The sequence below is a fragment of the Microcaecilia unicolor genome, chromosome 5 (assembly GCF_901765095.1).
Source record: "Microcaecilia unicolor chromosome 5, aMicUni1.1, whole genome shotgun sequence".
Lineage (NCBI taxonomy): Eukaryota > Metazoa > Chordata > Amphibia > Gymnophiona > Siphonopidae > Microcaecilia > Microcaecilia unicolor.
Genome location: NC_044035.1, coordinates 362,621,478 through 362,689,445, shown reverse-complemented (window position 1 = coordinate 362,689,445; position 67,968 = coordinate 362,621,478). Strand labels below are relative to the sequence as shown.

General features: G+C 46.9%; 1 protein-coding gene across 1 annotated transcript; it reads left to right on the top strand.

Moving 5' to 3' along the window:
• Positions 1–7,447: 7,447 nt before the first annotated feature.
• Positions 7,448–53,368, top strand: DHODH (dihydroorotate dehydrogenase (quinone)). The gene is made up of 9 exons (XM_030204673.1): positions 7,448–7,563; positions 10,627–10,839; positions 11,105–11,304; positions 27,383–27,465; positions 32,933–33,117; positions 33,342–33,455; positions 34,185–34,338; positions 38,906–39,065; positions 52,079–53,368. Exons 1-9 carry the CDS (start codon positions 7,549–7,551, stop codon positions 52,131–52,133), a joined length of 1,179 nt encoding a protein of 392 aa, XP_030060533.1. The 5' UTR covers positions 7,448–7,548; the 3' UTR covers positions 52,134–53,368.
• Positions 53,369–67,968: the final 14,600 nt, after the last annotated feature.

The window sequence follows — 67,968 nt, the reverse complement described above, 5'->3', positions numbered from 1 at the left end:
GGCCTGGGTCTGCCTGCCTGAAGTGCACTGCACCCACTAAAACTGCTCCATACTGCTGTGATGGACCCGAGTATGACATCTGAGGCTGGCAATCAATATTTTTAAAGATGTTTTCTTGAGGGTGGGAGGGGGTTAGTAACCACTGGGGGAGTAAGGGGAGGTCATCCCCGATTCTCTCCGGTGGTCATCTGGTAATTTCGGGCATCTTTTTGTGCCATGGTCGTGAGAAAAACACGACCAGGTAAAGTCGTCCAAGTGTTCGTCAGGGACGTCCTTGTTTCTTTCGATTATGGGTCAAGGACGTACTAGTGTTAGGCACGCCCAAGTCCTGCCTTCGCTACGCCTCCGATACGCCCCCTTGAACTTTGGCCATCCCTGCGACGGAGTGCAGTTGGGGACGTCCAAAACTGGCTTTCGATTACATCGATTTGGATGACCCTGTGAGAAGGACGCCCATCTTCCGATTTATGTCGAAAGATGGGCGTCCTTCTCTTTAGAAAATGAGCCCAATAGTAAATTCTTTTTAGGTATATTAAAAGTAAGAAGCTGGCAAAAGAATCAGTTGGACTGCTAGATGACCGAGGGGTAAAAGGGGCACTCAGGGAACAAAAAGCCATAGTAGAGAAATTAAATGAATTCTTTACTTTGGTCTTCACCGAGGGAAATTTGAGAGACATACCAGTGCCAGAAATGGTACTGAAAGCTGACGAGACGGAGAAACTGAATGAACTCTCTATAAACCTAAAGGATGTAATGGCACAATTTGACAAACTGAAGAGTAGCAAATCTCCTGAACCAGATGGTATTCATCCCAGAGTACTGATAGAATTGAAAAATGAACTTGTGGAACTGTTGTTAAAAGTATCTATTTTATCTTTAAAATCAAGCATGGTGCCAGAAGATTGGAGGGTGGCCAATGTAATGCCGATTTTTAAAAAAGTTCCAGAGGAGATCTGGGAAGTTATTGACTGGTGAGCCTGACATTGGTGCTGGTTAAAATGGTAGACTATTATAAAGAACATCTCAGGAAAAGGTTCGTTTGCGGATTAATACCTTTCAAATATTTGAACATCTGTATCATATCACCCCTGTTTCTCCTTTCCTCCAGGGTATACATGTTCAGGTCAGCAAGTCTCTCCTCATACGTCTTGTAACGCAAATCCCATACCATTCTGAGAACTAGAGGACATGAAATGAGATTGAAGGGGGGCAGACTCAAGAAAAATGTCAGGAAGTATTTTTTCACGGAGAGAGTGGAGGATGCTTGGAATGCCCTCCCACGGGAGGTGGTGGAGATGAAAACGGTAAAGGAATTTAAAAATGCGTGGGATAAACAGAAAGGAATGGATCCTCAGAAGCTTAGCGGAGATTGGGTGGCAGAGCCAGTGGGTGGGTGGGGGGGGGGGGGGGGGGGCTAGTGCTGGGCAGACTTCTACGGTCTGTGCTGTGAAAATGGCAGATACTAATCAAGGTCAGGCATACACAAAAAGTAGCACATATGAGTTATCTTGTTGAGCAGACTGGATGGACAGTGCAGGTCTTTCTCTGCCGTCATCTACTATGTTACTATGCTGTAGTTTGGGCTCTGCGCGTCTGGGTCCCCACTGTTACTTGCAATCCAAAGGGGAATAACCACCTGTATCTCAAACCCTTTTGCTGTAGGTAGGAAGTGATCGCCCGCATTTCTTTCCGGCGCTGTAACGTTGCTTTTGCTAGGTCCTGGAAGACCTTGATCTTACAGTTGTTCCATTCCACTTCGCCTACGGAGCTCGCTTTTCTCCACATATTTTATTTCACACTGTAATCATGGAAGCACGCAATAATGTCCCTAGACAAAGAGTCTCTTTGGGGCCCCAAGCTTCTGTGAGCCCCAATACGTTATCTCCAGTTTTGAGGATAAAAGCACTAATGTCCTTTATTACCTGTTTACAGTCTTTATAGGCAGCCTCCTCTGGTATCCTCTTAAAACGTAAATTGCAGCGCCTGGACCGGTTCTCTAGGTCCTCCAGGGCTGTCTGCAGCTCTATTCTGTTCTTGTGTTCGGCTTTCAGCTCTGATTGCAACTTTTGCAAATCTTCTGCGACTCCATCCATGCGCTCCTCTGTCTGATCTAAGCGGGTCCCAATCTCCCGGACCTCCACCCGCAGCTACTACTACTACTACAACTATTTAGCATTTCTATAGCGCTACAAGGCGTACGCAGCGCTGCACAAACATAGAAGACAGTTCCTGCTCAAAGAGCTTACAATCTAATAGACAAAAAATAAAGTAAGCAAATCAAATCAATTAATGTGTACAGGAAGGAGGCGAGGAGGGTAGGTGGAGGTGAGTGGTTACAAGTGGTTACGAGACAAAAGCAATGTTAAATAGGTGGGCTTTCAGTCTAGATTTAAAGGTGGCCAAGGATGGGGCAAGAGGTAGGGGCTCAGGAAGTTTATTCCAGGCGTAGGGTGCAGCTCCGATACCGCTGCCTGAATGTCCTTCCTTACCACAGTTATCTCCACCTTTTCTTTGAGCCATCGAGCTATGTCTTGCTTTGTTATCTCTGCATCGTTCTCCATAGGCTCCGCATGGTCTGGGTCTGAGTCAGACTCCATCTCCGCCATATTGGAACGGAGAACCGCCGCCTTCTGCTGAGCGCCTGAGCTGCTAACTCTCTTCGCCGTTGTAAATTTAAATTTATCTAACTTTCTTCGCGCTGCCATCCCTCCTACAAGCCGGAAGTTTCACAGTGAAGGTTTTCAATCAAAAATTTTGGGGTTTTAACGATTTCTACTCCCACTCCAGCGGAGCTAGGGAATCAGGCTGCCATTTCCAAGTGGTGATGTCACTTCCTTGCACATGATTTTTTAAATTACTACTATTTCAAAGAGGGGTATTGATTAATGAAGGGAAAGCATTCTTCATGCAGAAGTTCTGTCTAGAGTCAATCTAACCCCCTTGTTTACTAAGCCATGTGGCAATGCCGACACAGCCCATTCAAAGGGATGGCCTGTGTCGGCATTAGTGCACAGCAGTCACTAGCATGGCTTTGGGGGTAAATGTGTCAACATTGTCCAATTCTGTTGCATATATTTATTTCTTCCTCAAGTCTGCTTGTAAAAGACATTTTTTTAAAATGTTGTTTTGGAATCTTTGTCTCCTGGCTTCATGTTTGTATATAGATGTGTGTGATTTTATTATGAAGGCAACCAATACACCACCAAAAAACAGTAGCCAGCAGCACACTATTAGCCCTCAAGTTCATACGAAGTTAATTATGTTCACTGGAAAATAAATCTGTTGGCTGCCTACAATGTGAGTATTCCATCACTGTTTCATTATTGCTACCAAGTATTACATATTATGAGCATTTGCTTTAAACTTTGTTTTAATTTGTTTATCCAGACCTTACATGCACATGGTAATGCTTGTTGAACCCAAAGGTGAAACTTAAGGGTGGTTAAACAATTTGGTATAAACTGTGTTGTGCTGTAGAAGTTGTTTACTTGTGCAATGTGTGTATGGATTCCTGTTCTGCTATATGCATGTGATAATCTCTCTATATAAAAGGCAACCCCTGTCATGACTCTTGGAGCTTGGTAATTAGAAGCCCCAATATCATGGAGCATAACCCTAGCACAGCAATCACCTGAAGTCTCTATTATTTTATGAAGTCTCTTTTATTGAATAAATCACAGATAATTTACTCACAGATAGATGTTCAAGATACAGAGACTTCTTAATCTGGAGGCTGTGGGAGGTGGAGATCTGAAGAGAGATAGTTGTATTGCAGGGGGAGGGGAAGGTAGTTGAACAGGTAGAAATAGTCCAAAGCTGGGTGACTGGAATGTGCGATATCTCATTTGGAAGAAGATATTCACAGGGTAAAAAATCCAGGTTCGTTACAGGGAGTTTCAGCAGGACAGAGCTGTCTGGAGCGAGATGGGGTCATCTCCATGCCCCTGGCTGGATGGTGTTAGAATACCTCATGGCTGAAAGGACAAAGAGGTGATGGGGCTTTTTACAGGCTCGGGGAGGGGGCAGATGGAGGCCAATGGGAACAGAGCCTGCCATTGGGTGGCAAGGGGTGGTCCTAGAGATATGGAGGAAAGGTCATACCTGGCTGACCTCTTAGGACAGAGATAGTAAGGCTGAACAGGAAATGGTAGCAGGGAGACAGAGGAGCCAAGTTTGGCAGAGAGAGAGAGGAGGTCTAGGCAGCCTTACAACCAGTGGTAACAACTCTTGCACAACCAAGCAAGTGTGGCTGCACTGCCTGTGAACTACATTAACCACAGTGCCTTGCTCATATATCTTTACAATGAGAGACTGCAGCAGCGAAAGTTCTTAGAAATGAGAATAACAGTAAAGACATTACACACATTTTAGGATCACCTTATGAACTAGTGCAAGGCTGTCAGGGAACAGAACAACCCCAACGTTCTAATGAAGCCTCCACGGAAGTTGAGGTGCCTGAGCTATCCGGTGTGCCCCTGAGTGTCTGCACAGCCCTCACGTCAAAATGCGACCATACCATATGCCTTTGTGGTTGTGTTCCACTAATAAGTGAAATGATTAACTGGCTTTCTTGAAAGGATTATAACCTTTGGATGCATGACTAAGGACACAAACAGACACTTATTTATTCAACTAGTAAAAAAGGCCCGTTTCTGTCAGAAATGAAACGGGCGCTAGCAAGGTTTTCCTTGGCGTGTATGTTTGAGAGAGAGTGTGTGTGAGAGATGGAGTGTGTATGTCAGAGAGAGAATGAGAGAGAGACAGTGTGTGTGTGTGTGTGTTTGTGTGTGAGAGAGAGAGTGTGTGAGAGACAGAGTGTCTGTGTGTGTGTGACAGAGAGATAGAGTGTGATAGACAGAGAGTGTGTCAGAGAGAGTGTATGTGAGAGACAGAGAGTGAGTGAGTGTGTGCCCCCACCCCCACTCTCTCAGGACCCCCTCCCCCCTTTATGGTCTCAGGACCCCCCTCACCCCCTCCCTCTCCCCTGCCCCGCTCCAGCCACCCATGTCCTGTGACCCTCCTCTCCCCCTGCCCCCCCTGCAGCCACCCATGTCCAGCGATCCTCCTCTCCTCCTGCAGCCACCCATGTCCAGCGACCCTCTTCTCTTCTCTGTCCCCCCTCCAACCACCCATGTCCAACGACCCTGCTCTCTCACTTTCCTCCCCTCCAGCCACCCAGGTTGCGTAGCGAAATCTTAGGAGCAGGCAGGAAAGATCCCTGGTCCTGCCTGCTGGCGCTGACCCACTCCCACTGCCGGATCGCTGTTCAAAATGGCCGCCGAGACTTCCAATGGTGGACTCACGAGACTTCTGCTGTAGTCTTGGAGGCCGCCCTAGTAAGTGTCGGAGGCCATTTTGAACAGCAATCTGGCAGCGGGGGAGGGTCAGCACCAGCAGCGGGCAGGCAGGACCAGGGATCTTTCCTGCCTGCCTTGAAGAATTCGCTACAAAACCTGGGTGGCTGCAGGGGGGCAGGGGGAGAGGAGGGTCACTGGACATGGGTGGCTGCAGGGGGGGCAGGGGAGAGGAGGGTCGCTGGATATGGGTGGCTGCAGGGGGGGCAGGGGAGAGAGGAGGGTCGTTGGACATGGATCAGCTGTGAGACATGGAATTTTTTTTTCTTTTTTCGCGGGTTCTGACGTTCACAGCATAATTGCAACGGTGATGTCAGCCTGACTATGGAGCCTAGCTCAGCAAATCCGAAGGAACCACGGACACAGGCAGCAAGATTAGAACGTTGGAGGTGAGAATCAATATATATAAAAGGCGAGTGTCGTACTCACTCGCAAATGCGCAGTAGAGACCTTCTCTGCCCCGCCCCCGCGTCAATACGTGATGATGGGGACGGAACAGAGAGGGTCTGTACTGCTTATTTCTGAGGGAGGGACACCGCCGTCTAACGCTCCCCCCACCCGAGTCGCCGCCGCCACCCACCTTCTACCCGGTCGGGCCCTCGCTCCACTATTGAAACAGCGAGGGTCCGGGAACGCAGCACTGAGCTCTGCTGAGCTGCCGACATCGCCCTTCCTTCTTCTTCTCTGCCTCTGTCCCGCCCTCGACGACGTTACGTCACAAGAGGGCGGGACAGGCAGAGAAGAAGAAGGAAGGCCGACGTCGGCAGCTCAGCAGAGCTCAGTGCTGCGTTCCCGGACCCTCGCTGTTTCAATAGCGGAGCGAGGGCCCGGCCGAGTGGAAGGTGGGTGGTGACGGTGCGGGGGGGGGGGGGGGGCGCGAATTCGGAGGGGGAGGGGCAGCGGTGAACTCGGCGGCGGGCCTTTCAACCCCCCCCTTCCTATAATAGCCCGTTTTTATGGGCTCAAAGGCTAGTTATTATATAGGATATCAAAATTCCTCATGTACAGTCACAGAACCTCTTAGAGTGGACAGTGTTCACAATGAGCTCCATTCACTATTGTCCGGATAAAGAAAAGAGTTTTCAGTTTTGGCACAGTATAAGTCATCAAAAGAACAAAATATAAGAAAACCAATGGACTGCATTAGGGGCTTATAGCCCATTTAGTTAAACAAATGCGAGATCTACATGAAAGAAAATATTTATTTTTATTATTTTGCCTTATGAAAACCACTTGTCCCTGAAACATACTCAAAACAGAATTATCCATTTGTACAAAAGAGAAGAGGTGAAGATGTGATTCCGTATGACCCAATCAAAGAAGAGTTTAATTTTAGTTCCAATCTTTGTAACACCATGCTTCCCAAGGCAGATTACAACAATTATGATATTCTCACTGAAATTTGGTGATGTATTTATTTATTTATTGCATTTGTATCCCACATTTTCCCACCTATTTGCAGTCTCAATGTGGCTTACAGAGTTTGTTGATATTGTCATTATTACATGATATCAGAATCAGATACACTTAGTGTTATGTAGAGATTAAGTAAGGGAAGAGAGAAGGTGTTAGGTAGGTTAGTATGTATTATTGTATTGTGTAGAATAGTGTAGAAATTGAGCACAAAATACAGCCTTTATTAGTGCTGTTTCCACTAATTGTTTAGGCTGGTTTAGTGTTATTCAATTTTATTTCATGACTTTTATCTAGCTATGGGAACTTTCAAATAAATAAAACAGCTGCCAGGTGAAAAAATAATAAAATCCTTTATCCTCCACCTTTGAAGGCACTGCCTATGCAACTGGAACTGACATTTTACAGAAGGACCAGCATAGGCAGTCCCTTATTTTGAATAAGTTTTTGCTATTGTTTTGGGTGAACCAATGTGGCGGAAAACTCCGCCTACTGGCTTCAGCCATCATAATGCGTCAGGCAGACTGTTCTCAATCTAAGCTCCATGGTTGGATGAAGGCAGCGCGTGGCCTTCCTCCGCTCCATGCCTACCTACCCGGACCTGCCTAGTACCTAGAAACAGACAGCTCTCCAGACCCGGTGCCTAGTATCTCCTGGAGCCTAACCAATCAACAGCGTGATGACGTCGGAGAGGTGGAGCAGGAGCGAGGCTTGGAACGCAGGCCGGCCCGGGGCGCGGACTGGCGGCGCTGCAGTGTAAAGCTGGGTGAAGGGTCACGTTATGGCGGGACTGAAGGTGAGATTTTGTCTTTAGATTGTAAGCTCTTTGATCAGGGACTGTCCTTCTATGTTTAAATTGTACAGCGCTGCGTAACCCTAGTAGCGCTTTAGAAATGCTAGTTAGTAGTAGTAGTAGATTTTGAGTGTATTAGAGCAAGTGCTGAGTCCATTATCTGTCCCTTAATATACAGGAACTTCACGCCCCCCCCCCCAAGGAAAATCCCCTGTACTGCCACTGGCTGACTTCACTCCCCCCCCCACCAAGGAAAATCCCCTGTACTGCCACTGGCTGACTTCACTCCCCCCCCCACCAAGGAAAATCCCCTGTACTGCCACTGGCTGACTTCACCCCCCCCCCCCCCACCAAGGAAAATCCCCTGTACTGCCACTGGCTGACTTCACCCCCCCCCCACCCCACCAAGGAAAATCCCCTGTACTGCCACTGGCTGACTTCACTCCCCCCCCACCAAGGAAAATCCCCTGTACTGCCACTGGCTGACTTCACTCCCCCCCCCACCAAGGAAAATCCCCTGTACTGCCACTGGCTGACTTCACTCCCCCCCCACCAAGGAAAATCCCCTGTACTGCCACTGGCTGACTTCACCCCCCCCCCCCCACCAAGGAAATCCCCTGTACTGCCACTGGCTGACTTCACCCCCCCCACCCCACCAAGGAAAATCCCCTGTACTGCCACTGGCTGACTTCACTCCCCCCCCACCAAGGAAAATCCCCTGTACTGCCACTGGCTGACTTCACCCCCCCACCCCACCAAGGAAAATCCCCTGTACTGCCACTGGCTGACTTCACCCCCCCCCCCCCCCACCAAGGAAAATCCCCTGTACTGCCACTGGCTGACTTCACCCCCCCACCACCAATGAAAGTCCCTTGTACTGCCACTGGCTGACTTCACCCCCCCCACCAAGGAAAATCCCCTGTACTGCCACTGGCTGACTTCACCCCCCCCCCACCAAGGAAAATCACTGGCTGACTTCACCCCCCCACCACCAATGAAAGTCCCCTGTACTGCCACTGGCTGACTTCACCCCCCCCCCCCACCAAGGAAAATCCCCTGTACTGCCACTGGCTGACTTCACCCCCCCACCACCAATGAAAGTCCCCTGTACTGCCACTGGCTGACTTCACTCCCCCCCCACCAAGGAAAATCCCCTGTACTGCCACTGGCTGACTTCACCCCCCACCCCACCAAGGAAAATCCCCTGTACTGCCACTGGCTGACTTCACCCCCCCCCCCAAGGAAAATCCCCTGTACTGCCACTGGCTGACTTCACCCCCCCACCAAGGAAAATCCCCTGTACTGCCACTGGCTGACTTCACCCCCCCCCCCCCCCACCAAGGAAAATCCCCTGTACTGCCACTGGCTGACTTCACCCCCCCCCCCACCAAGGAAAATCCCCTGTACTGCCACTGGCTGACTTCACTCCCCCCCCACCAAGGAAAATCCCCTGTACTGCCACTGGCTGACTCCCCCCCCCCCCCCCACCAAGGAAAATCCCCTGTACTGCCACTGGCTGACTTCCCCCCCCCCCCCAAGGAAAATCCCCTGTACTGCCACTGGCTGACTTCACCCCCCCCCCCCCCCAAGGAAAATCCCCTGTACTGCCACTGGCTGACTTCACCCCCCCACCACCAATGAAAGTCCCTTGTACTGCCACTGGCTGACTTCACCCCCCCCACCAAGGAAAATCCCCTGTACTGCCACTGGCTGACTTCACCCCCCCCCCCACCAAGGAAAATCACTGGCTGACTTCACCCCCCCACCACCAATGAAAGTCCCCTGTACTGCCACTGGCTGACTTCACCCCCCCCCCCCCACCAAGGAAAATCCCCTGTACTGCCACTGGCTGACTTCACCCCCCCACCACCAATGAAAGTCCCCTGTACTGCCACTGGCTGACTTCACTCCCCCCCCCACCAAGGAAAATCCCCTGTACTGCCACTGGCTGACTTCACCCCCCCACCCCACCAAGGAAAATCCCCTGTACTGCCACTGGCTGACTTCACCCCCCCCCCCCCCCCAAGGAAAATCCCCTGTACTGCCACTGGCTGACTTCACCCCCCCACCCCACCAAGGAAAATCCCCTGTACTGCCACTGGCTGACTTCACCCCCCCCCCCCAAGGAAAATCCCCTGTACTGCCACTGGCTGACTTCACCCCCCCCCCCCCACCAAGGAAAATCCCCTGTACTGCCACTGACTGACTTCACCCCCCCACCACCAATGAAAGTCCCTTGTACTGCCACTGGCTGACTTCACCCCCCCCCCCACCAAGGAAAATCCCCTGTACTGCCACTGGCTGACTTCACCCCCCCCCCCCACCAAGGAAAATCACTGGCTGACTTCACCCCCCCACCACCAATGAAAGTCCCCTGTACTGCCACTGGCTGACTTCACCCCCCCCCCCCCCCCACCAAGGAAAATCCCCTGTACTGCCACTGGCTGACTTCACCCCCCCACCACCAATGAAAGTCCCCTGTACTGCCACTGGCTGACTTCACCCCCCCCCCCCCCCACCAAGGAAAGTCCCCTGTACTGCCACTGGCTGACTTCACCCCCCCCCCACCAAGGAAAATCCCCTGTACTGCCACTGGCTGACTTCACCCCCCCCCACCAAGGAAAATCCCCTGTACTGCCACTGGCTGACTTCACCCCCCCCCCACCAAAGAAAGTCCCCTGTACTGCCACTGGCTGACTTCACCCCCCCCCCCCCCCACCAAGGAAAATCCCCTGTACTGCCACTGGCTGACTTCACCCCCCCCCCCCCCCCCAGCATCCTTTTTCCAATAGTGGCCAATCCAGGTCACAAATACCTGGCAAGATCTCAAAACATTTTATACCTATCCCAGAAATAGTGGATTTTCCCCAATTTAATAATGCTCTATGGACTTTTCCTTTAGGAAGCCGTCCAAACCTTTTTAAAACTCTGCTAAGCTAACTGCCTTTACCACATTCTTTGGCATTGAATTCCATAGTTTAATTACACGTTGAGTGAAGAAGTGCTGCATGAGTATCGCTTTCTGTTGTCCCCTTTCCAAAAGGCTGATTGGTTTGCTGTTTGCAGAAACGCCTGAAGGATGCCTTGCTGGTGCTCGGAGGAGGGGGGGTGCTCTTTGTGACCTATCTGACCGCAGCTGGAGATGAACGGTTCTACGCAGATCATCTGATGCCCACCTTGCAGCGTCTTGTGGACCCTGAACTGGCACATTTCCTTTCGATTAAGATGATTTCCTGGGGCTTGGTGCCACGCTGCAAGCAGAAGGATTTGGAGACATTGGTATGTATTGAGCTGGATACAGTCCCCTATGAGACAGCAACGGATCCTCTGTGCTGGATGTGGGACTGCACTACCCGTGACCCAATGTGCTCCTGATAGGGAGAGGATGAGATCTGGTAGTGCCTGCCCCAGAATCCACGGCCAGTTTGCTTATTTGGAGAGCCATGTGTAACCTTTTTGGTGCTTCTGTCAGCTGTGCTTCTTTGATACAGATGTTGGAAGCATGCGGTTAATATTTGCTATGGGGTGTGGGCCTTGTCCTTAGGAAGTGCGTGCTCTTGGGAAGATGTTCCGGAATCCTGTAGGGGTGGCCGCTGGATTTGATAAACACGGTGAAGCGGTGGATGGCCTTTTCCGCATGGGCTTTGGCTTTGTGGAGGTGGGAAGCATCACCCCAGAACCCCAGGAGGGCAACCCTAAACCTAGAGTCTTCCGTCTTACAGAGGACCAGGCGATTATTAACAGGTGGGTGGTGAGCGATGTTGGGACTGCAGGGATCCTGAATTAAAGTTCTATTAATATTTATGAAAATATGAGAACGGAAGTGTCATGCTGGGTCAGACTAACATTCCTGTGTCTAATGGTGACTAGTTCTGGAAGATTAGACAGACTTAGCAGATCCCAGTACCGTACTGGTTCCCAAACCTGGTCCTGGAGGCTCCCCAGCCAGTCAGGTTTTCAGGGTATGCAAATCCTTCTCATGAATATTCATTGTGTGTAAACTTCTTTCGAATGCAGTTTTGCTAGCATTGAGGGGGGAAATGGAAAACAAAAATAGGCTAAAACATCTGCCTATTTTTGTTTTCCATTTCCCCCCTCAGTGGTAGCAAAATGGCACTTTCTTTTCCACTGATGGGAGGGGGGAAAGGGGTTGCGCACGTACAGAGGGTTTTTTGTTTTTAAGTGTGGTAGGGAGCAGGGGCAGTGGTGGGAGATCTGTACTTGAGAAGACAAAAAGAAGAGATTTTGTTTCTCAGGCAGGACTGACTGGTCCACAACTCTCACAGCTCTGGTTTCAGCTTCAGGCAGGACTGGCCGGTTTGCAGCTCAGCTCTCCTCAGCCAGCCAGGCAATACCGACAGCTCCTGACCACCCAGCAAAAATTCATCATTAGGGGAGGCAGTCCTTGCTGTGCATTGCTAGGTAACGGCTGTCCATTTCTCTGAATGCACATTTGAATGGTAAGTAGCTCATTTAAATAACTTAGCATGTAATTATCGTTAGCTGCTACTGTGACAGGAAAAGAGTCTGCACAGTCCCTTTGTTTATGTCTCGCTAAACTCTGTGCTTGCTTAACTGGCTACAGCCAGTATAAAATGCATGTTGCTGGCTCTTTAGTTTTTGTGCATCTGGGTGCTGAACCGGATGGCATGCATCCAAGGGTGCTGAAAGAACTCAAACATGACATTTCTGATCTGCTATTAGTAATCTGTAACCTATCGTTAAAGTTGTCCATAGTACCTGAAGATTGCAAGGTGGCCAGTGTGATGTTGATTTTTAAAAAGAGTTCTGGGGTGATCTGGGAAATTATAGACCGGTAAGCCTGACATCAGTACCAGGTAAAATCATGGCAACTATTATAAAGAATAAAATTTTGGAACTCAGTAAAAATGGTTTAATGGGTCAGAGTCAGCATGATTTCAGCCAAGGGAAGTCTTGCCTCACCAATTTGCTTCATTTCTTTGAAGGCGTGGATAAAGGTGAGCTGGTTGATGTAGTGTATCTAGATTTTCAGAAAGCTTTTGACGAAGTTCCTCATGAGAGACTTCTGAGAAAATTAGAGTCATAGGATAGGAGGCAAAGTTCTGTTGTGAATAGGAATTGGTTATTGGACAGGAAACAGAGGATAGGGTTAAATGGCCATTTGTCTCAGTGGAGAAGGGTGAATAATGGGGTGGCGCAGGAATCTGTACTTGGACCGGTGCTATTAGACATATTTATAAACTAGTAAAAAAGGCCCGTTTCTGACAAATGAAACGGGCGCTAGCAAGGTTTTCCTCGGAGTGTATGTTTGAGAGAGAGTGTGCGTGAGAGATGGAGTGTGTGTGTCACAGAGAGAATGAGAGAGAGAGACAGTGTGTGTGTGTTTGTGTGATAGACAGAGTGTGTGAGACACAGAGTGTCTGTGTATGTGAGACAGAGAGATAGAGACTGTGTGTGTGACAGAGAGAGTGTGTCAGAGAGAGTGTATGTGAGAGGCAGAGTGAGTGTGTGCCCCAACCCCCCTCTCTCAGGACCCCCTTCCCCCCCCCCCCCTTTATGGTCTGGGACCCCCTTCCACTCCCACCTCTCTGGTCTCAGCAGACTCGCGAGACTTCTGCTGAAGTTTTGGAGGCCGCCCTTGTAAGTCTCGGCGACCATTTTGAAGAGCAATCCGGCAGCGGGGGAGGGTCAGCGCCAGCAGCGGGCAGGCAAGACCGGGGCTCTTTCCTGCCTGCCCTGAAGACTTCGCTGGGGGCAGGTGAGAGAGTAGGGTCGCTGGACATGGGTGACTGGAGGGGGGGCAGGGCAGAGAGGAGAGTCACTGGACATGGGTGGCAGGAGGGGGGCAGGGGAGAGAGGAGGGTCGCTGGACATGGGTGGCTGGAGGGGGAGCAGGGGAGAGAGGAGGGTCGCTGGACATGGGTGGCTGGAGGGGGAGGCAGGGGAGAGTGAGACATGGCAGAGTGTGTGTTAGGTGGACGTCATAATGGGTCCGGTGACGTCAGCCGAGGCTACGGAGCCTAGCACACCAACTCAGAAGAAGCCACAGACACAGGCAGCAAGACACCTAGAACGTTGGAGGTGAGAATTATTATATAGGATGATCTTGAAAATGGAACGACGAATGAGGTGATTAAATTTGTAGATAACACAAAACTATTCAAGGTTGTTAAAACACATGCGTTCTGTGAAAAATTGCAGGAAGACTTTAGGGAACTGGAAGACTGGGCATCCAAATGGTAGATGAAATTTAATGTGGATAAACGCAAAGTGATGCACATTGGGAAGAATAATCTGAATCATAGTTATTTGATGCTAGTGTCCACCTTGAGGGTCAGCACCCAAGAAAAAGGTCTAGGTGTTGTAGATAATACATTGAAATCTTCTGCCCAGTGTGTGGCGGTGGCCAAAAAAAAAAGCAAACAGGATACTAGGAATCATTAGTAAAGGGATGGTAAATCAGACCAAGAATGTTATAATCCCTCTGTATCGCTCCATGGTGCAACCTCACCTTGATTAGTGCATTCACTTCTGGTCACCGTATCTTTAAAAAGGTATAGTGGAATTAGAAAAGGTTCAAAGAAGAGCGACCAAAATGATAAGAGGATGAAACTCCTCTCATATGAGGAAAGGCTAAAGAAGTTAGGGCTCTTCAGCTTTGAAAAGAGATGTCTAAGGGGAGATATTGAGGTCTACATGACCCTGAGTGGTGTAGAACATAAGTACATAAGTACATATACATAAGTAGTGCCATACTGGGAAAGACCAAAGGTCCATCTAGCCCAGCATCCTGTCACCGACAGTGGCCAATCCAGGTCAAGGGCACCTGGCACGCTCCCCAAACGTAAAAACATTCCAGACAAGTTATACCAGAACGAGTAGAAGTAAATCGATTTTTTTTTTTAATTGTTCCAAAAGTACAAGACTAGGAGACAGTCAAGGAAGTTACATGGAAATACTTTTAAAACAAATAGGAGAAAATATTTTTTCACTCAACGAATAGTTAAGCTCTGGAACTCTTTGCCGGAGGATGTGGTAACAGCGATTAGAGTATCTGGGTTTAAAAAAGGTGTGGGCAAATCGAGGATCTTGGGGTGTAGGGTGCAGTTCACATTCGAACGAGTCATGTTTAGTTCGCCAAGAGTGTGGGCAAGGGGAACAAAAGAAGAGAAGCTATTCCTGAGTAAGTCTTGCATTTTGGGGAAGAAATGCATATTGAATCATTGGTTAATGGACATACTGCCCTCCTATTGGTATTGGAGGAACAAATTGCACGCGCTTATGATGTGGGAGGCCAGAGGTGCTCGATTCACCCCCAAAAGGAGGAAACATTTCATAAAAATTTGGACAGCGTATTTGAATGTAGTAGCGCCCAGAGTTAGAAGTCAGGTGTTGAATGAGTTGGAGTGAGTGGGGATGATTGTGGAGATAGAGCGAATGGTGAGGTAGGGAGAAGTACTGTCGGGGGGGGGGGGAGGGAGGGAAGAGGATGGGGGATAATTCTGAGACAAATACCACAGACATATTTAAGGGTGTTGATGTTGACAATAAAGCTGTACGACTCATGTAAGAGGCGGAGAAGCCAGATGAAGGGTCATAAGAAACAAGGCCCTGTGCAGCAGGCTCTGCCTTTAATCTACTGTCTCATGATGAAGAGTTTTCTGATTATCAATACCCTGAACAGTATATCCTATGTGTGGTAGCACTGTATGAAGTCGGTGTCGTTCATAACTTGAGGGGGGTGGGGAGAGGGGATGGGAAGGGGGATAAAGCAAAAAACTGTTAAGCTGATTTGAGTTATCACGTTGTTATTTGGATTGATCTTCATTCAGTGTAAAGAATGTACAAGTTTCATTGTTCTCAATAAAAAAGATTTAAACATAAAAAAGGTGTGGGCAAATTCTTGGAGGAAAAGTCCATAGTCTTTTATTGAGACAGACATGGGGAAGCAACTGCTTGCCCTGGGATTGGTAGCATGGCGTGTTGCTGCTAATTGGGTTTCTGCCAGGTACTTGTGACCTGGCTTGGCCACTGTTTGGAAAACAGGATACTGGACTAGATGGACCATTGGTCTGACCCAGAATGGCTACTCTTACGTTCTTATGACTGCTGCTTTTTAACATATTTATAAATGATCTAGAGTTGGGAATAACTAGTGAGGTAATTAAATTTACTGATGACACAAAGTTATTCAAAGTTGTTAAATTGCAAGAGGACCTTACGAGACTGGGCATCCAAATGGCAGATGATGTTTAATGTGAGCAAGTGCAAAGTGATTCATGTGGGAAAGAGGAACCCAAACTATAGCTATGTGATGCAAAGTTCCACATTAAGAGTCACTGCCCAGGAAAAGGATCTAGGTGTTATTGTTAATGATACGTCTAAACCTTGTGCTCAGTGTGCAGTAGCGGCCAAGGAAGCAAATAGAATGTTAGGAATTATTAGGAAAGGAATGGAAAACAAAAATGAGAATGTTATAATGCCTTTGTATCGCTCCATGGTTCAACCTCACCTCAAATAATGTGTGCAGTTCTGGTCACCACATCTCAAAAAAGACATAGCGGAATTAGAAAAGGTACAGAGAAGAAAGACAAAAAGGATAAAAAAGATGGGATGACTTTCCTGTGAAGAAAGGCTAAAGCTGCTAGGGCTCTTCAGCTTGGAGAAGAAACAGCAGAGGGGTGATATGATAGTATAAAATATTGAGTGGAGTGGAACGGGTAGAGGTAAATCGCTTGTTAACTCTTTCCAAAAATACTAGGACTAGGGGACATACAATGAAGCTACTAAGTTGTAAATTTAAAATAAACCGGAGAAATTATTTCTTCGCTCAGTGTCTAATTAAACTCTGGAATTTGCCAGAGAATGTGGTAAAAGCAGTTAGCTTAGCAGGGTTTAAAAAAGGTTTGACTAATTTCCTAAATGAAAAGTCCAAAACCATAATTAAGATTGACTTGGGAAAATCCACTGCTTATTTGTAGGATAAGTAGCATAAAATCTGTTTTACTGTTTTGGGATCTTGCCAGGTACTTGTGACCTGGATTGGCCACTGTTGGAAACAGGATGCTGGACTTGATGGAACTTCGATCTGTCCCAGTATGACAAATTATCATGTGGGCTTATTGTTCTGTTAAGCACTATATCCAGTCAAATGATTGCATAGTCTGAAATCTTTAGCTCAGTGGTTCCCAAACCTGGTCTTGGAGGCACCCCAGCTAGTCAAGTTTTCAGGATACCCACAATAAATATTCATGAGAGAGATTTGCAAGCGCTTCCTCCACTGCATGCAAATCTCTCTGATGAATATTCACTGTGGGTATCCTGAAAACCTGACTGGCTGGGGGGCCTCCAGGACCAGGTTTGGGAACCACTTCTCTAACGGTTCAGTTTGCACACTCTCCACTCTAGAAGACCATGCCTGAGGCCTTCATAAGTGAGTGCAGTCTCTCTCCCATCTCCACACAAAGGTGTTCAGTCCTAATATGCATGCTTTTTTTTAATGTTGAATAATTATTATTGATGACAAGCTAGTAACAGCAGCAATCAGTACAGATGACATTAGAGTACACAAACAGAAAATTATAGTACAATACCATACAAACTGTCATCAAGTTTTTATCAGTTCTATTGCCCCCCCCTCCGTCCCCTATTCACAGGCACAGTATAACATAGTCGTTATCAACCCTAACCCTCCAGAGAACCTCCGTCAGATACAGTAAAACAACAGTACCAAGAATGAGAGACATCGGTGTCTTCTGACTCTCCCCTTCTCTCATAAATAAAAGGAAGGAATCCCTTTAACAGTCCCCCTAACAGAATCAACCCTAGCCCTTCCCAAAACCCATGTATCCCCCCCCCCCCCCCCCCCACTTTCCCTACTGAAAATGATCAGAATAGGCTGAACAGAAGTAGAGAAGCAAAAACTGAACCTCCACAAGAAAAATTACAAAGGCAAAGTATTAAGAAGTAGGCTGGGCACTGGAGGAGAGAGGTGCTGTGCCATACCAGGCAAAACCATTTCCTCCGCTTTGCCTCCCAAGTTAATAATAACTGGAACGCATTACGCCACTGATTAGGAGAGTCTCTCTCACACCAGGTCTGCAAGATACACTTCACACCCACCACACATGCTTTAAAGAGAAAATATGGATGTCCCTTTGAAAGGGAGCCCGTATAGATTTCCAACCCTAACAGAAAACTGGAGGGGGTAAAACCAGGGGGCAAGGGAGAAAGCACCTGCTGCCTGTAGTCCTGTATGGGCGGGCATGTCCAAAGTGCACACTGCAGAGATGGGGGGAAAGTATGCTGGTGTTACAGTTTGGAACAGGCATTCCCGAGCATTGTAGACTATCCGTGGGATTAGATGTAGCATAGTAGACCGTTCCTCCTCCCCCAAATGTTGACCCAACTCCAAACTCCATCTCACCACTATGGGGGCATAAGACTTTTTGGGAATCAGCAGTGCGAGGGCTTTATGAAAATAAGTCACTGACATACGAGTCACCTGAGTTGATGTAAAAAAAAGGATTGCAGTTCAGTTACTATGCTCAAAGCACGAGTTGAGACACATAATCAGCAACTTGTAGATATGCATAAAGATTTCCTGGATGTGGAGGCAGAGTGCCCAGAACACTATCATAAGATTTGAGGGTGCCCGTTCCACTCGGCAAAGTCTGCAACACAGAGATATCCCCATCTATCCTGGTTCTGAAATACCGAATAGAATCAGTCCCCAGGGTGAAATTCAGGTTTCCCTGTAAAGGTAGAAAGTCTGTACTAGTGGGTGTCCTATGCCAGTATTTGAATAAAGCCTGCCAAGTTGTCCTCATAGGCTTAAGTGAAATGTTATTCTAGACTGCCCAGCTTGACATTTTGTCCTTTAGATTGTAAGCTCCTTTGAGCAGGGACTGTCCTTCTTTGTTAAACTGTACAGCGCTGCGTAACCCTGGTAGCGCTTTAGAAATGTTAAGTAGTAGTAGTAGTTCTGCAAAGTCAAAGAAACGTTTGTCCCCCGTGCTTGTAATAGGTAGTGGGGATATAATGGGTGAAAAGGTGCCTTTTCCATTAACCAAGGAGTGGAGTGGAGGAGTAGCCTAGTGCTTAGGGTGGTGGACTTTGGTCCTGGGGAACTGAGTTCGATTCCCGGCACAGGCAGCTCCTTGTGACTCTGGGCAAGTCACTTAACCCTCCATTGCCCACCGCATTGAGCCTGCCATGAGTGGGAAAGCGCGGGGTACAAATGTAATAAAAATAAAATAAAATTAGTTTCCAGTATCCAGTCTGACAAATGTCTAAGAAGACATGCTACGTTATACTGGTGGAGATTGTGGATCCCAAATCCTCCCGCTGCCCATGGCCCATAAAGTATATCCTTGTGTACCTTCAGCTTCCACCCGTTCCAAATAAATCGGTTCAAGGCCTTAATATCTCTTCAGAATCCTCAGGGGAAGCTGTTGGAGAACATACAGCCAATGCGGTATAAGCTAATTCTCCCATGAAGAGACAAGGGCAGCGAGTGCCAAATCCGCAGCTGTTGCTTAGTGGAGCACAACAGCTGCTTAATATATGTTGACTATAACTCAATAGGATCAAGCCCAAGACAAAGGAAAAGGCCCCTCCCAGCTCTTGCGAACCGTGGGTATAGTTGATAACACCTTAGATTTATCCATGTTCAACCGAAACCCTGAGAGCTCCCCATAATCCTGAAAGCTCTCCAGCAATGTTGGGAGTGACGTAGAGGGAGAGGCCAAGAGGTCATCAGCAAAAGCCGATATCTTAAACAGTTTCATACCCACCCACACACCTCTAACCTCAGGATTAGCCAGAATCTCCCTTATCAAGGGGTCAAGGATCAAAACAAACAATGGGGACAGTATATGTTTTTAAATTTCTCCAATACAGACTGGAATTTTACATCCAAGGGCTTTTTCCATCGCTTTTGTGACCTCCATGGTCACAAAGTAGTAAATTTAAAACAAATCAGAGAAAATACTTCTTCACTCAACATGTAATTAAACTCTGGAATTTGTTACCAGAAAATTTGGTAAAAGTAGTTAGCTTAGCAGGGTTTAAAAAAGGTTTGGCTAATTTCCTAAAAGAAAAGTTCATAAGCCATTATTAAGATGGACTTGGGAAAATCCACTGCTTATTTCTAGCACTTCTAGTTACTTAAATGTAACTCACCTTGAGCTACTACTGAAAAAAGTGTGAGCAAAATCTAAATAAGTAAATAAAAATGTATTGTACTCTTTTGGGATCTTGCCAGGTACTTGTGACCACTGTTGGAAACAGGATGCTGGTCTTGATGGACCTTTGGTCTGTCCCAGTATGGCAACACTTATGTACTTAAGTAATGTGTGCATAGATTTGTCGGGCTTCACCTTCTTAGGTTCCACGCCATGCCCGTTCTCTCGATCTCTGCGTGGCAACCTGCTCATCATCTGATCCAATTACCTCCATCTGGCTGAAGTCTCAGGAATCGTTCTTGTTCCGCCTGCTTAGTTTTGAAATGCTGTTTGCTGTGAGAGGATGGGTGAGGGGGCAGCCTGGTCTATGAGTGAGCGAGCGAGCGATCTCAGCACTCAGTTCTATCTCACGGTGTCACATTGTTACTATATTTTTTCTTAATGTTTGTATTGTAGTTCATCGCTCTAATATTATTGTTGAAGGGCAGTAGAGTAGGTACTGAATAAATATAAATATTAGTGCAGGTTGTTAATAAATAGATCCTGTTGTTTCAAATGGAACCTACAATAAATAATGTTTATTAATGCAATAGCGTCTTAAAGAATCTAGCCCTGAGGCTGTATCTGAGGCAGTAGGGGGTTAAGTGACTTGCCCAATGTCACAAGGATCCTCAGTGGGATTCGAGCCCTGCCTTCTCTACTTCTCAGCCTGCTAATATAGCCAACTAGGGTATGCCTCCCCCCCCACCTTCCAAGTAGTTATTCCTAATATGGATCCCGGCATTGTGATCCATTTTTAGATGCCCAGTTCCTTTGCAAGGATCTTCTGCAGTTCTTCACAGCTTGCTCATATTAAAGCTACGTTTTGTCATTCTGTAAATTGGATTGCTTCTCATTCGTTCATATCAATGAATAACTGGAGGAGTAAATCTATTGGTTAGAGCAGTAGGCTGAAAACCACAAAAGCCAGTGTTCATATTTTATTTCTACTGCTGACAACCGTTTGATCTTGGGCAAGTCACTTAATTCTCCATTGCCTTAAGTATAAGGTAGTAGACCCTCTGGGGAAGGGAAATACCTACCCTACCTGTGGGGCCCAACTTGAGTTCAGATGGAAAGATGAGTAATAAGCAAATCTTGCTGAATTTGCGTTGTAAACTGAGTCTTGTTTCTTTATACCTAGGCATATGAATGTTGGGAAGTTTTTTAGTTCTATAGTTTCTGCATTTCTGTAACATAGTAACATAGTAAATGACGGCAGAAAAAGACCTGCATGGTCTATCCAGTCTGCCCAACAAGACAAACTCATATGTGCTACTTTTTGTGTATACCTTACCTTGATTTGTACCTGTGCTCTTCAGGGCACAGACCGTATAAGTCTGCCCAGCACTGTCCCCGCCCCCCACCACCGGTTCTGACACAGACTGTATAAGTCTGCCCAGCACTATCCCCGCCTCCCAACCACCAGCCCCGCCTCCCACCACTGGCTCTGGCACAGACCGTATAAGTCTGCCCAGCACTATCCCCGCCTCCCAACCACCGGCTCTGGCACAGACCGTATAAGTCTGCCCAGCACTATCCCCGCCTCCCAACCACCAGCCCCGCCTCCCACCACTGGCTCTGGCACAGACCGTATAAGTCTGCCCAGCACTATCCCCGCCTCCCAACCACCGGCTCTGGCACAGACCGTATAAGTCTGCCCAGCACTATCCCCGCCTCCCAACCACCAGCTCTGGCACAGACCGTATGCCCAGCACTATCCCCGCCTCCCAACCACCGGCTCTGGCACAGACCGTATAAGTCTGCCCAGCACTATCCCCGCCTCCCAACCACCAGCCCCGCCTCCCACCACTGGCTCTGGCACAGACCGTATAAGTCTGCCCAGCACTATCCCCGCCTCCCAACCACCAGCCCTGCCTCCCAACCACCGGCTCTGGCACAGACCGTATAAGTCTGCCCAGCACTATCCCCGCCTCCCAACCACCAGCCCCGCCTCCCACCACTGGCTCTGGCACAGACCGTATAAGTCTGCCCAGCACTATCCCCGCCTCCCAACCACCGGCTCTGGCACAGACCGTATAAGTCTGCCCAGCACTATCCCCGCCTCCCAACCACCAGCTCTGGCACAGACCGTATGCCCAGCACTATCCCCGCCTCCCAACCACCGGCTCTGGCACAGACCGTATAAGTCTGCCCAGCACTATCCCCGCCTCCCAACCACCAGCCCCGCCTCCCACCACTGGCTCTGGCACAGACCGTATAAGTCTGCCCAGCACTATCCCCGCCTCCCAACCACCGGCTCTGGCACAGACCGTATAAGTCTGCCCAGCACTATCCCCGCCTCCCAACCACCAGCTCTGGCACAGACCGTATAAGTCTGCCCAGCACTATCCCCGCCTCCCAACCACCGGCTCTGGCACAGACCGTATAAGTCTGCCCAGCACTATCCTCGCCTCCCAACCACCAGCCCTGCCTCCCAACCACCGGCTCTGGCACAGACCGTATAAGTCTGCCCAGCACTATCCCCGCCTCCCAACCACCAGCCCCGCCTCCCACCACTGGCTCTGGCACAGACCGTATAAGTCTGCCCAGCACTATCCTCGCCTCCCACCACCGGCTGGCTCTGCCACCCAATCTCGGCTAAGCTCCTTAGGATCCATTCCTTCTGAATAGGATTCCTTTATGTTTATCCCACGCGTGTTTGAATTCTGTTACCGTTTTCATTTCCACCACCTCCCGCGGGAGGGCATTCCAAGCATCCACTACTCTCTCCGTGAAAAAATACTTCCTGACATTTTTCTTGAGTCTGCCCCCCTTCAATCTCATTTCATGTCCTCTCGTTCTACTGCCTTCGCACCTCCGGAAAAGGTTCGTTTGCGGATTAATACTTTTCAAATATTTGAACGTCTGTATCATATCACCCCTGTTTCTCCTTTCTTCCAGAGTATACATGTTCAGGTCATCAAGTTTCTCCTCATACGTCTTGTAACGCAAATCCCTTACCATTCTCGTAGCTTTTCTTTGCACCGCTTCAATTCTTTTTACATCCTTTGCAAGGTACGGCCTCCAAAACTGAACACAATACTCTAGGTGGGGCCTCACCAACGACTTATACAGGGGCATCAACACCTCCTTTCTTCTGCTGGTCACACCTCTCTCTATACAGCCTAACAACCTTCTAGCTACGGCCACCGCCTTGTCACACTGTTTCGTCGCCTTCAGATCCTCAGATACTATCACCCCAAGATCCCTATCTCCGTCTGTACCTAACAGATTCTCCCCGCCTAACACATACATCTCCCGAGGGTTTCTATTCCCTAAGTGCATCACTTTGCATTTCTTCGCATTGAATTTTAATTGCCAAACCTTAGACCATTCTTCTAGCTTCCTCAGATCCCTTTTCATGCTTTCCACTCCCTCCCGGGTGTCCACTCTGTTGCAGATCTTAGTATCATCCGCAAATAGGCAAACTTTACCTTCTAACCCTTCGGCAATGTCACTCACAAATATATTGAACAGAATCGGTCCCAGCACCGTTCCCTGAGGCACTCCACTACTCACCTTTCCCTCCTCCGAGTGAATTCCATTCACCACCACCCTCTGGCTTCTGTCCGTCAACCAGTTCCTAATCCAGTTCACCACTTTGGGGTCCTTTCTTCAGCCCTTCCAGTTTATTTAAGAGCCTCCTGTGGGGAACCGTGTCAAAAGCTTTGCTGAAATCTAAGTAGATTACGTCCATAGCTCGTCCTTGATTCAATTCTCCTGTCACCCAATCAAAGAACTCAATGAGATTCGTTTGGCACGATTTCCCTTTGGTAAAACCATGTTGTCTCGGATCTTGCAACTTATTGGCTTCCAGGAAATTCACTATCCTTTCCTTCAGTATCGCTTCCATTATTTTTCCAATAATCGAAGTGAGGCTTACCGGCCTGTAGGGCATCACTGGAATGGGGAATATATTTGTAGACTAAAAATCAGACGAGGGGTGGGGTGGGAAGGGGTGGAGGGAGTCTGTTATCAAGGTGGGACATTGCTAGTGAGTGTCTGATTCTTTTGTCTTAGAAGAAAGTGAAGAAAGTTAAACAAGACTGAGGTTGCTTGAAAAATATTTTGTAACACTGATTCTACTGAGGAGGAATGTGGGGGAGGGGGAACCTGGACCTCTCAGATGCCTGTTTGCCCTAGGAGGCTGTTTCTCTTGCTTGGTATCTTCCTCTCCTTTTTAGGGTGTCTGGGTTCAAACTGCTGTTTCCTCAGCGTCCAGCTGCTCCATCCTTACGATTGGGTTTCACCCCCCTCCTACCAGCAGATAGAGGTAGAGAAACTGACTTTTCCCAGTAACACTAGTGGTATAAGGCTAATGCTTGGTTGAAAATTCCAGTATCTTTTTTACCTCCAACAGATGGTAGGCTGTGTGGGCTGCTGCACCTTGTCCCTGGCCTAGCTTCCAGGTTTCCAGTTCACAGACCAGACCTGGAAGAGTGCAGAGCTCAGTTCCGTAGCCCCCGGTCATCACCAATGGGTGATAACTTGGTGAGCCACTTGGCTTGGTTGCCACGGGGTCCTTGCCACAGGAGAAGTGGGTCCCCATCCCTCCTCCTGGACCTTCCCCCCACCCCCCGGCTCCTTGCTGCTCCAGACAGCCCATAGATAGACTTTAATTAAATCTGGATGGGCTGCCTGGTCTAGCATTATTCCCCTGTTGTGAAGGGAATAAAACTAGTTAAAAAAAAATAAACCAAATAAATTGTATACCTGAAACCAGGCAGGTGAAAGCAAATACACATGAGTCCCAGGCCATGGTCAACTCCAGCCACTCAGCACGGGCCTGTGCATGCTGGCATTTTCAGTTTCAGACCTTTCTGTTTGGTTTGGTGACAGTTCCTTTCACCTTCTCTAAATTGATGATGGTTGTGGCAGCACACTTCAGTTCATTGCTACCTGGATTGACTTAGAGATAAACTCTGAAACAGTCATGCTTGAGCCATCCAGCTCCTGGAGCACTTGAGCTGGATGTTGAATCGGGCAAAGAGTCACTTGTCTCCCTCTCAGAATTTGAAATACCTGGTGGGTGACTGTTTCCCAGGAATTAGACCATCGTTTGCCTCTCCCCCTCAGGGCTTGATGCAGCTTGGCCTGGTGGGACTGCCCCAGTCACTTGCAAGGAGTTCCTGTGGATCTGCCTGACTGGGTAGTGGTTGGTGGTGACCACTGATACAGGTCTTCTCAGTTGGCGTGCTCATGTGGGCAGAATGGTGTAGGGGTGTTGGCTGTCCCTCCCCCGCCCCCCCCGAGTCTTTATGGTCCATCAGTTGCCTGGAGACCCAGGTGGTGCACTTGGCTCTGGTGGAGTACCTCCCCCTGCTTTGGGGGAGAGCTGTTCAGGTGATGATGGACAATGTTGCCTATATCAACAAGCAGGGAAGCACCAGGCATCAAGCAGTGGTCCTGGATGCAGCCTTTTGTCGTTGGACAGAGTCAAACCTCCAAGGGCTATTGGCAGTCCATAAAACTGGCAAGAACAATGTTTAACGTGGAAACAAACAGAGCAGATCAATCAATGATAAAGTTCACAACTTTATTATAAGATAATCGCCCGACACAGACTGTGTTTCGCCCACAAGGGCTGATTATCTTATAATAAAGTTGTGAACTTTATCATTGATTGATCTGCTCTGTTTGTTTCCACGTTGGATTTTGCGGATCATCTGTCTTCTTGTTTTTTAAGAACAATGTTTAGGCAGACTTCCTCTTCCATACCTTGCTGGATCCAGGTGAGAGCTGGGGTAGATAGCCTTCCGCTTCCTTCTGGACCGGTGGAGCAACCTGTTTTCGACCTCATGGCCTGGAGCAGGAATGCCAAGGCAGAGTGCTTATTCAGCCACAGGAAAGAGGCAGCTTTGATGGGAATAGATACCTTGATTCAGCAGGAGCCTCTGTACATCTTTCCACTGTGGCCGGGTCCTTCAGAGAATAGCTTGTCATCTGTTTCTAGTTCTTCTGTTGGCTCCAGATTGGCCTCAAAGGCCATGGTATGCAGATCTCATTTGGCTCTTGGTGGAGTCCCTGCTTTCTCTTCCCCATCGATCATGAATTGCTCAGACAAGGTCCAGTGGAAATAGAATATCCAGATCCCTTCTGGCTTATGATTTGGCCCTTGAGAGGAGGTGCCTAGTGAGAGAGGTGTTTTTTCCCACTCTCATCGCTACCTTGCTCAAAGTTTGCAAGTCATCCACTTCCTTGGCTTACATCCAGGTCTGGAAATTTTTCGAGGGATGGTGTCAACAGTGCTCCCTCTTTCTCCCTCAAAGTTCAGCCGGCAACTCTGCTGTTACAGGGACAAGCTGCTGAGAGTTTCCGTAGCAGTTCATGGAGACGTTGCATGGTTTCTGAAGGAGGTCACTCATATCTTTCAATTTAGAATTTGAATCTGGTTATTAAAGTGCTTTCAGGAGGTTCCTTTGAGCCAAGGATGTCACTTAGACCATCTTCATTCTTGTGGCAGTGGTAATAGCGATAGCTTTGGCCAGGATAGGTCAGAGCTTCAAGTTCTGTCCTGTTAGTACCCATATCTCTCCTTCTCGGAGGACTCTGTCCATCCTCACTGTTCCCTCATTACTCCCGAACGTGGTTTCTCTTTTCCATGTGAATCAGGAGGTTTACTTGTCCTTTTTGGATCAAGATGCAGACTTGAGGGCCAGAAATCTCCTTAAGCTAGATGTCCACAGAGATCTGCATCGGTACTTGCAAGAGACGAACACCTTTCATCTCTTTGATTATTTGTCCTTTTCCATGGCTCCAGCAAGGGCCAGACAGCATCAAAGGCTTCCATTGCATGCTGGTTAAAGGCAGCTATTGAGGCTGCGTGTATTTATAGGAATAAACTGGTGCCCTCTGGCCTGCGAGTGCACTTGACTCATGCTTGGGCAGTGTCTTGGGCGGAGGCCCGAGCGTTTTTGTCGGAGAATATCTGTAGAGTGGTGACCTGGTCATCGTTTCATTCTTTTGTAAAGCATTACAGACTGGATATGCTGGCCAGAACTCGATCAGACTTTGGCAGAACTGTCATTCTTGGGGCCTTGTCTTCCCTCGCCCTGTGAGTTTCTGCTTGGGTACATCCCAGTTGTACAGGATGGTGCAGCTGGATGCTAAGGAAGATTAAATTTAGTCATACCTGTTAATTTCCTTTAGTCCCGCTGCACCAGTCTGCGACCTGCCCTGGAAGACTTCTGCTCAAGGGACTCATTCTCTGCTTCTCTTTCTAATGTTGGTGTTAGGGTTTGTTTGTTTTTTAATTGTTCATTGAATTTTAATTACCGTTGCAGTGGTTTGATGGGGCTTGGGTGTGGTATATGGAACCTTCCGCTGCTTTGTCAGAGGCTTACTGGAGTTTTCAACAGAGCACCGGCACTTATATTGGTGATGTGACTGGGAAAAATCAGTTTCTGTACCTCCATCTGCTAGTAGGAATGGGGTACAGGATGATGCAGCAGGACTAAAGGAAAATAAATTAACTGGTACGACTACATTTCACAATTTTGTAATCTAGAAAAGGATTTGGTGAATGACTAATTATGATAGCAGCCTATAAACAATCTTCCTTCTCTCTCTCTTGTTCTGTTTCCATAATACCTCTTGTCCTCGTCCCTGCTTAGATATGGATTTAACAGCCATGGTCATGCAACAGTTGAAGAAAGGCTTCGGGCACGACATGAGAAACAGCTGCAACTTACAAAAGGTAGATGGATAACCACTAGCTCTAAATGTAGAGTTTTTAGAATTGGACACTGCTGCGAACTGTGAGTTAGTTAATGGCGGTATAGTAAACCCAAATAAATTTAAATGCTTCAATGCAAAAGAAGGAAATACTGTACCAGTGGGATAGCAGTCCCCTCCTCAGGGCTGGCAGGTATATTACCTGGGGTGATAGAGGGTAGTGGAAAAATGTGGATGGTGTCTGAATACTGTTTGTCGTGCTAACTACACTCTAGATCTCTCAGTGGACCCATTTTGGCCAGACAGAAGTCAAACCAGTAGAATTGGAAGCCAAATATTTCTAGCCTATATTTGGTGGTGCCAGTGTTGGCTGCCAATTTGTAAGGGGGGAAACCAGCAGACGCTGCTTTAGCTTAGGAGGGGCAAGATAGTCTGAACAGACGGAAAGCCCTAGAGCTAGGAAAGGGCGGATGAATTTCATTGGGGCCAGAGCAGACATTGCTCGCATATGATGTTTATATAAGTTTTTGTATGTTTTCATTTGATTTTGTGTGTTTTAATTGTACCCTGCCTAGATTTGTGGATAGTTTGGGTACTGTTTTAAATAATAGGAATTTGTTCTACTGGCCTCTCCATTATTATTTTCAGTGGATTTTCTCAACAGTGTTAATAACATCTTACCAAAGTCTGCACGATAACATCTTGCAGAGTGCCAAATACTTGACGATACCTGCACGTAGGATCTTACGTTATGAAGAGACTAGACATTGTGCACTTTTAATTGCGGGCCCAGGCGCATCTTACATTACTTACGAATACAGCAATGTTTAGGAAATAGCTTAAAGCATTTTGATTCTTAAAAAGCTGCCAAGGGATATAACTTAGCAGATGAGATCATGCTTATTGTTTGGAGAATGTTTATTTTAGGAAATATTTTATGTTCTAGTGTTTGTGTGTCGTGGAGGTATATAATGTTGGTAGTTTATTGATTTTGTGAGTGTTGTCATGTAATCTGCCTTGATTAAAGGTGGAATGTAAACAACAAATCGATTCTGGTAATAATTCAGGAATCTATTCCTAATGGAATAGCTTTATACAGAACATTTGGACAATAATTTAGGTCACGGTTTCCCTTGGCAAACTTCCTAATAACTTTAGAAACCTCCCTTCTGAAGATTGTATTGAATGGTTCTTAAGGCAGGCCGTCTTAATAGCAGATAATGATCTGATTCCTCAGTCAAGGATCCAGAATCCTGTGTGTGAACTTGCTAGAACTATTACCTTTTCTATTAAAAATAAATGTGCCCGATCATTTTGAGTGAAATCCTTATCAGTATTATCTAATGACTTATCTGCCACTGTCACCTGGTTTTTCACCACTAAAAATAGTTCATGGGAGCAAACACCCTTCTTTGTCATCTTTTTTTCAAAACTAATAGGTTTTTTAAAAATATAAATTGATTTGGTCTCACCAGACCTGTTTCCCTATTTCGTGGAGTTTAGCCAAATCCTTTTTAACTCCCTGCATTTTTGTTTTAAAAGTTTTAAACCCTCAGCATACCAGCGAGATTTTTTTCCCTGCCATTGGTGCAATTTCTTCATTTGTTTTCCTAGTTCTCAAATCTGGGCTAAATTTAATTCCCTAGATTCCTGATTCCAAATTTTCAATCGTATTGGACAACAGTGTGTAATAAAATACAGCAGATTCTTTTGATTTTTTTAACATCAAACTTTATTAAACATAGCAAAAACACAATATATGTTTAGTAGTTCAACTTTCACAAACTTCCATAAGCCAATAATACCTGACCCAAGAAACGTGAGAGATCTTATGTAAATCTCACCCTTCCCTACCCCCACCCCCATACCATCTACCATAGCCACAATCAAGGAGCTAAGGGTACATAGATGATAGCAACAGAAAACCCCATAGTCAACAATATACAATCCCGCAAAGCCTCTATGAGGATGTGAAGCTCCTTCAGGTCTGGATGGACCCCAAGTATATAAAAAAAAAGAACCTGCAGTATTATTTTTCAAAGCAGTCAATTTGGTCTTCAAATAAAGATAGTCGAGTGTGACCAGAAGTTGCTCCATAGAAGGGAGAACTGCCTGTTTCCAAAAGATACTAGAGAAAATCTGGCCACAGTGGCTGCCAGGGACACCAACATCTGGTTTTCGTCCTCCCCCAAGGGAGCTCCATTCAATAGATAAATATACATTTCTAACAGCAAAGTAATATTTAACATTTTCCCCAGCAAGTACAAAAGAAGTTTCCGATAGTCCTCGGCTTTTGACCCAGTCCCACAGATGTGTAGAAAAGTCCCACTGTGATTACAGCCTCACCAACGGTTTCCCTTGCCAGAGCAATATATCAATTGAAATCTTTCAGGAGTATAATACTGATGAAACAAAATTTCCTATCCATGCTCCATCAGATTTGTTGTTGTAGAAACCTTTAGAAGATTTGTGTATATTGCTTCTCTACTTAAGATTTACGGTAATACCCCAATGACTGCTCCCATTTTGTCTCATGTTTACAAATTACAGGTTGACAGGGAACGGGGGCCATATAAAGCCTAGAAATAAGCCCCACTCCTATCCCTATCCAAAATATTTCAATAATGCAAAATATTCCCTTTCCCAGTTAGGTAATACTTTCATAATCGTAAAATTGTTTACGTTGATAATAGTAAAAGTAGTCATGAGATTCCAGTCTGTACTCATCTTTAAGTGCTTCAAAAGGTATTAAAGTTCCCATCGGCAATAGTTGTCCCAAAACTCTAATCCTTCTGCCCTCCCACTTGTGAAAGAGAGTAGTGGATTCCCCAGGCATAAAACTGGGACCGTAATGGATAATGAAACTTAAACGTATCAAACCTTTCTTCCACAGAGATGTTTTCCGCAAATTAATACAATCAATGGTATTGAGCCATTTAGATTATTGTAATGGAATCTATGCGGGCTGTAGAGAGCAGATTATCAAGAGACTTCAGACCGCCCAGAACACGGCAGCGAGACTAATTTTTCGTAAATCTAAATTCGAATCTTCCAAACCCCTTCGTGAAAAACTACACTGGCTCCCCATTAAAGAACGTATTGCCTTCAAGATCTGTTCATTGATTCACAGGATTATTTACGGAGAAGTTCCTGAATACATGCTAAATCTCATTGACCTACCACCTAGGAATAGTTCCAGTTTTTCCCGTTCTTACCTTAATTTACATTATCCAGATTGCAATGGCCTTAAATACAAGACTATCTACACTTCCAGCTTCTCCTTCATTGGAACACAGTTATGGAATGCTCTACCCAAAATATTAAAATCGAGTCAGAACCATCTAAATTTCAGGAAACTACTGAAGACTACCCTGTTTAAGAAGGCCTACCCTCCTGACTCAACCTAACTTACCTCCTTTCTGTCATAGCTAAATCCATGGACCTTATCATTTATTATTTAATTTTATCTTCTTTGTTGTTATACAATTCCTATATGCCTATCATTTTACTATAACGTATTTTATTGAACTGTAGGTCTCCTACAGTCCTGTGTAAGCCACATTGAGCCTACGACTGGTGTGAAAATGTGGGGTATAAATGTGTTAAATAAATAAATAGGTATGTAAAACAAACAACAACAAAAAACTGATTTGGAAAATATTTAGCTCTCACGGGATGCCAGGTACCCAATGTGCATGCTGTACCAAAAGGGGCACGTGAAATTTGTGTTTTGAATCCCCAAGATGTAGCCATGGCAAAACCCTCAAAGGTATTGCATCCATTAGAGCTTGTTCTAACTGTATCCACCTTTACTTAGGAAACCAGTCAAACAATGCCTTCAGTTGTATAATATGTACAGAAATTAGGAATTCCCATTCTCCCATGCATCCAGTCTAAATACATTTTATCCTTCTTTACCCTTGGGGGGAGGTTTATATTTCCGTCACAGTTTGAGAAGGAAAGGCTTTGGGATGGGTAATGGTAGACTTGCAAACAAATAAAGAAACCTGGGCAAAATTTGATTCCATTTAACCTTCTCAGCCGTGATATCCGTAAAACCTCCCATTCATCTAGATCTGCTAGGACAGTCTTAAGCGATGGGTGATAATTAACATCAAACAGCTTATCATGGTATGATTCTTTCGATATATGAACAGTTTCAAAAAATAAACTTGAATCTGGGAGTCTCTATCAATACAAGCAAACCTTCCACATAGTGAAGCATACAGGTAATATGTAATTTGAAAGACAATATGGTTGTAAGTGTGAATTTGTGGTAGAATACTCTATGTTGAACAGACAAATATGAAGCCATTATGGTAGAGAAATATCAGTAATCTGTTAAAAACATTACAAGGGTGAAGTAAACTAGACTATTTTAAGTGCATGATATCAAGGAGAAGGTGATCCACCTAAGTGGATGAACACTAACTCCCACTTAAATGTAACAGTGTAAAGAGAGTGGGAAGTGGACCAATGACTCCAGGTAAACGGGATATAAGATCTCAGAGTACCACTTTATTGAAAGACTCGACACAGATACTGTGTTTCGGCCACAGGCCTGCTTCAGGAGATAGATAATCACCATTGTCATGACATGGATATTGGTTTGGTTTTTAGTTTCATTGTTTCAAGTGTTTACTTATCTGTATATGACATTGTAATAAATAATTTGAGAACTGAAAGACCTTCCTTGCATAGGGAATGCTTTGTTGCATCTCATTTCATCTGGACTTATCTGATGGATGATGAGGAAGGAAAAATTTGGTCTTACCTGCTAAGTTTCTTTACTTGAGTCCTTCTAGATCAGTCTAGGGTCCCGCGTTGGGTTTTCCTCTGTTGGGTTTGTTCCATTTAGCCTGGTGGGCTTGAGCCTCTGGACCATTAGGGGGGCTGGAGGCATGGTCAGTGGAAGCTACTGGACCTTGCCCTCCCATTTTGGTTTGCATGTATTTTAGGAGAAGATTACATTTGCTTTTTTACAGGTTAATACTGAAGTGAGTATTACTCCACAGTGATTTATATAGGACAGAGTTCACAAGCTTCCCCCTGACCCCCCATCTGTTGATCGAGGGGCATAATTTATTTGTCTGAACTACCTGATAGAACTCAAAGAAAGAAAATTAGCAGGTAAGACTATATTTTTCCTTTGTTTATTCTTAGAGCATAGCCAGAGGAAACCACTCATAGATTGTGGAGAGGTCTGAAAAGATGCTGCAGCTTTGTGTCCCAGATGGCTGGACCTGGTCTTGGCAGAGCTTCAGAGGCTGCCCTGTGCATAGCTGCTGGTGTAGGTTATAGACCACAGGAACTACAAATGTTTCACAGTCCTTTACTGGACATGGCTCCTTGGGAATACTGTGGAGAAGAAATGGTCCTACTTCTCTGCGAACTCCGGGGGTAGATGGAAGTGTAGGATTCTGGGAAACATCAGTTATGCTGACAGTATGACTTGTAGCTTTGATGTGCCCTCTTTCCATTTGTCCTAGCTGGAATGCCTCTTGGAATAAACCTGGGGAAGAACAAAATGTCAGATGCCATCAGTGATTATAGAAAGGGTGTCAGGATGCTGGGACCATTATCTGACTACTTGGTAATAAATGTCTCCAGCCCAAATACCCCCGGACTTCGAGACTTACAGGGCAAAAAGCAGCTACGCGATCTCCTGTCCAAGGTAGGATGTTGCATCATTATCCAGCCTTCTGTACTGTTGAGCCAAGGTTGAGAGAAATAGACATTGGAGGGGAGAGAGAGCAAGAGAGATGCCCAGGCTGCAGCGAGAGGTGGCAGAGCTAGAAAATGGAGATGAATGGAAGGACTGAAAACCTTTTGAAGGAGCCTTTTCTTCTGTTGTTGGTCTGCAGCATAGAGATTTTGACTTTGACTCTGTTTTTGCAGTTGCTGATGGAGAGAGAGGCTTTGAAGTGTGAGCAGAAGCCAGCTATACTTGTGAAGATTGCCCCAGATCTGACGGAACAGGACAAGCGGGATATTGCTAGTGCTGTGACTGAGGTAAAGACGGCTGAGGGGAGACATGATAGAGGTATATAAAATAATGAGTGGAGTAGAACAGGTGGATGTGAAGCGTCTGTTCACGCTTTCCAAAAATACTAGGACTAGGGGGCAAGCGATGAAACTAGAGTGTAGTAAATTTAAAACAAATCGGAGAAAATGTTTCTTCACCCAATGTATAACTAAACTCTGGAATTCGTTGCCGGAGAAAGTGGTGAAGGCGGTTAGCTTAGCAGAGTTTAAAAAGGGGTTGGACGGTTTCCTAAAGGACAAGTCCATAAACCGCTACTAAATGGACTTGGGAAAAATCCACAATTCCAGGAATAACATGTATAGAATGTTTGTACGTTTGGGAAGCTCGCCAGGTGCCCTTGGCCTGGATTGGCCGCTGTCGTGGACAGGATGCTGGGCTCGATGGACCCTTGGTCTTTTCCCAGTATGGCATTACTTATGTACTTATGTTAAATCCGGGTATAGGGTGCAGTGGTTGCTGGTGACAGGAGGTGAGGTTGAGACTGATGGGTAAGAGAGAGTGAGGTATCCATTACTTGCAAGTTTGCAGGGAGGAGGATAGCAGCAGCCTTTGGATTTTGTGTATTGACTAACGCTGGGTGACCTGCTTTGGTTTAATCGCAAGCACTTCTTATTCAGCATGTGTATGACTTTCCCGTTTTTCCTTCCTTCCTTCCTTAATAATCTTAACTTGATGAACCTTACCTTCTGTTTCAGTTAGGTATTGATGGAATTATTGTCACCAACTCTACAATCAGTCGCCCAGAGGGTCTTCAGAATGCCTTAAAACTTGAGCCTGGGGGTCTGAGTGGGAAGCCACTCCGAGACATGGCAACACAGACCATCCATGAAATGTACTTGCTCACTAAAGGTAACTTTAACGTTTTATCCGTGTCTCGCTTGGGTTACTACTATAAATCATTTCTATAGCTCTACCAGTCGTACGCAGCGCTTCACAAATGAACATGAAGAAAAGACAGTCCCTGCTCAAAAGAGCTTACAATCTAAATCAGGACAGACAGGCAGGACCAATAAGGGTAAGACAGACAGAAGGACACATAGGGAAAGGGACTATTGAAGAGAGGAGGACAAGATAAAGGTTACGAGTAAGTGACAAGTTAGGAGTCAAAAGCAGCATCAAACAGGTAGGCCTTAAGCCGGAATTTGAAGGCGGCCAGGGATGGAGCTTGACGTAACGGCTCAGGAAGCCCATTCCAGGCATAAGGTGTGGCGAGCCAAAAGGAACGGAGTCTGGAGTTAGCGATGGAGGAGAAGGGTGCAATTAGGAGAGATTTGCCTAGTGAACGGAGTTCCTGGGAAGGAGTGTAGGGAGAGATGAGGGTGGAGAGGTAGTGAGGGGCTGCGGAGTGAATGCACTTATAGGTCAATAAGAGGAGCTTGAATTTTATACGGAAACGGATAGGGAGCCAGTGAAGTGACTTCAGGAGAGGGCTGATATGGGCATAACGACTTTGGTGAAATATTAGTCGTGCAGCAGGATTTTGAACAGATTGAAGAGGAGAGAGGTGGCTGAGTGGAAGGTCTGTGAGTAGCAAGTTGCAGTAATCTAAGCGAGAGGAGATGAGAGTGTGGATGAGGGTTCTGATAGCGTGTTCAGAAAGGAAAGGGCGAATTTTGGCGATATTATAAAGGAAGAAACGACAAGTTTTAGCAATCTGTTGAATATGTGCAGAGAAGGAGAGGGAGGAGTCAAAGATGACCCCAAAGTTACGGGCAGATGAGACAGGAAGAATGAGTGTGTTGTCGACAGAAATAGAGAATGGGGGAAGGGGAGAGGTTGGTTTAGGTGGGAAGATAGGGAGCTCAGTTTTGGACATATTGAGCTTCAGGTGGCGATGAGACATCCAGTTGGGTTAGATCACAGTTGGGTCTTAGAAGCAGTACTGCTCAAAGCAAGCCTTTGCTCCTCAGCTGATTGGGTTTACAGTATATTCCAAATGAATATGCATATGATGCATTTGCATATGCAAATCTGATACTTTGGATTTAGCTTGTGCCTTTTCAGTATTAGCTAAAGGCAAGTTAATTTCAGACAGAGTCGGTATTTCACTTTCTACACAAGGTAAGGGAGCTCTGCACCTGGGAGCAATTTGTGAAGTCCACTGCAGTGCCCCCTAGGGTGCCCGGTTGGTGTCCTGGCATGTGAGGGGGACCAGTACACTATAAATGCTGGCTCCTCCCATGATCAAATGGCTTGGATTTGGTCCTTTCTGAGATGGGTGTCCTCTGTTTCCATTATCGCCGAAAATCGGGGACGACCATCTCTAAGGTTGACCTAAATTTTGCGATTTGGGCATCCTTGACCGTATTATCGAAACGAAAGATGGACGCCCATCTTGGTTCGATAATACGGATTTCCCTGCCCCTTTGCCGGGACGTCCTGCGATGACGTCCTCAGGAAAACTTGTGCGCCCCTTTTGATTATGCCCCTCCAGGTAATACATAAAATTGAGGTTTAATTTCTAGGGGAATGACCAGGCCTGGACCACAGTTTTGCCACTTCTTTTCAGACTCCAGAGCTTCAGGAGAGCTCTGCTCCAGCCCTTCCCTCCCACAGCCTGCGGGGAAGAAGGGAATCTGGAGCTGAGCAAAGAACATTCATTTTGCTCCCCTAATCCAACCTTCCTTCCTTCTGTAACTCCTTCCCCTGGCCTACCCACCCCTCACAGAGCTTCACAGTTCCATTTCTCTTTTGTCTATAAATTAAGCTCTGCATTAAATCATTTTTCTTATATACACCTTGTTGGAACGCTCTGGAAGAATTCAGGTTGGTACGACAAAATCTGTAGTTCCTGACCCAACACTGATTTCTCATCATTCCTTTATGTACACAACCATCTTCTCTAGTAGACTCGGGTCAGCTTTGAGAGAAATACTTGAAGCCAGTTCTGATTTTAAATTTAAGTAATCTATCTGCTGTTTACAAGTCTTGATACATACAGGGAAGAACAACCCCAAACTTAGCTACATGACACTAGTTTCTCCCTTATATGGTAGTTAGGCCCTGCCCAGATGCACCGGACAGGGCAAGGTGCTGCCATTTTGAGGGCCGCCCAGCAGGAGGAGGGAAGGAGTCCTAGACTAGTCCCTCCTCCTTCAAGGTAGGAGGGGATTGGGGGGGGAAGATGACCACTAGGCCACCAAGGCTAGGCTAGTCTTTGGGGAGGGGGTAGACCATCAGGGTTTTATTTATTTTGAGGTGGGGTCTGGGGGGTGGGGGATCTGAGGTCCACTGGACCACCAGGGCTACAAACTAACTAATTAACCAGGGTTAAAAAACTAACTAATTTCCGCAAACTACTAAAGACACATCTCTTTAATAAGGCAAACCACAAAGAGTAATAAATGTGAAGCCCTCCACAGAAATGTCTCATAACACTTGCTTGCTATACTAATATCACGCTTTTCACTATCATGTTACCCAAGATCCTTCTGTAGTACTAAATGTTTATTTCTTATACTTCTCCACCATTCATGATTTTTTTTATTTTTTTATTACATTTGTACCCCGCACTTTCCCACTCATGGCAGGCTTAATGCGGCAGGCAATGGAGGGTTAAGTGACTTGCCCAAAGTCACAAGGAGCTGCCTGTGCCTGAAATGGTGGGAATCGAACTCAGTTCCCCAGGACCAAAGTCCACCACCCTAACCACTAGGCCACTCCTCCACCACCCTAACCACTAGGCCACTCCTCCACCACCCTAACCACTAGGCCACTCCTCGCCACATTGAGCCTGCAAAGAGGTGGGAAAATGTGGGATATAAATGCAATAAATAAATAAATAGTGACAGCAGAACCGGTCTCCCTATTCCTCCCCTGCTTGGCATAACCCTAACCGTGGAAGGAGCACCCTTGTTTGGTGTTCTCCCGCCGAGCATTGGGGAGGAATGCGGGAGACCTATTTTTGTATGCTCATTGCGCCCAGAGCCAGCAAGTTCGTTGTTTGACATACTCGTTGGCTCTGAGCATTCCACGGGAGCGAACGCAGGCGCTAGTCTGGCGCTCATGGCCTGTAGCACTAGGAGTGGCCTAGTGGTTAGGGTGGTGGACTTTGGTCCTGGGGAACTGAGGAACTGAGTTCAATTCCCGGCACAGGCAACTCCGTGTGACTCTGGGCAAGTCACTTAACCCTCCATCGCCTGCCGCATTGAGCCTGCCATGAGTGGGAAAGCGCGGGGTACAAATGTAGCAAAAATAAAATAAATAAATTTGATTCTGAGCATGGGGGCTGAGCTTGGCTTGTGGCAGGCCACCCACCGTTGTTTCTCCTGTTCCAGCTCTCTGGGCTAACACTTCCCAACTGTTAATCATCAATTGCGCCTGTTCAATCATTAGCACTCAGAACTAAGTAAATTGTAGAGACTGTGATGCTGTATTGGCCGTTGCAGCAGGTAACCTTCCTAAGAAATGGCGACATCACTAAATGTAAACTTATTAGAAGAAAAACATCATCTACCCAAAACAATTGCTTAAGGTGAGTTAGTATCTTATTAGGTGAAGACGATCTGGTCAAATAGCTATTATTATTATTATTATTATTTAACATAGAAAGATAAGAACTACTGGGTACTTGATCACGGGATGCTTTGATCTCTCAGCATGGCATATTTTATATTTTACAGGTGGCATTGCCTGAGAATGGTCACTCATCGGGATGAAAGTTTAGCTTTTTTTTTTTTTTTTTTTTTTTTTAACAGATGTCAGAGTCAAATGAAAATCTTGATTGGAGCAGAGTGACTGGGAAGAGAAAAGTATTGCTCAGTCCCATGGGATAAGTTGTTTAGAGCTCGTCCCAGGGGCGTAGCCAGACACCCAATTTTGGGTGGGCCTGGGCCCAAGATAGGTGGGCAGAAGAACTCTGCCCTGTCCCACAAGTGATTTGGTCTCTCTCTCGCCTGCATGCCATATGGTCTCTCAAACATACTCCCTCCCCCACATACCTTTTAAATAGAAGATTTTCCCTGGCAGCAAGAAGCAACTAATACACACTGCTCATGTTGGCTCCACCACAGCCTTCCCTGATGCAACTTCCTGTTTCCAGATAGGCGGGAATACATGAAAGAGAAGGCTGTGGGGCCGGTGTGAGCAGTATGTATCAGTTGCTGCTCGCTGCAGGCAAAGATCTGCTGTTTACAAGGTACGCAGGAGGGACAGCTGTTGGGAGTTTTCAGCTGGTGGGGCTTGGGGATCCCTGCCAGCCACATCATAGGTGTGCTGCTACTGGGTGGGCCTGTGCCCAAAGTTGGTGGGTCTGGGCCCGCCCAAGCCCACCCTTGGTACGCCACTGGCTCATCCTTTAGGGCTTCAGAAATAATGGTGATGGGTCAAAAAAACCCTTTACTGGCTATCTTTGAAATGATTACAGCTGTTTCTCATAATGACTTGCAGCAAATGTTGTTTTGCGTTTTTATTTCAGGGAAGGTTCTAATAGTCGGTGTCGGGGGAATAAGCAGTGGGCAGGATGCACTGGATAAGATTCGGGCTGGGGCCTCACTGGTCCAGCTGTATACTGCTTTTACCTATCAGGGGCCCCCTGTGGTGGGTAGAATCAAGCGGGAGCTGCAAGACCTGCTAAAGTAAGTGCAAAGCAAGGAGCATCTTGGAGTGCAGGTCATTGATGACTACTGAGAACGTGACTTCAGGGCCTAGAGCGCTTCTGGCTATGGGAAGGATCCAAGTGTTATGCCTGGATTTGTTCCCAAAGCTGCTGGTAAGGCAAGATTACTGCATAGGCAAACCAGGCATATGCTTAGGGCCCAAAGTCAAGGTGGGGAGCCAAGTCTCCCACCTGAGAATAGTAAACCTGACAGATGGGAGGCCAGTGGATGGCAGAACCTTTTTAAGTTTGCAGTATAACTGTTGGTAAGATGCAGACATGCAATATTCCTCTTTCCCCAGCCTCCCTGAATCCACATTCCCTCACTTCCAGCCTCTGCTATTTACTTATAAAAATGTATATAGCCTGCCTTGTAAGAAACCTCTTGTAAAGTCAGGGTGCAATTTAAAACATCCAGAAAAATATCACTTAAAACAAATATACAGTACATGTAACAACATGCAGACGATATATTCTCCGAGGACAAGCTGGATGTGTCTGTTCTGACTGACGGTGACATCATCCTACTGAGCCCGGCATGAGAATCACTTTTCTAGACGCCTTTGAGAGTGATGCACCGCACATGCATGTGCCTTCTTACCCACTGACATTGCATGGAACCAGGTCCATCTCTTTTTTTCTGTGGAGCAGTGAAGACATGAAGGGGGGGGGGGGGGGGTTGGCTCTCCCTCAGTTCGTGCCTTTTCTCTGTTTCACATGCCTTGGGTCACACCTTTTGCTTTAATTTATTGGTTCCTTTGTGTAAGTGTTGCATAGAGACAGATCTTCCCCACCCTTCCCTTCCCCTTTAATTTTTTTTCTTTTAGTCAGGTTTTTGGCACGTGTAAGTTTCCTTTTCCATATCATCAAGCTGATCAATCCATAGACTGGTGGGTTGTGTCCATCTACCAGCAGGTGGAGATAGAGAGCAAACTTTTGCCTCCCTATATGTGGTCATGTGCTGCCGGAAACTCCTCAGTATGTTCTCTATCTCAGCAGGTGGTGGTCACACACAGCAGCAGCTCTGGCTAGGCCTCCAAGCCTAATCCTTAGGTTTTGTTGAGGCCTGGGGTTGAGGGCTCTTTTGAGCAAGTGCAAACCTGGTGGTGCCAGGTCCCTCCTTTTCTCCCCCCTCCCGCTGGCTCCGTTTAAAAAAAAAAAAAAAAAAAAAAATATATTTTTAAACGTCTTTAAAGGCGTTTAATTCGACGTTTCTTTAAACGTTCATTGCAGCTACTCACTGGGACACCAGTTCGTTACAGCTCGGAGCGGCAAGCAGGTAATTTTACCTTTTTATAGCGGGCAGGGGGTTCCCCGATTCTTCTCCTCGTGGCAATGGCGTCGGAGGGCGAGGGCGCAAAGGGTCGCTCCCCGGATCGCTGGAGCGCTTCTAGAGGGGATGCGGGGGTTTTACAACCTGACTCGCCCTTGATGGGTGATAGTTTAGTGACCGATGAAGTCCCGGTCGTTCCTCCGGCGTGGCGGTTTTTTCCCGCCATAAACGCCCATCCCCCGCTCCTCGCCTCCGCCATCTTGGCCGGCCACGCGGCTCGGACGGCTTCTTCGGGGCCGCCCTTGAGGTTGGAGACATTAATGCCATGAACGCCCTTAATTTGGGCGACGGCACAAAAGCGGCTAAAGTTAAGCGCCGTTCTTCCCGCGCGGCTCCTTCACGGAGTTTCGCGCCGGACGCCATTTTGGATGCGCAGCATGTCTCTCCCCCGCTATTGCGAGCGCCGGTTGAGAGTGCGTCTAGGGCTGTTGCCCAGGCTGCGGAAGTGCACAGTCTGGGGGGTTTCTCCCCCGAGTTTGTTTTGCTGCTGCATCAGGCTTTCCTCATGCAAAACGCTGCCCCTGCTCCCTCTTCTGATAAAGAGGTTGAGGTTCCCAGAGGTAAACGCCCTCGGGTTGATTTCCAGGCCTTGGAGGACTTTTGTCTCCTCCGATGTAGATGAGGGCAGCGTGTCTGAGGTCTCCCAACGATCCTTTGCGGATTCCTTGGAGGAGATAGATCCCCGCTCGGCTGGAGCGGATGACCCCTCTGCAGCGCGGCTTTTTAGCCCAGAGGATTTGCCCAACCTGTTGTTACAGGCCATGGACACTTTGAAGATTTCCTCTCCGGAGGACGTCTCTCCCTCAGCCCCTGTTGGCTCTGCCATTATGCTGGGGACGAAGCGCCCGCCTAGAACCTTCCACGTGCATGATGCCATGCACACCTTAATTGCGGCTCAATGGGATGTCCCGGAAACGAGCCTTAAAGTGGCTAGGGCTATGTCCCGCCTCTATCCTTTGGCTGTGAGTGAACGTGAGGCCTATCTGTGGCCTACCGTGGATTCTTTAATCACTGCGGTGACTAAGAAAACGGCGTTGCCGGTGGAAGGTGGCACGGCCCTAAAGGACGCCCAAGACAGAAGATTGGAGGCGGCCTTAAGGTCGTCCTTTGAGGCAGCTGCTTTAAGTTTGCAGGCCTCAGTTTGCGGCTCCTATGTGGCCAGGGCGTGCCGGACTATGGTGCAGCGGGCTTCCCCCTCGGATCATTCCTTGAGGGCTGATTGGCCGGCCCTGGAATCGGGCTTAGCCTATTTGGCAGACTTGCTGTATGATGTCTGGAGAGCCTCAGCTAAGGAATGGCTCAGACAGTCTCTGCGCGGCGGTGGCTTTGGCTGAAACATTGGTCTGCTGACCACGCCTCTAAATCCCGCCTGGCTAGATTGCCTTTTAAAGGCAAGCTGCTCTTTGGGGTCGAGCTGGACAAAATCGTGACCGATCTCGGCACGTCTAAGGGCAAGAAATTACCAGAGGTCAGGGCTCGGGTTAGTACTCGTCCCGATACCTCCAGAGGACGGTTGCAGGAAGCCCATCGGTACCGCCCGGGCAAGTCGGGTTCCTCTGCCCCCTCTTCCTTCAAGAGGAATTTCTCCCCCAAGCAGCATTCCTTTCGCAGAGACCGCCGTCCCGGAGGTGCTCCCTCCGGTCCTCCCCCAGGGTCTCGTACCCAATGACGGGGCCTTGGTCCACGCCCCAGTGCAGATTGGAGGACGGCTGTCCTCGTTTCTGGGCGAGTGGATCACTATAACTTCAGACGCGTGGGTGCTGGAAGTCATCAGAGACGGCTACAAGCTAGAGTTCTGCCAACCCTTAAGAGACGGGTTTGTACTCTCTCCCTGCAAGTCTCCGGTCAAGCTGTGGTAGTGCAGCAGACCTTGGACAACCTGATCCGCCGGGGTGCGGTCGTTCCGGTGCCAAAAAATCAGATTGGCAAGGGACGTTACTCCATTTACTTTGTGGTTCCAAAGAAAGGAGGTTCTGTCCGGCCTATCCTCGACCTCAAAGGGGTCAATCGGGCCTGGAAAGTGAGGCACTTTCGCATGGAGACTCTCCGCTCTGTTATAGCGGCAGTGAAGGCAGGAGAGTTCTTGGCTTCCTTGGACTCAAGGAAGCGTACCTGCATATTCCCATCTGGCCTCCTCTCCAACGCTTTCTGCGTTTTACAGTCCTGAGACGACACTTCCAGTTCAGAGCCCTCCCTTTCGGGTTGGCTACTGCTCCGCGGACCTTTTCCAAAGTAATGGGGGTCATAGCGGCCTTCCTGCTAAAGGAAGGAGTACAAGTCCATCCTTATCTGGACAACTGGTTGATCCGAGCCCCCTCTTATGCAGAGTGCGGCAAAGCTATGGACCGGGTAATTGCTCTTTTGAGCTCCCTGGGATGGATCATCAACTGGAAGAAGAGCCAGCTGCGCCCGACTCAGTCCCTGGTGTATCTGGAAGTTCGATTCGACACCCAAGTGGGCAGAGTGTTCCTGCCAGACAATCGGATTGTCAAGCTTCAGGCTCAGGTGGACTAGTTCCTAGTAGCCTCTCCTATTCGGGCTTGGGACTACGTGCAGCTGTTGGGCTCTATGACGGCCACGATGGAAGTAGGGCCCTGGGCCAGGGCTCATATGAGACCACTACAGCTATCTCTGCTGCTGCGCTGGACTCCGATGTCGGAGGATTATGCTGTGCGCCTTCCCGTGGACCCAGCAGTGCGCAAGGCGCTGAGCTGGTGGACGCAGACAGACAAGTTGTCTGCAGGATTGCCTCTGGTGACCCCGGAGTGGATTGTCGTCACGACAGACACCTCTTTGATGGGCTGGGGAGCCCACTGCTTGGGAAGGACAGCGCAGGGGCTCTAGTCTCCTGCAGAGGCAAGTGGTCTATCAACCTCCTGGAACTCAGAGCCATTCGGTTGGTGTTATTGGAGTTCATCCCGGTACTGGTGTTGAAGCCTGTACGGGTCCTGTCGGACAATGCCACGGCTGTGGCCTATATCAACCGCCAGGGAGGTACCAAGAGCGCCCCTCTAGCCAAAGAGGCTATGAGTCTTTGCCAGTGGGCGGAAGCGAACCTGGAGCAGCTTTCAGCGGCCCACATTGCCGGAGTCATGAATGTCAAGGCGGACTTTCTCAGTCGCCATACCTTGGAGCCCGGAGAGTGGCAACTATCTGCTCAGGCGTTCTTGGACATCACGAAGCGCTGGGGCCAGCCGAGCCTAGATCTGATGGCGTCATCGGCCAATTGTCAAGTGCCGCGCTTTTTCAGCAGAGGACGGGACCCTCAATCCCTGGGAGTAGATGCTCTTCTCCAACAGTGGCCGACACAAGAGCTCCTCTATGTGTTCCCGCCCTGGCCCATGTTGGGCAGGGTGCTAGACCGGGTGGCAAAGCATCCCGGCAGGGTAATCCTGGTGGGTCCGGATTGGCCCAGACGTCCCTGGTATGCGGACTTGTTCAGGCTCTCAGTCGACGATCCTCTGCGGCTGTCAGTGGAGCAGGGCCTGTTACATCAGGGTCCCGTGGTGATGGAGGATCCCTCTCCCTTTGGTCTTACGGCCTGGCTATTGAGCGGCAGCGTCTGAAGAAGAAGGGCTTCTCAGACAAGGTCATCGCCACTATGCTGAGAGCGAGGAAGCGCTCTACTTCTACTGCTTACGCCAGGGTTTGGCGTATCTTTGCAGCATGGTGTGAAGCAGGCTCACTTTCTCCCTTCACTGCTCCAATTTCTTCAGTGTTGGCGTTCCTGCAAGAAGGTCTGGAGAAAGGCCTGTCGCTCAGTTCCCTTAAAGTCCAGGTAGCGGCTCTGGCTTGCTTCAGGGGCCGCCTGAAGGGTGTTTCCCTGGCTTCGCAGCCAGATGTGGTGCACTTTCTCAAGGGAGTTAATCACCTGCGCCCTCCTCTGCACTCAGTGGTGCCTGCGTGGAATCTCAACCTGGTGCTAAGAGCATTGCAGAAGCCGCCTTTGGAACCCTTGTCGAGGGCATCTCTGAAAGACCTGACGTTGAAAGCAGTCTTTTTGGTGGCTATCACTTCAGCCAGAAGAGTTTCCGAGCTCCAGGCGCTCTCATGTCGAGAGCCTTTTCTGCAGTTCACTGAGGCAGGAGTGACTATTCGCACAGTGCCTTCCTTCCTGCCCAAGATTGGTTCTCGCTTCCATGTGAATCAGCAGCTCTGTCTCCCTTCCTTTCGTAGGGAGAACTACCCAGAGGAGTACTCTGCTTTTAAATATCTGGATGTGAGACGAGTCATCATCAGATACTTGGAAGTGGCCAATGATTTCCGGAAATCGGATCATCTGTTTGTCCTGTTTGCAGGTCCTCGTAAGGGTCTGCAGGCTGCTAAGCCTACAGTGGCAAGATGGGTCAAGGAAGCCATTGCAGCGGCTTATGTGGCCGCAGGGAAGGTGCCGCCTATCCAGCTGAAGGCTCACTCCACTAGATCTCAGGCGGCCTCGATGGCAGAGGCCGGGTCCGTCTCCTTGGAAGAGATATGCAAGGCGGCAACTTGGGCATCGGCCCATACATTCTCCAAGCATTACCGCTTGACTGTGGCGGCACGGGCGGAGGCCCGGTTTGGAGCTTCAGTGTTGAGGTCAGGGATTTCAATGTCCCGCCCTGGGTGAGTACTGCTTCGGTACATCCCACCAGTCTATGGATTGATCAGCTTGATGATATGGAAGGTAAAATTATGTATAATCATACCTGATAATTTTCTTTCCATTAATCATAGCTGATCAATCCATAGCCCCTCCCAGATATCTGTACTGTTTTTATTCTGGTTGCATTTCAGGTTCAAGTTTAGTCTTCAGTTACTTCAGAAAGACTTCGTGTTCAAGTTTTTTCACTTGGATTCTTCAAGAGTTAAGACGAGTTTGTGTTACAGTGAGCTGCTGCATTCCTCTCCCCTCCGTTATACGGGGCTGGATTGAGACTTAAAATTCTGCCGGCACTCCCTCCCGCTTCGTGCGGCTGTAGGGCAGTTTTGTACCCCTCCCGCTTCGGCGGTGTTAGGGTCAGTCAGCTCCTCCCGCGGTTGCGGTTGCAGGATAAGCCAGATCCCCCCGCATCGGCGGGTGTGGTGTCCCTCCCCCGCTCCGCGGGGATGAGCTGGACGGATTCCCCTCCCCCACTTGTGTGGGGATGAGCTGGGTTAATTCCCCTCCCCCGTTTCGGCGGTGGTGAGCTGGGCAGAGTGTCCCTTCGTGGGTGTAATTCTCTAAGTGCTGAGTCCTGCGGATGGAGCTTTGATATCGACATACTGAGGAGTTTCCGGCAGCACATGACCACATATAGGGAGGCAAAAGTTTGCTCTCTATCTCCACCTGCTGGTAGATGGACACAACCCACCAGTCTATGGATTGATCAGCTATGATTAATGGAAAGAAAATTATCAGGTATGATTATACATAATTTTACCTTCTTTCTAGGGCTCACTGGACCCCCTTTCGCCTTGAGCTTCCTGGCCAGGAAACCTACCGTTTTTCAAGATAAAGCCATTTGCTTTCACCTTGGCTATTTTTCCTGACATCCTTCAAAGCTCCTAGTGAGTTTAAAGGTATACCAGGTGCAACAGGTCAATGTCCCTCACAGACACTTATAACTGGTGCCTGCAGTCACTGGGGCCCAATCATAATCCCTCTTCTTACAAGCCCTTTTACAGATATCGAGAGAAGCAGCGCCAAGAGTGGTCCATCAACTTTGGCATTGCATGGCTTCCAGAGCTGCATTGGACACTGGGGACACATCTTCCTCCTCATTTCTATAGTGCTACTGGACATATGCAGCGCTGTACACATTATCTGCAGGTACTTTCTCTGTCCCTAGAGGACCCACAATCTAAGGTTTATTTTTTGTTTTATTTTAACCTGGGGCAATGGAGGGTTAACTCACTTGCCCAAGGTCACAAGGAGCTGCAGTAGGAATCAAACCCAGGTTGCCAGGATCAGAGCCTGCTGCACTAACCATTACGCTACTTCTCCACTGCCACACCTGCCTCAGCATCGATTATCGGTAGCACCCATCGAGATCGGGCGTCCTCCAATCCCACCCGGAGGTCGAGGAAGGATTCATCTTGGTCCTCGTTGATACCAAGGGGCATTGCCATGCATTGGGTGGAGGTCAAGAGGCATCGGTCTCCCTCAAAGCACAGCATCTAAAGCACTTGGGCAGCTCGCCCTCCTGGGACCCAGATGGGGTGCAACAGCCTCCTTCGACATGAGACCAGGTCTGAGATTCAGCTCTGATAACATCCAGGAATATGATTGCACTGGCTGAGCCCCAGCCTTTACCAATGGCTGCCTTCAAGGAGCAGCTCTGGGCCATGATGCAGGATTTGATGGGATGCCTTCTGGTCCAGCACAATGCTGTAAAATCGATGTCTGCTCTTTGGAAGCCCCAGCCCAACCTTGAGGCCCATGCCTTGCCTGGTGTGCATCGAAACTGGTGCCTAACAAGCATCAGAACCTTTGTGTACCGAGACTGTGTTGATATCCAGTCTTTGGGGGAAGGAAGCTACATTGGGGCATCGGAGGTCACCAGTTCTTCTCCACCCTCTTCCTGGGCCTGACCAGAGTGTTAGACCAAGGCAGGTTTAGACTCAAACTCCCTCAGAGGAGTATTTTTATCAGTCTGATTTAGAGTGCTCTTGAGAATCTGAGGAGGCATCAGAGGTCTTCTCAGAGGAGAGGTTCCTTTAGTCTTCTTTCAGACCCTGCCTCTCCACATGAAAGGAGAAAGTTGCCCCCCCCCCCCCCCCCCCCAGCGGGTGATAGGGTGGATCGAATTGGTGGAGGGGTAGCATTGTATATTAATGAGAGCCTTGAATCAAATAGATTGAAAATTCTGCAGGAAACAAAACACTTCTTAGAATCACTATGGATTGAAATTCCATGTGTAAAGGGGAAAAGGATAGTGATAGGAGTGTACTACTGTCCGCCTGGCCAGGATGAACCGACAGATGCAGAAATGTTAAAGGAAATTAGGGACGCAAACAAACTGGGCAACACAATATTAATGGGTGATTTCAATTACCCCGATATTGACTGGGTAAATGTAACATTGGGACACGCTAGGGAGGTAAAATTCCTTGATGAAATCAAGGACAGCTTTATGGAGCAGCTGGTACAGGAGCCGATGAGAGATGGAAAAATTCTAGACCTAGTCCTTAGTGGAGCACATGATCTGGTACGGGAGGTAATGGTGCTGGGGCCGCTTGATAACAGTGATCATAATATGATCGGATTTGATATTAGCTTTGAAGTAAGTATACATAGGAAATCAAATACGTTAGTGTTTAACTTTAAAAAAGGAGACTATGATATAATGAGAAGAACAGTGAAAAGAAAACTTAGAGGAGCGACTGCGAGGGTCAAAAATTTACATCAGGCGTGGATGCTGTTCAAAAACACCATCCTGGAAGCCCAAACCAAATATATTCTGCATATAGGATGGAAGACCAAACAACAGCCGGCATGGTTAAATAGTGAAGTGAAGGAAGCTATTAGAGCTAAAAGAAAATCCTTCAGAAAATGGAAGAAGGAACCGACTGAAAATAATAAGAAACGGCATAAGGAATGTCAAGTCAAATGCAAAGCGCTGATAAGGAAAGCTAAGAGGGACTTTGAAAAAAAGATTGTGTTGGAGGCAAAAACACATTGTAAAAAATTTTTTTTAGGTATATTAAAAGCAGGAACTGGCAAAAGAATTGGTTGGACCGCTAGATGACTGAGGAGTAAAAGGGGCGATCAGGGAAGACAAAGCCGTGGCGGAGAGATTAAATGAATTCTTTGCTTCTGTCTTCACTGCGGAAGATTTGGGTGTTATACCGGTGCTGGAAATGGTATTCAAAGCTGACGAGTCGGAGAAACTTAATGAATTCTCTGTAAACCTGGAGGATGTAATGGGGCAGTTCTACAAACAGAAGAGTAGCAAATCTCCTGGACCGGATGGTATTCATCCCACAGTACTGATAGAACTGAAAAATGAGCTTGTGTAGCTGTTGTTAGAAATGTGTAATTTATCCTTAAAATCGAGCATGGTACCGGAAGATTGGAGGGTGGCCAATGTAATGCCGATTTTTAAAAAAGGTTCCGAGGCATGGGCAGCTCCTTGTGACTCTGGGCAAGTCAGTTAACCCTCCATTGTCCCAGGTACAAATAAGTACCTGTATTTGTAAGCCGCATTGAGCCTGCCATGAGTGGGAAAGCGCGGGGTACAAATGTAACAAAAAAAATCCTGGAAATTATAGACCGGTGAGTCTGACGTCAGTGCCGCACAAAATGGTAGAGACTATTATTAAGAACAAAATTACACAGCATATTCAAAAGCATGGATTAATGAGACAAAGTCAACATGGATTTAGTGAAGGGAAATCTTGCCTCACCAATCTAGTACATTTCTTTGAAGGGGTGAACAAACGTGGATAAAGGGGAGCCGGTTGATATTGTGTATCTGGATTTTCAGAAGGCGTTTGACAAAGTACCTCATGAAAGACTCCAGAGGAAATTGGAGAGTCATGGGATAGGAGGTAGTGTTCTATTGTGGATTAAAAACTGGTTAAAAGCTAGAAAACAGAGAGTAGGGTTAAATGGTCAGTATTCTCAATGGAGAAGGGTAGTTAGTGGGGTTCCCCAGGGCTCTGTGCTGGGACCGCTGCTTTTTAACATATTTATAAATGACCTAGAGATGGGAGTAACTAGTGAGGTAATTAAATTTGCTGATGACACAAAGTTATTCAAAGTTGTTAAATCGCGGGAGGATTGTGAAAATTTACAAGAGGACCTTAAGAGACTGGGCGTCTAAATGGCAGATGGCGTTTAATGTGAGCAAGTTCAAAGTGATGCATGTGGGAAAGAGGAACCCGAATTATAGCTACGTCATGCAAGGTTACACGTTAGGAGTCACGGACCAAGAAAGGGATCTAGGTGTCGTCGTTGATGATAGTCGTCATTGATGATACGTTGAAACCTTCTGCTCAGTGTTTTGCTGCAGCTAAGAAAGCAAATAGAATGTTAGGTATTATTAGAAAAGGAATGGAAAACAAAAATGAGGATGTTATAATGCCTTTGTATTGCTCCATGGTGCTACCACACCTCGAATATTGTGTTCAATTCTGGTCGCCGCATCTCAAAAAAGATATAGTGGAATTAGAAAAGGTGCAGAGAAGGGCGACGAAAATGATAAAGGGGATGGGACGATTTTCCTATGAGGAAAGGCTAAAGCGGCTAGGGCTCTTCAGCTTGGAGAAAAGGCAGCTGAGGGGAGATACGATAGAGGTCTATAAAATAATGAGTGAAGCTGAACGGGTAGATGTGAAGCGTCTGTGCACGCTTTCCAAAAATACTAGGACTAGGGGGCATGCGATGAAGCTACAATATAGTAAATTTAAAACGAATCGGAGAAAAGTTTTCTTCACTCAATGTGTAATTAAACTCTGGAATTCGTTGCCAGAGAATGTTGTAAAGGCGGTTAGCTTAGTGGAGTTTAAAAAAGGTTTGGACAGCTTCCTAAAGGAAAAGTCCATAGACTGTTATTAAATGGACTTGGGGAAATTCCACTATTTCTGGGATAAGCAGTATAAAATGTTTTGTACATTTTTGGGATGTTGCCGGGTATTTGTGACCTGGATTGGCCACTGTTGGAAACAGGATGCTGGGCTTGATGGACCTTTGGTCTTTCCCACTATGGCAATACTTATGTACTTATGCTTGTCCTTGCAGAAAGCAAAGTGACTCATCTGTAGCATGTGTTCTCCGAGGACTGCAGGATGTTGTTGTTGTTAACATTTGTATAGCGCTACCAGACGCATGCAGCGCTGAATACCTGACACAGAGAGACAGTCCCTGCTCGATAGAGCTTACAGTCTAAAAATACAGACAGACAAGACAATTAAGGGCGAGGAAAGTACTGGGTGAGAAGGAACAAGGATAGGGGAATTGAGTAGTGGTTAGGAGCCAAAATCAGTGGTGAAAAGGTGGGTTTTCAGCATAGATTTGAAAACAGGTAGAGATGGAGCTAGGCGTACAGGCTGAGGAAGTCCATTCCAGGCATAAGGAGCAAAGCCTGGAATTAGCAGTGGAGGAGAAAGGGAACGACAAGAGAGATTTGTCCAGCGAGCGGAGATTACGGGGAGGAATGTAGGGAGAGATGAGAGAGGAGAGGTAATGGATGCATTTAAAGGTCAGTAAGAGACGTTTGAACTGTACGCGGAAGCGGACAGGGAGCCAGTGAAGTGACTTGAGGAGTGGGCTAGTGTGGGTAAAACGATTTTGGCGGAAAATAAGTCGTGCCGCAGAATTGTGGACAGACTGGAGAGGAGAGAGATGGCTGAGTGGAAGACCAGTGAGAAGCAAATTGCAATAATCCAAGCGAGAGGTGACGAGGGTTTGGCTAAGGGTTCTGGTAGCATATTCAGAGAGGAAGGGGCGAATTTTGCTAATGTTGTAGACAAAGAAGCGACAGGTTTTGGCCGTCTGCTGGATGTTAGTGGAAAAGGAGAGGGAGGAATCAAAGATGACTCCTAGGTTGCGAGCAGATGAGACAGGGAGAATGAGGGTGCCATCTACTGAAATTGAGAATGGGGGGAGTGGTGAGGTGAACTTGGGGGGAAAGACAATAAGCTCAGTTTTGGCCATGTTCAGTTTCAGGTGGCGGTGTGACATCCAGGCAGCTATGTCGGTCAAGCAGGCTGAAACTTTGGCCTGGGTTTCAGCAGTAATGTCAGGTGTGGAGAGGTAGAGCTGAGTGTCATCGGCATAAAGATGGTACTGGAAACCGTGAGATGAGATCAAAGAACCCAGGGAAGAAGTGTAAATGGAAAAACGAAGGGGGCCAAGGACAGATCCCTGAGGAACTCCAGCTGAGAGTGGGACAGGGGTGGAGGATGATCCACCAGAATATACTCTGAAGGTACGGTGGGAGAGATAAGAGGAGAACCAGGGAAGAATAGAGCCGTGAAATCCAAACGAGGAGAGTGTGGCAAGAAGAAGGCTGTGATTATTCTGCCTGCCCCTCTCATCCCCCTTTGGAGCTGTATTCTATAAGATATATTAGACTGAATGATAGCGGTAGGTAGGATGGCACAATTATACGCAGTGCATCATTCTCAAAGGCTTCTAGAAAAATTGCTGCAGAGCGATTCCTGCACCAGGCTTCATCAGATATCACCCATTTGTCAGAATAAGCATCTTGCTGTCCTCGGAACACCTGCTAGAGGTAAATAATTTTGCTTAACATGTACAAGAAACTTGTTTTCTTTTTGTCTGCAAAAAAACTGTGTTTAACTTGCCACCAGCACAACTATCATCAACATGAAAGTCTCCTTCTTCACCTCAGCTTCTCTCTCCAAAGCAGCCCAGGGAACCTGCAGGAGTTCAGTCCGACTATGGCAGCAGGTTGTGAATGAGCCCATACAGAGGCTGCTTCTGCTTCTAGGTTCTCTGTGGTGAAACAGGGCCAATGTATGTTCCCATGTTCACTTGCAGCCTGCTGCTCTCACTATAATGAGAACCAACTGCCTGCAGTTTTCCACACAGCCCTTAGGGGGAGACTATCCAGGGTTGGGGGAACGGAGAGAGCAAACAGGGGCTCACATTTGTATGTTTGCTAGTGGCTAATATAGTGTTAATCTGGCCCCGACTGCTAGTGCCTGAACTCTCTTTTTTTTTTCCCTTTGTGCAGAGAGCAAGGCTTCGCCAGTGTTGGTGACGCTATTGGAGCAGATCACAGAAAATGAAGGTTGCAGCCCAAGGACTGTTCCAGCCTCTTGCCTGACCTGCTTCTGTGCAGAGCTTCCTTCCTCTGTCTGAATCCTGCAAGTCAAAAGAAAACGACATGGATTTCAGTACAGTGACACCGTAAATGATGGCAGATAAAAACCTGCACAGTCCAGTGTGTCGTCTGCGACAGCTCCAGATTCTGACCACAGACATCAGCTATAAAAATGTAGATCCCAAAACATTCTGGAATCATGGAGAACTGGGGATTAACACTTAGCCATGAATACCAGGGAGGTTTGCTGGTTACAACTGAATCAATGTTATTCTTATCCAGCCCTCTCACAACATTTATTACAAAGTATATGGTGCCAGCGGTGTGCTTAGCATTGTATAGTCAATAATTGATTTATAAAGCATAAACTAGTCCTAGAATAATGATCGGTATATAGAGTCTCTCCTTACTAGCTAAAACTCCAAGAGAACATCCCTCCCCCCTCCCATGTGATAACCCTATTTTCTAGCAGTGTTTTTCAGTCTGTCCCCCCCCCCCCCCCCCTTTCCTCTGCAAAAATCTCTTATCCTGTGGACTGTTTCTGTTGAAACTGGGATTGGACTGAAACCTGACTCTGCTGAGAGCAGTAACTGTATACTGTGAATGCATATGGGATGGGGAATGAGCCTGCCTGTACTCACTCCCAAGCCTCTTCTCTCAGCTGGCTTTTATACAGGAGGCGCTGCGTTGCCTCAGTTTCCAGCATGTTTTCACTGCTGCCACTGTCGGCCATCGGTAGAAAAGTTTTGGGCAAAGTACTGAGTGTGAAGGGGAATCCTACAACGCATTTTGAATAGTATTTCTGAAAAGTGTTTATAAAATGTAATGTTAATTTTAAGTAACTGATAAAGCAACCAATGGCATGTTATAGAAACACAGGAACGACAATTTAAGCATCTTCAACCCCCCCTCCCCCTAATTAGCTAAAAAAAGGAACAGCACCTAAAGTCAGGAACACCATTTATAAAGCATGCGGAGAGCAGAGTGGATGATGGAGGATGGGTAGAGGTTGGTATTCTATGAGTGCTGAAAGAAGGGGAAAGACCTATGAGTGGAGGAACAGGAAGTTGGCATGTGACCAGGAGAACTGCATAAATGGAACACATTCTTAACAGCGCATGTTGAAATGAAGGCCATGCAGTGAGTTGTGAGTGCTGTTACTGGGCTGGCTGAATAAAGTAAGACCATAATGAGATACCACTCATAGCTCATTTGATTACTTTTATTTCTAAGTAGCCAGGTGGGTGAATGGGGGAAGCACACTGCTTTACTCAAGGTACGCTTTGATGAAAGATGGTCAAAGCAAGACCATTAAAGTTTCCCACCTTTGCTCTGTGACATTTCTCTGATGTAACTTTCATCCTGGTTTAATCCTCTCATGAGGAACCAAAGCAGGACTCATTGTACGTCTGCACTTCAGTCTGTGGGGCAGAAGCAACCTGCGACCCATTGGGACTTTTGGTATCTCTGAGACCTGTTGAGCGGAAGCTGGTTGAGAGGCTGGGTGAGTAGTAAATTTTGTTGTGATGGTGGCTAAAAGCTGTGTCAGGTGATAGGTCTTTTTCTTCTGTGTGACCCCCCCCCCCCACCCCCCCCACCCCCCCCCACACACACCGAAGGTGGACCCTAGCATCAGGTAACTATGATTTGGATTATTCTTCCCAATGTGCATCACTTTGCATTTGTCCACCTTATTTTTCATCTGCCATTTGGATGCCCAGTCTTCCAATTTCCTAAGGTCTTCCTGTAATATTCACAGTCTGCACATGTTTTAACAACTTTGAATACTTTTGTATTGTCTGCAAATTTAATCACCTCACTTGTCGTTCCGATTTCCATATCTAATATAATAAAACGCACCGTGAACGTTCTGAAGACAACGTTCTGAAGTCACTCAAACACTCCCTGTAGGGTTCGTGGATTCATGGTGTGAAGCCAGCCAGCCATCTCTGCCCCGCCCTCGCGTCAAACGTCATGACGTCGAGGGCAAACGTCATGACGGCGAGGGCGGAAAAAAAAACAAACAAAGCGCAGCGTCAGGGAAGGAGGCGGCGCTCCCGACGTCTCTAGCCTTCCCTACGCTGTGTTCCGTCTTCTTCTGACGTCAAGGATGACGTCAGAAGAAGGCGGAACACAGCGAAGGGAAGGCTAGACGTCGGGAACGCCGCCTCCTTCCCTGACGCTGCGCTGCCAGAACCGCCACCGAGGTAAATTTAAAAAGAAAAAAAAAAAAAAGGGATGTTGGGAGAGAAGAGGGTGGGCAGTAAAGTTGAACAATGGGAGCGGGAGGGCAGGGGAGAAACGACAGCATGGATGCGAAGGGGGGGGGGGGAGAAGAGGGCGGGCCAGGCTGGGACATGGGAGAGAGAGGAGCATGGATGCGAGGGGGGGTCATGGAAGGGAGAGAGGGGAATTGCTGGAAAAGGATGAATGGAGGGGGCAGGGGACAGAGGAGCATGGATGGGCATGGATTGGGAGGGCAGGGCTCAGGGAGAGAGGGGAATTGCTGGAAAAGGATGAATGGAGGGGGCAGGGGACAGATGGGCATGGATTGGGAGGGCAAGGCTCACACTCATACAATGTCTTTCTGACTCTCACTCTCACACACTCTGTCTCACACTGTATCACATTCACTCTCTATGTGCCACACAGTCACTCACACACTCGCTTGGTCTCATACACTCACTCTCAAAGAGAATCTGTGTCTCACACACACTCTCGCACACACACACACACTCTCACACTGTGTCTCACATACACACTTGCACACACTCTCATTCTCACACACACACTCTCACAAACACACTCACACCCAGACTTACTCTCTCTCTCACACACACACACTCACACTTTCACTCTGACTCTCACACAGTCACTCTCACATACACACTCCGAGGAAAACCTTGCTAGCGCCCGTTTCATTTGTGTCAGAAACGGGCCTTTTTTACTAGTCATTTATAAATATTTATTTATAACATTTGTATCCCACATTTTTCCACCTATTTGCAGGCTCAATGTGGCTTACATAGTTCCGCAAGTGGTGATTACCAGTTCCGGATAGGAGAAATACATAGTTGGGGACAGATTAGGTTAGGTTACAAGAGGAAAGTTCGTCCTATGATAACAGCTAAAGGTAATCATGACAAAAAATAGCTTGAATAATTAGGATCATTAAACTGGAAATCAAGATAATTAGTAAAACAGTTGAGATATAGAGAATACATATTGTATAATTGAGTTTTGTTAATTTGAAAACTTATTTATTGAAAACTTATTTGTTTAAGAAAGCTTACAATAACAACTCCTCATATTGTAAGCTTTCTTAAATAAATAAGTTTTCAATAGTTTAAATATTTAAATAGTTTAAATAGTTTTAATATCTAATATAATAAAACGCACCCTCAACGTTCTGAGGACAACGTTCTGAAGCCACCTGACGTCACTCCCAGGCTGAAGGGTTCGTGGATTCGTGGTGTGAAGCCTTCAAGCCAGCCAGCCGTTTCTGCCCCGCCCTCGCGTCAAACGTCATGACGTCGAGGGCGGAAAAAACAAACAAACAAATCCAGTAGCGAAGCGTCAGGGAAGGAGGCGGCGCTCCCGACGTCTAGCCTTCCCTTCGCTGTGTTCCGCCTTCTGACGTCAAGGATGACGTCAAAAGAAGGCGGAACACAGCGAAGGGAAAGCTAGACGTCGGGAGCGCCGCCTCCTTCCCTGACGCTTCGCTGCCGGAACCGCCACGGAGGTAAATTTAAAAAGAAGAAAAAAAACAAAAAGGGATGTTGGGGGGAGAGAAGAGGGTGGCCAGTAAAGTAGAACAATGGGAGCGGGAGGGCAGGGGAGAAACGACAGCATGGATGCGAAGGGGGGGGGGGGGGAGAAAAGGGCGGGCCAGGCTGGGACATGGGAGAGAGAGGAGCATGGATGCGAGGGGGGGTCATGGAAGGGAGAGAGGGGACTTGCTGGAAAAGGATGAATGGAGGCGGCAGGGGACAGAGGAGCATGGATGGCCATGGATTGGGAGGGCAGGGCTCAGGGAGAGAGGGGAATTGCTGGAAAGGGATGAATGGAGGGGGCAGGGGACAGAGGAGCATGGATTGGGAGGGCAGGACTCAAGGAGAGAGGGGAATTGCTGGATAGGGATGAATGGAGGGGACAGATGGGCATGGATGGATATGGATTGCAGGGCAGGCCTCAGGGAGAGAGGGGAATTGCTGGATAGGGATGAATGAAGGGGACAGGTGACAGAGGAGCATGGATGGGCATGGATTGGGAGGGCAGGGCTCAGGGAGAGAGGGGAATTGCTGGAAAAGGATGAATGGAGGGGGCAGGGGACAGATGGGCATGGATTGGGAGGGCAGGGCTCACACTCATATACAATGTCTTTCTGACTCTCACTCTCACACACTCTGTCTCACACTGTATCACATTCACTCTCTATGTGCCACACAGTCACTCACACACTCGCTTGGTCTCATACACTCACTCTCACAGAGAATCTGTGTCTCACACACACTCTCTCTCTCGCCCACACACATACACTATCTCTCACACTGTGTCTCACATACACACTTGCACACACTCTCATTCTCACAAACACACTCACACCCAGACTCACTCTCACACACTCACACTTTCACTCTGACTCTCAAACAGTCACTCTCACATACACTCTCCCAAACATACACACTCCAAGGAAAACCTTGCTAGCGCCCGTTTCATTTGTGTCAGAAACGGGCCTTTTTTACTAGTGTTAAATAGTACTAGTCCCAGTACAGATCTCTGCGGCACTCCACCCTCCTCCATTGAGGAAATGACCGTTTAACGCTATCCTCTGTTTTCTGTCTAATAACCAATTCCTAATCCACACCAGAACCTTGCCTCCTATCCCATGACTCTTTAATTTTCTCAGGAGTCTCTCATGAGGAACTTTATCAAAAGCTTTCTGAAAATCTAGATACACTACATCAACAGGCTCACCTTTAGCCATGCCTTCAAAGAAATGAAGCAAATTGGTGAGGCAAGACTTCCCTTGGCTGAACCATGCTGACTATCCCATTAAACCATGTTTGTCTATGTGTTTCATAATTGTATTCTTTATAATAGTTTCCACTATTTTGCCAGGCATTTCTACAGTGTTTCTGTGCTGCCTCCAGTTTTTTCCTTTGGAAGCGCTGTGCAGTAGAAAATATTCTGAAGGTTACCTCTCTTTGAGGTGTGCGTAGCCAAGTCCATAATGGGAACTGAGATCTGCAGGGCATGCTTATCTGAGTCTTGCTAAAATCTCACAGCTTCTACCACGAGACTCGGCTGTGCATGCCCCAAAGAATGAAGAGATAGTTCAACATGCTTTGTATCTATTGGCTCATCGAGGGGGAAGGAATATAAGCAGTGCCGGTAAGTACAGTCTGCCATGCCAGAGATGCCAAGGCTGGCCCATCTGAAAGAGTTAGATTCACCACCAAGGTGACACTGAAGAACAATGAGTGAGATATTCTAGTGGTACATCAGAGTTATAAATTTTGCTTTCTAAATGCTGCTGAAGTTCTAGGGCAATAAGACCATAAGCGTTGCCATACTGGGACAGATAGAAAGTCCATCGAGCCTAGCATCTTGTTTCCAACAGTGAACAGTCAAGGTCACAAGTACCTGGCAAGATCCCAGAACAGATCCTATCCCGCTTATCCTAGAAATAAGCAGTGGATTATCCCCAAGTCCATCTTAACGGAATTCAAACATGCATGGGATAAACATAAAGGAATCCTGTTCAGAAGGAATGGATCCTCAGAAGCTTAGCCGAGATTGGATGGCAGAGCCAGTGGTGGGAGGCGGGGCTGGTGGTTGGGAGGTGGGGCTAGTGCTGGGCAAGACTTCTATGGTCTGTGCCCTGAAAATGGCAGATACAAATCAAGGTAAGGTATACACAAAAAGTAGCACATATGAGTTTATCTTGTTGGGCAGACTAGATGGACCGTGTAGGTCTTTTTCTGCCGTCACCTACTATGTTAATAACGGCTTTATATATATATATTTTTTTTTTAGGAAGTTATCCAACCCTTTTTTAAACCCTGCTAAACTAACTGCTTTTACCACATTCTCTAGCAACGAATTCCAGAGTTTAATTACACATTGAGTGAAGAAATATTTTCTCCAGTTAGTTTTAAATTTATAACCTAGTAGCTTCATTGCATGTCCCCCAGTCCTAGTATGTTTGGAAAGAGTAAACAAGGAAGTCGCATCTACTCGTTCCATTCCACTCAGCATTTTATAGACCTCTATTGTATCTCCCCTCAGCCATGTTTTCTCCAAGTTGAAGAGCCCTAGCCGCTTTAGCCTTTCCTTATAGGGAAGTTGTCCCATCCCCCTTATCACTTTTGTTGCCCTTCTCTGTACCTTTTCTAATTCTACTATATCTTTTTTGAGATGCGGTGACTAAAATTGCACATAGTATTCGAGTTGTGGTCATATCATGGAGCAATACAAAGGCATTATAACATTCTCATTTTTGTTTTCTATTCCTTTCTTAATAATTTCTAACAATCTATTTGCTTTCTTAGCCACCACTGCACACTGAGCAGATGATTTCAACATATCAACGATGACACCTAGATCCTTTTCTGGGCAGTGACTCCTAATGTGGAACCTTGCATAACGTAGCTAAAGTTAGGGTTCCTCTTTCCGAAATGCATCACTTTGCACTTGCTCACGTTAAACGTTATCTGCCATTTAGTTGCCCAGTCTGGTATGGTCCTATTGCGATTTAACAACTTTGAATAACTGTCTCATCAGCAAATTTAATTAACATAGTTATTAACATAGTAGGTGACGGCAGAAAAAGATCTGCACGGTCCATCTAGTCTGCCCAACAAGATAAACTCATATGTGCTACTTTTTGTGTATACCTTACCTTGATTTGTATCTGCCATTTTCAGAGCACAGACCGTAGAAGTCTTGCCCAGCACTAGCCCCACCTCCCAACCACCAGCCCCGCCTCCCACCACTGGCTCTGCCATCCAATCTCGGCTAAGCTTCTGAGGATCCATTCCTTCTGAACAGGATTCCTTTATGTTTATCCCATGCATGTTTGAATTCCGTTACCTCACTAGTTACTCCCATATCTCCCACCTCTTTAACATTGCTTTTGACTCGTAACCACTCGCCTCCACCTACCCTCCTCTCTTCCTTCCCGTTCACATTAATTGATTTGATTACTTTATTTTTTTTTTGTCTATTAGATTGTAAGCTCTTTGAGCAGGGACTGTCTTTCTTCTATGTTTGTGCAGCGCTGCGTACGCCTTGTAGCGCTATAGAAATGCTAAATAGTAGTAGTAGTAATTTATAAATATGTTAGAAAGCAGCAGTCCCAGCACAGAGCCCTGGGGAACCCCACTAACTACCCTTCTCCATTTAGAATATGGACCATTTAACCCTACTCTCTGTTTTCTTTTAACCAGTTTTTAATCCACAATAGGACACTACCTCCTACCCCATGACTCTCCAATTTCCTCTGGAGTCTTTCATGAGGTACTTTGTTAGACGCCTTCTGGAAATCCAGATACACAATATCGACTGGCTCACCTTTATCCACATGTTTGTTCACCCCTTCAAAGAAATGTAGTAGATTGGTGAGGCAAGATTTCCCTTCACTATATCCATGTTGGCTTTGTCTCATTAATCCATGTTTTTTAATATGCTCTAATTTTGGGTTTTTTTTTTTTTTAACAGTGTCTACTATTTGTGCTGGCAACAACGTCAGGCTCAGTGGTCTATAATTTCTCAGATCATTTCTGGAATCCTTTAAAAAAATTGGTGCTACTTTGGCCACCCTCCAATCTTCCAATACCATGCTTGATTTTAAAGATAAATTATAAAGGTAATCAATAGAAATAAAACATGGAAAAGAAAATAAGATGATACCTTTTTTTATTGGACATAACTTAATACATTTCTTGATTAGCTTTCGAAGGTTGCCTTTCTTCGTCAGATCGGAAATAAGCAAATGTTGGTAGATGACAGTATATATAAGTGAAACATCAAAGCATTTCAGTGACAGTCTAACAGGATGGGGGTGGATAGGTGAGAGACAGAAGTCGGGTGGATGAGGGACATGGAGATATGCATGGAGATAGGAGGGTGACAAAGCAGTACAATTTTATGGTTTATAATGGGCTAGAAAACTCAGATCTTTGTTAAGTCCTGTCTGGTGGGTGTCAAAATATTTAATCATTTGCTTATTTCCGATTTGACGAAGAAGGGCAACCTTCGAAAGCTAATCAAGAAATGTATTGTTATGTCCAATAAAAAAAGGTGAGATAAAAGAAATGGGAAAAGTAAACCAGGCTTGTCCAAAGAACTGGGACCAAACAAATAATAATAAAATCAACACAGTTTATTAATGTTTCCTTAGAAATGACTCAACACAACGTTGTGTTTTGGCCTAGCGCCTGCATCAGGAGTCTTATGTCTCAAGGAAAGACTGATGGTCTAATTTTACATTTAGGTTGAAAAACAGAAGGCTTGAAATAGCAACGTAAAGTTGGTCTTAAAAAAGACTGTTGTGTCAAACTGTAAGGCACTGGAGTAAGCACTGATGCAATAGTGAAGCTTCAGTGCTTACTCCAGTTGTGTCGAGTCATTTCTAAGGAAACATTAATAAACTGTGTTGATTTTATTATTAATTATTTGTTTGGTCCCAGTTCTTTGGACAAGCCTGGTTTACTTTTCCCACTTCTTTTATCTCTGTTTGTGCCCCGTGGGATCTATTGAGTTCTCCACGTACGTGGATCCTCTTTAGCAATGAAAAAGGGTATCATATTTTCCATGTTTTATTTTGTTTTATTTCTATTGATTACCTTTAAAAGTGGACTAACACGGCTACCACACCTCTCTACTATAGATAAATTACTTATTACTATTAATAGCTCTGCAAAAGTTCATTTTTCAATTCTATCAGTAGTCTGGGATGTATACCATCCAGTCCAGGTGATTTGCTACTCTTCAGTTTGTCAAAATGCCCCAATCTTTCAGGTTTACCAAGATTGTAAGAACATAAGAACCTAAGATTTTCAGTTTTTCTGATTCATCACCACTGAATACCAGGTATCTCTCCCACATCTTCCTCTGAGAAAATTGAAGCAAAGAATTCATTTAGAGGCTTATTTTCAAAGCAGGTTACTATGTAAGTCTGTGTGCTTTGAAAATGAACACCTTAATCTCTCCACTGTAGCCATGTCTTCCTTGAGTGTCCCTTTTACCCCTTGGTCATCTAGCAGTCCAACTGATTCTTTCACTGGCTTCTTGCTTCTTATATACCTAAAATGTGTTTTTGCTTCCAATGCAATGTTCTTTACAAAGTCTCTCTTTGCCTTCCTTATCAGCGCTTTGCATTTGACTTGCCATTCCTTATGCTGTTTCCTATTATTTTCAGTCGGACCTTCTTTCATTTTCTGAAGGATTTTCTTTTCGCTCTAGTAGCTTCTACTACTACTACTTATTATTTCTAAAGCGCTACTAGATGTACGCAGCACTGTACACTTGAACATGAAGAGACAGTCCCTGCTCGACAGAGCTTACAATCTAATTAGGACAGACAAACAGGACAAATAAGGGATTAGGACAAAGAGTAGCAAGATTCTAGAATCCCAAACAGTAGCAAGATTCCAGAATCCTAAAGAGTAGCAAGATTCCGGAATCCCAAAGACTACTACTACTACTTATCATTTCTAAAGCGCTACTAGATGTACACAGCACTGTACACTTGAACATGAAGAGACAGTCCCTGCTCGACAGAGCTTACAATCTAATTACTACTACTACTATTTAACATTTCTAAAGTGCTACCAGGGTTACGCAGCGCTGTACAATCTAACAAAGAAGGACAGTCCCTGCTCAAAGGGGCTTACAATCTAAAGGACAAAAAAGTGCAGTCAATCAAATTGGGGGCAGTGTAGATTTCCTGGATAGAGGTACAATGGTTAGGTGCCGAAAGCGACATTGAAGAGGTGGGCTTTGAGCAAGGATTTGAAGATGGGCAGGGAGTGGGCTTGGCATATGGGCTCAGGGAGTTTATTCCAAGCATAGGGTGAGGCGAGGCAGAAAGGGCGGAGCAGGGTACTGAGAGGAGGGATTTGTCCTGTGAGCGGAGGTTACGGATAGGAGCGTAAGGGGAGATGAGGATAGAGAGGTAATGAGGGGCTGCAGATTGAGTGCATTTGTAGGTTAGTAGGAGAAGCTTGAACTGTATGCAGTACCTGATCGGAAGCCAGTGAAGTGACTTGAGGAGAGGGGTGATATGAGCATATCGGTCTAGGCGGAAGATAAGACGGGCAGCAGAGTTCTGAACGGATTGAAGGTGGGATAGATGGGTAAGAGGGAGGTCAGTGAGGAGTAGGTTGCAGTAGTCAAGGCGAGAGGTGATGAGAGAGTGGACGAGAGTTCAGGTGGTGTGCTCGGAGAGGAAGGGGCGAATTTTGCTGATGTTATAGAGAAAGAAGCGACAGGTCTTGACTGCTGGATATGGGCAGAGAAGGAGAGGGAGGAGTCGAAGATGACTCCGAGGTTGCGGGCAGATGAGACGGGGAGGATGAGGGTGTTGTTGACTGAAATAGGAACCTTATGGAAAATAACAGAACAAGGGACTAGAAGAAAGATAATGCAATAATAATAATAGAAAACTTGGAAAAGTCCATAAGGTTTTGTAAATATAGGCAGCGAGAAAGCTGGCAAGCCAGTGTCATTTTAAAAATTTTGTTGCAATGATAGGCTGACAATCCAGGAGACAGAGGAATCGACAGGGATCAGCGTTGGTTCTGGTATTACAGATCAGGATGTAACCGTTGCAAGGGAGACCTGAGCCATCAAGGTGTACACAGGAGGGAGTTCACATGGGATGTATCATGCTGTTTCAGAACTGATAGGAAAGAAAAGTTCTTTGAATGAACCTACAACATGACTCAAAGCAATTAAACAGATTAGGGACTTATGCTTTACACAGTTCTAGTTATATTTAATGCAGAACAAAATCACATTTAAACAGTGCAAATTAGTGAAAATAAAGTTCCTAAGAAAAGTAATTCATAGCTTGCATGACAAATAAGATTAGGCACCAAGTAATCAAGGAGGTGCACTGTTTCTCCATTGATACAAAACAAGGCTCATAAAGGACACAAAGTGGGAGAAAAATTTAACATTCCAGCTGTTTAAAATTAACATCTAAATTGTATATATGCATCAATCTTGCTGCTAAAATAATGAAGGAGACAAGGAACTCTTCCTAAGTTAGGGGGAAATGCATTTCAATTAACCTAAAACAATACATTTAGAAGGGGGGGGGGGGGTCATTCAGATAATGGTTCCAGATGGGAAATCTAACGACCTATCTCATATTTGGTGAAAGGGAAAACAAGCTAAACAAATTAGGGCAAACTAGGCAGTCGCCTAGAAAGGAACATTTTTTTTCTCGGGAAGCACAAAACATGTTCATGCAAGGTACAGAAAAAATCTTAACTTCTGAAGCTAAACATTCATCTAGATTCACTCTTCCTGGGATACAGAACATATATGTTGTGATAAACACAGGGATGGCCCTACCCTGTGGTGGCCATCAGAGGGCGCTCTCCTACAGGAAATCAGGAAAAGGCATGATACGGTCCCTAGAGGGAGCTCCAAGGAAATAGTTGGGTAATGACCTGAAGGTGCCAGTACAGAGAGCTCCAAGGTGAAATCAGGGTAATTCCCCGAAGATACAGCTAGAGGGTGCTCAGGTCATAGGACCGGGTTTTTCCCCAAAGTAGCTGCCGGGGGAGCTGTCAGAGTGGGGGGAGGGAAAGGTATTGAGGGAGAGTTCTAGACCCAGATCTTTCTGGAACCAAGGGGGGGGGGGGCGAGGTCTAAAGAGTTGGGGAGGTTTATTGTCCCCTCCATCCACTGTCTGCCCTCTCTCTCCCTTCCCCTTCCATCCACTGTCTGCCCTCTCTCTCTGAGCCTTCCATCCACCATCTGTCCCTGTCTGCCCTCTCTCTCTCCCCCTTCCATCCACTGTCTGCCCTTTCTCTCTGACCCCTCCCCCTTCCATCCAGGATCTGTCCCCTTTCTCTCTGCCCCCTCTCTTTGGCCCCCAGTTCCAGCCCCATTATCCCACTTGCCCCTAGTTCCATCCCTGGCTCACGCTTCCCACCTGCCCCCCCTTTCAGCCACTTCTCCCTGTCCCCTTTTCAGCCCCCAGTCCCCATAGTTTCAGCCCCTGCCCCTTTTCAGCCCCCTTATCCCACATACCCTCCTTTTCAGCCCCCAGTTCCAGTCCCTTCATCCACCTGCCTTGCATTAGGGCCCCCCTTTTCAGTCCCAGACCCATTCTCCCACCTGCCCCTGCCCCAGGCATGCCCCCTTCTCATACCCCAGTTCCAGCTTCAGGCCCCTTCTCCCATCTGAGCCACCCCCCAACCCAGTCCCCTTTTCCTATCTGAGCCCCCTCCGACCCAGTCCCCACCTGCCTACCCTCAGCTCCCTCGACAGCCCTCTTGTCTCTGCCACCCGGCCCCTGCATTTTAAAAAATCTCTGAATCGGCGGTTCAGCACCTCGCGTCTGCCTGTAAAACAAGCGGATTGCCTTGTCGGGCCTTCCCTCACTGTGTCCCGCCCTCCTCTGATGGTGGGACATAGTGAGGGAAGGCCCAATGAGGCGATCCGCTTCTTTTACAGGCAGGCGCGAGGCGCTGCACCGGCGATTCAGAGATTTTTTTTAAATGCAAGGGGCCGGGTGGCAGAGAGAAGAGAACTGTCGAGGGAGCTGAGGGTAGGCAGGCGGGGACTGGGGACTGCGGCGCGAGCAGCCTTTGGGTCAGGAGCAGCGGGAGTGGAGCACCCCCTCCTCGTTCTTACACCCGTGGCGGACCGCCCCCACCGCCCCACCCTTGGTACGCCACTGGGCCTTGCTGTACCACTTCCTTTTTTTTTTTATTTATATGAAGTCTTTATTGAAAAAATATGAACAATTGTCCAACAAAACATAACAGGAATGGACCTTATATGTTACATAGAATGTCATACCACATAGCGTAAGCAACACATTAATCAGTGCAGAACACACAAACCCCACGTTGCTAGCCAATTAAACCCAGATCCATATACTGGCTTGCCAGTGTACATGTACAAGCAAAGCCTCCAACACTTCAATCTTTATAGAAAACACCCCTCCCCCCTTACCCCCCTCCCTGTTTGGACTTGCACAAATAGTACTCGTATCATTCTGCAGGTTTTGTATTTATGAGAAAAGAATCCCAAATTGAGTGCCACCTACTGAGTTGGTTACACCTCTCAGCTATTAATTTTTCCATCTCACAGACGTATCCCAGTTTCTTCAGCCACCAAGCTAATGGTGGGACTGCAGGTTGTTTCCAACATGCGGGCTATGACAATTCTAGCAGCACATGTGGCATAACGTAAAAGGTGGTGTTGAGCGGGAGAAAATCCCGCCACTTTTGCTGAGAAGAGAAGGACTGTGGGGTGCCATGGGACAGGGCTTCCCAACCACACCTGCAGTCTGCTGCGGACCGCTTTCCAGAAAGCCCTGATTTTCCTACAGTTCCACCAAACATGCCCCATAGAACCCTTAACCCCACAACCCCGACAACGCTGGGTAAATGCGCTGAAGGCGATCAGGTGACATATACCACCTAAATAGGACTTTAATGGCATTCTCCTTAAAAGGAACATGAGACGACACCTTCGCCACATCTCTCTCCATCCTCTCCCATACCACCTCCTCCACCTCCATGCCCAACTCCCGCTGCCAACTCCTCCTATGAAGAGTGTATCGGGGTGCTTGCTGTATGATGACATTGTGGAGACGTGATATCAGTCCACTGTTCGTTTCCGTGCCCTCACAAAGGTGCTCTAATACTGACTTTTCCCTAAGCATCACTTCCCGGACTGCCCGTGTTTTAAGGAAATGATGCAATTGAAGGTAGGCATATTCATCAGTCTCGGGCTTCTGGGTATGACATAAGAGACTCCCCCTCAAACAGTTGTCCCCACCTTCGCAGCCCACCCTCGTACCACCTAGTGAACGTACCTCATTCTATTCCCGGGTAAAACAATGGGTTATACGCAATAGGGGACAGGCAAGACAGTGTGCACCTACGATGTGGAAAAAGACTATCCCAGTTAGCTAGAGTAATATATATAGAAGGGCACAGGCCCTCCCCCAATGACCTAAGGGAGCTCGGAAGCCACATTATCGCCCCTAGGGGCCTATCACCCACAGTAAATTGCTCTATATGCACCCAATGCCTATCGGGATGATCCTGAAACCAGTCCACAGCCGCTTGTGCCTGCACTGCCCGATGGTACCAACTCAAGTTAGGAACCCCAAGCCCACCCCGATTCCTTGCTTGATATAAGAAGGCCCTCGCTAATCTCGGCCTCTTGCCTGCCCATATAAAGCGCACAATACGATCTTGTAGTGCAGCTAAGAACTTGCGGGGCATCTCGATTGGGAGGGCCTGAAATAGATATAGCAGGCGCGGCAAGACATTCATCTTAACTGCGGCTATACGACCGAACCAGGAAAGTTCCAAGTCACCCCACCTTTCCATTTCCGCTATAAGCGCCCGGGCCATTCCCTTATAGTTAGCTGAAAAGAGGTCTGAAAGTCTAGCCGTTATGTTCACTCCCAAATATCGGAGGCTCTTATTAGCCCACCGAAAAGCGTACAAGGACTTTAATTCTTCCACCGTTTCCGTAGGAAGCGACACGTTTAAGGCTTCAGATTTTGACATATTCACTCGAAACCCTGATACTACCGAGTACTCCTCAATGTCCCGCAAGAGCACAGGAAATGTGGTCAGAGGCCGAGGGACAAAGATCAGCACATCATCAGCAAACATAGACAATTTATGCTCCCTCCCCGCTATCGTAATGATAGTAATCCCTGGATTTGATCTGACCCTAGAGGCAAATGGTTCCATCACCATAGCGAAATTTCTACAGCCTTACATTTCTAGCTGTCTTCCAATTCCAGGTCTGCTCCCAGCTCAAGAAAAGCAAAACAGCTATATTAAAATAAAAACTAGAAATATGGAGGGTTTGCACCTTTCCATGGCCTCTGTGATATACATCTCCCCTCTTGTGGGCCCTTGAAGCAAGAGAAGAAGGGCCACACTATGACTAGGTTCTTCAGGCTGTAGAGGCCTCATTAGACAGAGAAGCAAGTGAAAAGACCCCAAAGCAAATCATAGTCTGTATCTACCCCTAGAAGGGAACATGAGAGGAGGGAAGCTGGGCTGGAGCATGGACTACCATTATGCAGTCGTCATAATCCGTCGGCAAGCAGTCATAGCACAGGAAACCAGAAGACAGAACATAAGACCTGCTATAATCACTACCACACAAAAAATAAGCAAGGGGCATAACCAGGAGGCTTATGAATGGAGGCTTCAGCAAGGAAGTGTGGGAGGGAGAGTGTTGGCTAAGGATGAGGACCCCAGCATAAGCAAGATTATGAATGTTATCCATGGCAATATGTGTACAAATAACAATAAGAGTGCAACAGTCAGGACTATTTAAAGCAATACAAAGTCCACAGTGGGATGCAAGAAGATAATCAAGTGCCGTAGGAGGTAATTGACATATTAACAAAATATTTGATCACAGGATACAAAATAAGAAAATACAAAACAGTTAACTAGTATCAGGGACAGACAAACAAAACAAGAGATAAGGGAATATTAAAGTGAGGATGATAAAATAAGGGTTCTGAACAAGTGAATAAGGGTTAGGAGTTAAAAGCAGCATCAAAAAGGTGG

What these genes read in the sequence shown, in the direction of transcription:
- DHODH (XM_030204673.1), top strand. An exon ending in AGAAGGATTTGGAGACATTG is followed by an intron (nt 10,840 to 11,104) that starts GTATGTATTGAG and finishes CCTTGTCCTTAG; the next exon opens with GAAGTGCGTGCTCTTGGGAA. An exon ending in TTGCTAGTGCTGTGACTGAG is followed by an intron (nt 33,456 to 34,184) that starts GTAAAGACGGCT and finishes CTTCTGTTTCAG; the next exon opens with TTAGGTATTGATGGAATTAT.